The 69,936-nt window shown below is 44.4% G+C and overlaps 7 protein-coding genes across 8 annotated transcripts; 3 read left to right on the top strand and 4 right to left on the bottom strand.

Annotated features, from left to right (window-relative positions):
• Positions 1–5,442: 5,442 nt before the first annotated feature.
• Positions 5,443–13,193, bottom strand: LOC145861742 (uncharacterized). Its single transcript, XM_082964947.1, has 4 exons — positions 13,054–13,193; positions 11,662–12,119; positions 7,099–8,131; positions 5,443–6,479 (listed from the first exon to the last, which is right to left on the bottom strand). The coding sequence occupies exons 3-4, from the start codon at positions 7,883–7,885 to the stop codon at positions 6,391–6,393; spliced, it is 876 nt and encodes a 291-aa protein (XP_082821073.1). The 5' UTR covers positions 7,886–8,131; positions 11,662–12,119; positions 13,054–13,193; the 3' UTR covers positions 5,443–6,390.
• Positions 13,194–15,466: 2,273 nt separating this feature from the next.
• On the top strand, positions 15,467–20,840 carry LOC145861741 (uncharacterized). Its single transcript, XM_082964946.1, has 4 exons — positions 15,467–15,937; positions 16,059–17,788; positions 18,069–18,480; positions 19,261–20,840. Exons 1-4 carry the CDS (start codon positions 15,745–15,747, stop codon positions 19,902–19,904), a joined length of 2,979 nt encoding a protein of 992 aa, XP_082821072.1. The 5' UTR covers positions 15,467–15,744; the 3' UTR covers positions 19,905–20,840.
• LOC106577292 (uncharacterized) lies at positions 20,297–34,157 on the bottom strand. Its single transcript, XM_082964541.1, has 8 exons — positions 34,089–34,157; positions 32,628–32,772; positions 31,272–31,729; positions 25,834–25,997; positions 25,127–25,314; positions 23,414–23,474; positions 22,886–23,174; positions 20,297–22,685 (listed from the first exon to the last, which is right to left on the bottom strand). The coding sequence occupies exons 1-8, from the start codon at positions 34,155–34,157 to the stop codon at positions 21,780–21,782; spliced, it is 2,280 nt and encodes a 759-aa protein (XP_082820667.1). The 3' UTR covers positions 20,297–21,779.
• An 883-nt stretch (positions 34,158–35,040) lies between these two features.
• On the top strand, positions 35,041–39,504 carry LOC145861689 (uncharacterized). Its single transcript, XM_082964540.1, has 4 exons — positions 35,041–35,511; positions 35,633–37,362; positions 37,643–38,055; positions 38,850–39,504. Exons 1-4 carry the CDS (start codon positions 35,319–35,321, stop codon positions 39,502–39,504), a joined length of 2,991 nt encoding a protein of 996 aa, XP_082820666.1. The 5' UTR covers positions 35,041–35,318.
• A 2,093-nt stretch (positions 39,505–41,597) lies between these two features.
• LOC145861688 (uncharacterized) lies at positions 41,598–49,896 on the bottom strand. Its single transcript, XM_082964539.1, has 6 exons — positions 49,828–49,896; positions 48,367–48,511; positions 46,975–47,432; positions 42,870–43,439; positions 42,482–42,775; positions 41,598–42,281 (listed from the first exon to the last, which is right to left on the bottom strand). Exons 1-6 carry the CDS (start codon positions 49,894–49,896, stop codon positions 41,598–41,600), a joined length of 2,220 nt encoding a protein of 739 aa, XP_082820665.1.
• An 882-nt stretch (positions 49,897–50,778) lies between these two features.
• On the top strand, positions 50,779–55,432 carry LOC145861740 (uncharacterized). Its single transcript, XM_082964945.1, has 4 exons — positions 50,779–51,250; positions 51,372–51,829; positions 52,110–52,521; positions 53,861–55,432. The coding sequence occupies exons 1-4, from the start codon at positions 51,058–51,060 to the stop codon at positions 54,367–54,369; spliced, it is 1,572 nt and encodes a 523-aa protein (XP_082821071.1). The 5' UTR covers positions 50,779–51,057; the 3' UTR covers positions 54,370–55,432.
• Positions 54,889–62,540, bottom strand: LOC145861739 (uncharacterized). Of its 2 annotated transcripts, none has more exons than XM_082964943.1 (6): positions 62,131–62,540; positions 60,635–61,490; positions 59,928–60,115; positions 58,215–58,275; positions 57,684–57,975; positions 54,889–57,483 (listed from the first exon to the last, which is right to left on the bottom strand). In XM_082964943.1, the coding sequence occupies exons 2-6, from the start codon at positions 60,823–60,825 to the stop codon at positions 56,578–56,580; spliced, it is 1,638 nt and encodes a 545-aa protein (XP_082821069.1). In that variant the 5' UTR covers positions 60,826–61,490; positions 62,131–62,540; the 3' UTR covers positions 54,889–56,577. The 2 variants fall into 2 exon arrangements, with proteins under 2 accessions (XP_082821069.1, XP_082821070.1); XM_082964944.1 differs by having other exon boundaries at positions 60,635–60,798.
• Positions 62,541–69,936: the final 7,396 nt, after the last annotated feature.

Genomic DNA, 69,936 nt, shown 5'->3' with positions numbered 1-69,936 from the left:
CCTCTGATGTTTTGAGGATTCACCCTTACGCTACTCTCACCAGAACACATGTTCATGTTCATTAGGTCACACCGTAGGAAAACGTTTAACGAAAAACAGTTTCCTATTGGACAAGTTCAGATAGTAACGCCCCTCTACTTTGTTTCAGGCCATTTCTTCTGTTTTGTGCCGAACACCCGCCAGCAACACAAGTCCAGTATTTATTAACACCTTGTGACTGTTGCTCACCCAGCTCCAGAACCAGACTTGTTTGCCCCCCATCCTTTCCTGTCCGTACCCCCTGAAGGACAGCCCGAGGCGGGCAGGGAATGGTGGAGGGGAGCACCAGGCCTTCCTAACCCACCTGGAGAAACCCTGGCTGGGGAACACGGGCCCCCGCACCCCCCAAGGAACCAGGCCTTCCATGGAGGACCAGAGGAGCTCTGGACAGGAGGCTGATCTCGAGTCACTCCACGTTCCCAGCAGCTTGGTGGGAATTCTGTTCCGGGAGAATGGAGGGATCCCAAGGGAGAGGAGCACGGTAAGGGAGAAGGAGAATGATGAGGCAGCATGAGTAGAAGGAGGAGGCTGAGGGAGAAGAAAGAGGGGAGGCTGAGGGAGAAGAAAGAGGGGAGGCTGAGGGAGAAGAAAGAGGGGAGGCTGAGGGAGAAGAAAGAGGGGAGGCTGAGGGAGAAGAAGAACGAGCAGCAGAAGAAGGTTGCTTTGGGAGTAGTCCCAATTAGACAGGCTGGAGCTGGAGGCATCACGAAGAGGGCTGTGGGCCAGGGAGAGGACCCTGAGGCAGCGACTGGAGACAGAGGGTCCGGGCGGCCCGGGGGATCCAGGAACGCAGGGCCCTTCGGGAGCAGACCAGAGAAATCCAACACATCCACGTCCTGCATGAGCAAAGGGTAAGGCAAAAGGGTGGAGGAATGAAGAAACCTAACCAACGTTCCCCTCTTTCCTGCGTAAAACCTAACCAACGTTCCTCTCCCTCCCTTTCCTGCGTAAAACCTAACCAACGTTCCTCTCCCTCCCTTTCCTGCGTAAAACCTAACCAACGTTCCTCTCCCTCTCGTTCCTGCGTAAAACCTAACCAACGTTCATCCTCTTGTCCCTGTGTAAAACCCAACCCTTGTTCCTCTCTCTTTCTCTCTCTTTCCTGTGTAAAATCAAACCAACGTTCCTCTCCCCCTCTTTCCTGCGTAAAATCAAACCAACGTTCCCCTCTCTTTCCTGCGTAAAACCTAACCAACGTTCCCCTCTCTTTCCTGCGTAAAACCTAACCAACGTTCCCCTCTCTTTCCTGCGTAAAACCTAACCAACGTTCCCCTCTCTTTCCTGCGTAAAACCTAACCAACGTTCCCCTCTCTTTCCTGCGTAAAACCTAACCAACGTTCCCCTCTCTTTCCTGCGTAAAACCTAACCAACGTTCCCCTCTCTCCTGCGTAAAACCTAACCAACGTTCCCCTCTCTTTCCTGCGTAAAACCTAACCAACGTTCCCCTCTCTTTCCTGCGTAAAACCTAACCAACGTTCCCCTCTCTTTCCTGCGTAAAACCTAACCAACGTTCCCCTCTCTTTCCTGCGTAAAACCTAACCAACGTTCCCCTCTCTTTCCTGCGTAAAACCTAACCAACGTTCCCCTCTCTTTCCTGCGTAAAACCTAACCAACGTTCCCCTCTCTTTCCTGCGTAAAACCTAACCAACGTTCCCCTCTCTTTCCTGCGTAAAACCTAACCAACGTTCCCCTCTCTTTCCTGCGTAAAACCTAACCAACGTTCCCCTCTCTTTCCTGCGTAAAACCTAACCAACTTTCCCCTCTCTTTCCTGCGTAAAACCTAACCAACGTTCCCCTCTCTTTCCTGCGTAAAACCTAACCAACGTTCCCCTCTCTTTCCTGCGTAAAACCTAACCAACGTTCCCCTCTCTTTCCTGCGTAAAACCTAACCAACGTTCCCCTCTCTTTCCTGCGTAAAACCTAACCAACGTTCCCCTCTCTTTCCTGCGTAAAACCTAACCAACGTTCCCCTCTCTTTCCTGCGTAAAACCTAACCAACGTTCCCCTCTCTTTCCTGCGTAAAACCTAACCAACGTTCCTCTCTTTCCTGCGTAAAACCTAACCAACGTTCCCCTCTCTTTCCTGCGTAAAACCTAACCAACGTTCCTCTCTTTCCTGCGTAAAACCTAACCAACGTTCCCCTCTCTTTCCTGCGTAAAACCTAACCAACGTTCCCCTCTCTTTCCTGCGTAAAACCTAACCAACGTTCCCCTCTCTTTCCTGCGTAAAACCTAACCAACGTTCCCCTCTCTTTCCTGCGTAAAACCTAACCAACGTTCCCCTCTCTTTCCTGCGTAAAACCTAACCAACGTTCCCCTCTCTTTCCTGCGTAAAACCTAACCAACGTTCCCCTCTCTTTCCTGCGTAAAACCTAACCAACGTTCCCCTCTCTTTCCTGCGTAAAACCTAACCAACGTTCCCCTCTCTTTCCTGCGTAAAACCTAACCAACGTTCCTCTCTTTCCTGCGTAAAACCTAACCAACGTTCCTCTCTTTCCTGCGTAAAACCTAACCAACGTTCCTCTCTTTCCTGCGTAAAACCTAACCAACGTTCCTCTCTTTCCTGCGTAAAACCTAACCAACGTTCCTCTCTTTCCTGCGTAAAACCTAACCAACGTTCCTCTCTTTCCTGCGTAAAACCTAACCAACGTTCCTCTCTTTCCTGCGTAAAACCTAACCAACGTTCCTCTCTTTCCTGCGTAAAACCTAACCAACGTTCCTCTCTTTCCTGCGTAAAACCTAACCAACGTTCCTCTCTTTCCTGCGTAAAACCTAACCAACGTTCCGCTCTTTCCTGCGTAAAACTTAACCAACGTTCCTCTCTTTCCTGTGTAAAACCTATCCATCGTTCCTCCCTCCCCCTGGCGTAGGAGAGCCTGCTGAAGGTGAGAGTGGAACACCAGTGTTTCAGGGAGTGTAGCTCTCAGAGGGGCCCTGCTACGGCAGGACATGGTACTGTCCTCCACACAGAGGGTCCCTGCTACGGCAGGACATGGTACAGTCCTCCACACAGAGGGGCCCTGCTACGGCAGGACATGGTACAGTCCTCCACACAGAGGGGCCCTGCTACGGCAGGACATGGTACAGTCCTCCACACAGAGGGGCCCTGCTACGGCAGGACATGGTACAGTCCTCCACACAGAGGGGCCCTGCTACGGCAGGACATGGTACAGTCCTCCACACAGAGGGGCCCTGCTACGGCAGGACATAGTACAGTCCTCCACACAGAGGGGCCCTGCTACGGCAGGACATGGTACAGGCATGGTATACCACAGGTTTGACAAAACATATTTAACCAGTTTATTATAGCAATAAGGCACCTCAGGGGTTTGTGGTATATGGCCAATATACCACGGCTAAGGGCTGTATCCAGGGCTTATTGCTTAAATAACCCACAGCGTTAGATATATGCTCAGATGATTTTCACAGGCTACTTTTCTGATTACCAGTTTAGTTTGCTAATAATAACTGTTCCCACGGCCAGATCTCCACGTTACGACGCTTGTTTACAGAAGTCAGACGTGACCACCTGTGCTAATTAGCTAACGTGATTTTCCTTTAAAAAATTTTTTTTTGAAAGATATTTTTACAATAAGGAGGTATAAATAACTAATGATGATAATGCCCTTTGTGTAAGAGCTGTTTGAAAATAAATCCTGGAATTTCAGCCTGTTTTGGTGGGATGGACTTTTGGTCCACATCATGACATCACAATCTGATCTGATTTATTCTGACCAATGACCAGTCATTCTTCATTTGCAGATGTATCCTCCTACTTTGAAGGGGTATGTGGGTAGGCTCTAGAGCAGGACTGACTAAACTGGGGCCTGCGGGCCAAATCTGGCCCACGATAATGTTTCGTTTGACCCGACAAAAGGTTACAGATTTCTATCAGTTGGGCTCTCAACTTACTGGTTTTTCCCACCCCATGGCAAAATTGTATAATTGTTCTCTTCAACCCATGGCACAATATGCAGAATTGCAGGAAATGTACTTTAAAAATGTATTTGTTTCTCTCTACCAAATCTCGCTTAAGCTGCGTGTACATGGTACAAGGTAGACGGCAAACCGGATGTCATTGTTTGACCGTAAATGCTATGCCACTATGCCGACTGGTACGACGGTTTTTGTGTCTCTCGTCTAAACGCAGCATTAGGGTCCCCCAAAGTCTAGGTAATATGGTAACGATAACGTGTTGTTAGGTGTCAAGTTACGGCCACTAATTCTATGATTACTTAAAAAAAGATATTGCTTCAAGACCATAAAAAGCTATTGTTTACATATTATATTTCTAAATAGATCATATCTATTTGCTCCGCCCATGGCCCACCACTCAGATAACATTTCACCAACCCGGCTCTAGTCTAGACGAGCCTGTCCACCAATCAGGGCTTGTGTATGTAAATATATTTACATTTGTATCACCACAACCAGACTGAGCATTTCAATGGCAAAAGGAGGCTCAGGGAAATAAATTATGAAAAAAAGATATGGTGTTATTTTACTGAAATAAAAACAGTGATTTAGTAATCATACAGTGATGATTTAAATATTTTTTTAAATACTGCATGGGGCTTTAAGTAGCAATGTGACATGATCTCTGGTATTAAGTCTGATATTGGTATCTCTATAACATATTAGAGAAAGGACTGCATCCTGCCCCATTCAATCCATAAAAGTGGAAATGTACAACAAAGCAGAATACCAATAAAGATTTCACAATGATAATCATTCAATAGTAACATTAATACAGCCTTACATTTGCTTAGTCAGTGAGCTGAGGAGAAAAAAAAGGAGAATACAGTAGTTTGATCTGAAAATAGATTTTGTCATGAAACATGTCCTTAGGGGTATCAGGTAGCCTCGCGTTAGAGAGACATGCCTGGAATCAAAATGTCGCTGGTCTCAATTAGGTCCACTATTGCTCTAAATGATCAACACAGCTGTTCACACAAAGGTTCATTTTGGAGAAATGTGAATACAGCACTAATTTCACTTTTAATAAAAATAAAGTAAGGATGTCACCGTGTTCTCTCTATCACCCCCTATCTTCGATAAACACACATTAAAACTGCCTTCTAAAATTTTGTCGTCCCGTCTCAAGACTTACGTACCCAAATTGGTCCACATGGACCAAAGCGGGTTTGTTAAAAAAATACATATATTTATCATCTGATTAGATCCGTCGACTATTCCATATCTTAGATGCTTCATCAGAATGAACAGGTCCTTGGCCTGTATTATCTCTCCATGCAGAAAAAGCTTTTGATAGACTAGAATGGTAATATCTCTGGTCTGTCTTGAAAAATGTCTCTAATTTTAATAATATGCCAATCCCTCAGTCATAGTTATAACAGGCAATATCTGGTCTGTTCAAAATCACTAGAAGCAGCAGACAAGGTGATCCATTTCTCCTTTGTTATTTTATTATGCATGGAACCCCTGGCCCAGGCAATTCAAAGGAAAAACACCAATACGCAGAGGGTATTGTACTATATCTAGACAATGTATCTCTATTGCTCCCAAATGCATTGAAGATCATAGATAGATTCATTTTGTAATTTGAGATTAAACTGAATTTATCCAAATCAGCCCTACTGCCTCTCAAGATCCCCATGGAGGACTCCAATTCTACTTACAGTTATAGATCTGTCACGCTCATTGAAAGCAAAGTCTAGGAAGCGGTAGATCTGTTCTATGTGCACTATTTCTATGCTTCCCGTTCTTAAGTTTTGTTTTTGCGTATTTTACTTTCAAATTTTGTACACCAGCTTCAAAACAGCTGAAAATACAATATTTTTGGTTATGGAAAATATATTTCACAGCGGTTTAGATGGTACAATGATCCTGTAGTCTACACTAGACTTGCTTGTGATGTCAAACTGAAATTAGGTTTACTATTAGAATTTTACCAACCAGGAAATGTCAGAGTTAATTTCTTCTTCAATGTTTTTAGTGGCAGCCCACAGGTACAATGTGTGAACTAATGACTATAAAATATATGAACAGAATATGAATTTAAATATTGTACCTGCAACCCCCCACCACACACAAAGTCGCTGGTTCGAATCCCTGGCTGGTTCGAAGTCTGACTGGGAAACACAATGGCTAAGGTGTTGCGTTGACAGTCTCTGGACCTGATTTGAAGTCTCCGTCAGGGCCGCGGTCTCCCAAGTTCGCTGCAGTACTCTGTCGCCGTTTGATTCTTTTTACATAGAGCTTAATGCCCGACCAGTTTCTGCTTTTGAGCGCCACAGGTTCTGACTGGAGGCATTTGAGGCAGTCCCTCTTTCCAGGAACTCGGCTACTCTTTATGAACGGCATCATGTGTTTCTCTACTGCTGCTACCTCATCAATGATCCACTTTAATCTCACAGTGTTTCTTCGGGTTGATTGGGCGCCTGTGCGCCGGGTCGGCTGGGCGCCGGGTTGGCTGGGTACCTGTTGAGAAAAGGTTGCTTAAAAGATTGCAAAAACGGCAGCAAAGAATGGAAAATAATTTCACAATGCAAATCACATCGCTTCTTTTACACTACTGTAACATCTTTAGATTTCACTTTTTGGCTCAACAGGAGTTGACGATTTTGCAGCTGAAACAACCAGAGAAAGACAGAAAAAAATGAATAGGTTAAATAAACATGACCATTTCCAGGCAAATTACCTGTATAAAAAATCCAATATTATTAGGTATATACAAGGTATAACAAACCATCCACTTGGAGAGCTAGCCTGACCTACAAGGTATAACAAACCATCCACTTGGAGAGCTAGCCTGACCTACAAGGTGTAACAAACCATCCACTTGGAGAGCTAGCCTGACCTACAAGGTGTAACAAACCATCCACTTGGAGAGCTAGCCTGACCTACAAGGTGTAACAAACCATCCACTTGGAGAGCTAGCCTGACCTACAAGGTATAACAAACCATCCACTTGGAGAGCTAGCCTGACCTACAAGGTATAACAAACCATCCACTTGGAGAGCTAGCCTGACCTACAAGGTGTAACAAACCATCCACTTGGAGAGCTAGCCTGACCTACAAGGTGTGACATTTGACTTACATTTAGTTTTGGGTTCACCGAGAGTGGACAGTGCTCCAGCCAAAACAACCTCATTCCACTTGAAACTTTTGAATTTGCCAGCAGACTCCGCGACTTTGTGTCGTCCTGACTTCAGTGCACAGGATTCCACAGCGCTGCCAATGTTCATTAAGTTGTATCCCATTTGAACAGCCAGCGTCGGACGGTCGTACGTTTTGTTCTCGTTGTAGCCAGCAACAGCTCTCACTGCCGTGATGACGTGAGGTAAATTACTAGGTATGACCAAGTCCTCAAAGCACATCAGAGGTGTACACGTCCTGGCCGTGATGAGGAGTCTTGCCACCTCTCTCATTCTTCGTTGAATGTATTTATTTCTTCTGTCATCTGGCTGTAGTTTGTTGTACAGCTCTTCTCCCATGAGGAGGATACATTTGTCATTTCTTACCACAAATGAAACTTGGCCGGAGTTCATACCACAAACTATCTTCCAAAGACCTGTGCTGACGTAATCGGGTTGAGGACACAACTTAAACGGCATTGCTGACTGAATCCTCATCTTTTGTCCAGGTTTTGGTTCTTCAGCATTGGGGTTCAGAGGGCAGTATCTGACATGCTTCCATAGTGACTTTTGAATGTACAGACCTTGACAGTGCATGCAGTGGGTGTAATCTGGAGTGGATCCTGGCACTTTGGGATGGGAACAGGAGGCCATCTCTCCACTCCCACGTCTTGCTACCGCAACACTATGCACCCTCTGACATATCCTCTTAGCTGGATTATGAGACCCAGAGTCTGTTTGGATGTTCATGTCTTTGTTGCCGTCTGAAGGGCTGATCTCAGTCCCCGGGTTGTTTTCATCACATAAGTTAGACAAATCAGATGGTTCATTCAGCACACCACTAGAATGGCATGTTCTCTTTGCTGGTTTACGTGCCTCAGAGTCTTCTTTAGTGCAGGAGCTACTGTCTGAAGAGTTGCTGTCTGTAACTGAGATGTTTTCGTCACTCCAGTTACAGAAATTAGATGCTTTATTTGATTCCACATTACTAGAATCCTAAGGGGGAAACAAAAAGGAAAGATTAATGTAATATGAAAACTCACGGACAGCAGAGATCCCATTTTGGAACGTAGATATGTTCGTAGAGTTATCATGTTAAACAATGTACAGTGCATTCGGAAAGAGGGTGGCAGGGTAGCCTAGTGGTTAGAGCGTTGGGCTAGTAATCGAAAGTTCAAATCCCCGCGCTGACAAGGTACAAATCTGTCGTTCTGGCAGTTAACCCACTATTCCTAGGCCGTTATTGAAAATAAGAATTTGTTCTTAACTGACTTGCCTAGTTAAAAAAAAGGTTAAAAAAAAAATCTATAAATAAATTCTGACCCCTTGAATTTTTCCCCTTTTTTTAACATTACAGCCTTATTCTAAAATTTGTAAAATACTTTTTCCCCCTCATCAATCTACACACAATACCCCATAATGACAAAGCAAAAACAGGTTTAGAAATTTTAGCAAATGTATAAAAAAAAAGAAACATACCTTATTTACATAAGTATTCAGACCCTTTGCTATGAGACTCGAAATTGTCAGAGCAAAAACCAAGCCATGAGGTCGAAGGAATTGTCCGTAGAGCTCAGAGACAGGATTGCGTTGAGGCAGAGATCTGGGGAATGGTACCAAAACATTTCTGCAGCATTGAAGGTTCCCAAGAACACAGTGGCCTCCATCATTCTTAAATGGAAGAAGTTTGGAACCACTAAGACTCTTCCTAGAGCTGTCCGCCCGGCCAAACTGAGCAATCGGGGGAGAAGGGCCTTGGTCAGGGAGGTGACAAAGAACCCGATGGTCACTCTGACAGAGCTCCTCTGTGGAGATGGGAGAACCTTCCAGAAGGACAACCATCTCTACAGCACTCCACCAATCAGGTCTTTATGGTAGAGTGGCCAGACAGAAGCCACTCCTCAGTAAAAAGCACATGACAGCCACTTGGAGTTTGCCAAAAGACACCTAGACTCTCAGACCATGAGAAACAACATTTTCTGGTCTGATGAAACCAAGATTGAACTCTTTAGCCTGAATGCCAAGCGTCACATCTGGAGGAAACCTGGCACCATCCCTACGGTGACGCATGGTGGTGGCAGGGACTGGAAGACTAGTCAAGATTGAAGGAAAGATGAACAGAGCAAAGTACAGAGAGATCCTTGATGAAAACTTGGTCCAGAGCACTCAGGACCTCAGACTGGGACGAAGGTTCACCTTCCAACAGGACAACAACGCAGGAGTGGCTTCGGGACAAGTCTCTGAATGTCCTTGAGTTGCCCAGCCAGAGCCCGGAATTGAACATCTCAGGACAGACCTGAAAATAGCTGTACAGCGACGCTACCCATCCAATGCGACAGAGCTTGAGAGGATCTGCAGAGAAGAATGGGAGAAACTCCCCAAATACAGGTGTGCCAAGCTTGTAGCATCATCCCCAAGAAGACTCGAGGTTGTAAACGCTGCCAAAGGTGCTTCAACAAAGTACTGCGTAAAAGGACTGAATACTTGTGTATATGTGAATGTGCAAATTTATAAAAACCTGCTTTTGCTTTGTCATTATGGGGTATTGTGTATTGATTGATGAGGGGGGAAAAAACTATTTAATCCATTTTAGAATAAGGCTGTAACGTAACAAAATGTGGAAAAAGGGGTATGAATTCTTTACCAATGCACTGTACGTGGGCCATTCCGTGGGAATGAGACTCAGATTTTTCACATTAAAATGTACACTACATGACCAGAAGTATGTGGACACCTGCTCGTCAAACATCTCATTCCAAAATCCTGAGCATTAATATGGAGTTGGTCCCCCCCTTTTCTGCTATAACAGCCTCCACTCTTCTGGGAAGGCTTTCCACTAGATGTTGGAACATTGCCCGCAGGGACTTGCTTCCATTCAGCCACAAGAGCATGAGTGAGGTCGGGCACTGATATTGGGAGATTAGGCCTGGCTTGCAGTCGGCATTCCATTTCATCCAAAAGGTGTTTGATGGGGTTGAGGTCAGGGCTCTGTGCAGGCCAGTCAAGTTCTTCCACGCCAATCTCGACAAACCATTTCTGTATGGACTTCGCTTTGTGCACGGGGGTATTGTCATGTTGAAACAGGAAAGGGCCTTTCCCAAACTGTTTCCACAAAGTTGGAAGCACAGAATCGTCTAGAATGTCAATGTATGCTGTAGCATTAAGATTTCCCTTCTCTGGAACTAAGGGGCCTAGCCTGAACCATGAAAAACAGCCCCAGACCATTATTCTTCCTTCAGCAAACTTTACAGTTGGCACTATGCATTCGGACAGGTAGCGTTCTCCGGTCATCCGTCAAACCCAGATTTGTCCATCGGACTTCCAGATGGTGAGGCGTGATTCATCACTCCAGAGAACGTGTTTCCACTGCTCCAGAGTCCAATGGTGGCGAACTTTACACCACATGGTGATCTTAGGCTTGTGTGCAGCTGCTCGGCCGTGGAGACTCATTTAAATGAAGCTCCGACGAACAGTTAATTGTGCTGACGTTGCTTCCAGAGGCAGTTTGGAACTTGGTAGTGAGTGTTGCAACCGAGGACAGATGATTTTTAAGCTCTACGCGCTTCAGCACTTGGCGGTCCTGCTCTGTGAACTTGTGTGGCCTACCACTTCGCGGCTGAGCCGTTGTTACTCCTTGACGTTTCCACTTCACAATAACAGCACTTACAGTTGACCGGGCAGCTGTAGCAGGGCACAAATTTGACCAACTGACTTGTTGTAAATGTGGCATCCTATGACGGCGCCACGTTGAAAGTCACTAAGCTCTTCAGTAAGGCCATTCTACTGCCAATGTTTGTCTATGGAGATTGCATGGCAGTGTGCTCGATTTTACACACCTGTCAGCAACGGGTTTAGCTGAAATAGCCGAAGCCACTAATTTAAAGGGGTGTCCACATACTTTGTATATATAGTGCATGTCAAACAAAAAACAATGATTGCAAGGTTAAACAAACCATACAACTACTGTATGCACAAGGACAACCTTGAACAATTTCCACAGAATGTTTTACAAAAACACATTTACTGGAAGACCAGTACAGATAAAACGTTTGGTAACAGAATGACGGTTTGTGCCGTTGGTGCCGTCATTCTGATACCAGAATTTGCATCTACAAAAGTAGTCCTTGTGCATAGAGTTGTATGGTTTGTTTCACTTTGCAATCATTGATTTTTGTTTGACATACATTTAATGACTTTCTCCAACTTGACAGTATTTAGAAGTGTGCTGTTTTGGGTTCACCCAAGGAGTACTATAGACACACATTCTATTTGGTTGAGATTTTGCTTGGGATTTTGCTTGCAAATGTAATGTCCATAACGCTGGAATTGTCCATATACTTTATATTTAAAATGTACTTTAAAATGTATATATTCATGTTCATATTTTTTTTTTTGTATTCATTTTCTGTAAGGAAATTGCTTTCAAAATCTCATGTAATCACTTGGCTGTTTTCTCTACAATTAAATGCTGCCTTTTTGTGCTGTTCTACATGTTTACTAATACATTAAATTAAATATAATCTTACTTGTTCTGAAGAAGTGCTGGGACTCTGATGAACTTTACCATTTTCACTCTGAGCTGCAGAACATTCTGGATTTACTGCAGAGAGGAGCTGAGAGTCCCTGGTTGGTTCTGATACTCTGTAGTCCTCTCCATCAGGTTCTGTTTTGATCTGTTCAGTTGTGTTGGTGGGTTGAGAGTCTCTCTCTCTGTTCTCCAAGGTTTGGTCAAGATGTGAGGGCAGAGATGGGTCCTGTTCATAGTCACTTTTCACACAGGCAGGGATCAAGAGGTCTTTGGTATCAGGTTCCAGCCCTTGAGGCTGCTCTTCCTCTTGACTGGTCCTGAGGTCCTCCTGTTCCCCTTTAATCTGTGTGGGCTCTGGGTCCTCCTGCCCCAGACTGGGGCTACTCTCCTCCTCACAGTGCTGCTGCTCAGGGGGAACGGCCTCTTCGGAGACCGGAAGAGAGAGCTGCTGGGAGTCTGGAGGGAAGAAAAGGAAAACAAATCAAATCAGAGTTTATTCACGTACAGCAGGATACAGCAGGTGTAAACAGTACCGCGAAACGCCTGACTGCAAGCTCTTCCTTAACAATGCAGTTCAGAGGCTGGTGTGAGGTGCTATAGGAGCAATCAACGGAACTGAGTCCAACGTGGATTCTATATGATTAATACTGTTCCATTTATTCCATTCCAGCCATTACAATAAGCCCATCCTCCTAAAACTCCTCCCACCAGCCTCCTCTGATGCAGTTATACTGGTCATATAAAATGTAATACACGAGAATAAAAAAAAAGAAATGGGGGTGATAGGTTGAAGATACTGTATCCCTGGAAAAAGGATGTTTCTATCACCCTGCTGAGGCGCATGACACACACACACACACACACACACACACACACACACACACACACACACACACACACACACACACACACACACACACACACACACACACACACACGATGCTTGTTGTTCCCTCTGGCTAGTGATCTGTGTGATCTTCAGACCTGGGTTGAAATACTATGTGAAATAATTTCCATACTGAGTTAAACAGATGAGACTGAGTGGAGAGTTAGTACAGAACCCAGACTCACTGTGGCTAGAATAGAGATACTGTCAGGTCAATAAAAGGCTTTTAGATTTTAAAGATGTATACAGTCCTATAGACTCTCACAGCAGGGTTCACTCACATTGAACCCTAACCATTCCAATGTATTTAATAGAATAAAAAAACACCAAAATAAAAAAAACTATATTTATGGAAGTGGTGATTTTGCAAGGTTACTACAGGAAACATGCTTGTTTGGGTCCCCCGGGTGTGGAGACAGACGGGTTAATATACTGCAGTCTAACTGTGTGTGTGAATGACTAAATGAGAATAATTATTTTCCCACAGTAACTATTATTACAAACCTGCTCGATGTAACTTGATTTCCGGGTGGAAAACCAAATCCAACAGCCTCTGTAGACGTTTGTTCTCCTCCTTCGAACGGGAGATTTCTACCTGGTACTCGACTATCTTTTTTTTCAAAGACAGACGATATCTCCACAGCAGCCGCTATTAATCGCTGCGTAAGAAACGTATTCAACTCCATCTGTAATTTGGGAATTTTAGGGTCTGTAGAGCCACATGTCAACGAGGAAAATAAACCAACGATCTAGCTATTCACTTCCTGTTTTAGTTCTTCTTCGTCTTCTTCTTCTTCTTTGGGATTGGTTGTCGGATTGCATCCAACTTTAAGGTGCATACACCGCCATCTACTGTAGTGGTGTGTGACGCCATTCACGGCCTACCTACATTACATTCTTTGATACAATAATACAATATTGGGAAAAAGGGAAATTGCCACCCATTCCACTATTGAACCCTATCTAGTCCAACTCTAAACCAATGTGTTGAGAAGACATAACCCTAGCTCTCCCCCTGCAGCTGTTCTGCAGTACATCCTCGCAATCCCAAGTACTTCTCTACCACTGCCACCACAATCTCTATTTTCTGTGACTTTCAATTCATTTCTGTAGTACAATTGACAACCACCGCTATAAATGCTAAAAAGCCAACCTTACAAGCAAATTTTCTTCCCATCACGGTCTCTTGATCTCTGCCGATTCACAGGAATCCCCCCATGTTCCTCTACCACTCTCTTCCCTGCTTCAGCATAGACACTTCCTGTACTACTGTAACTAAGGCAACCTCAATCTGCCATTCTCTCACCAGACATCTCCCATCTCCAGCCCCATGATCACCCCCACAACTTTTCACATCATACAGGTTTCTCCGATCAAATAGCCTAACCCAAATAGAGCTCAATCAAATACAAAATGCACTGTCATGTTAACAAACAACATATCCTAAAAACAGGACAGGTCAATGTAAAATGGACAATATGGAATGGACAATCACAACCGTTGTCCAGGAGTTTCATCCCATTGTCATGATCAGTGGTTTCAAGTTTGTATCTGTACATTTTTGACAAGCTGATCATAGCGAAAAATAAAATACTTCTGCATTTCTCGCTGTGTAAACACATTGCAATAGGCTCCTAAAACTCCTGATAAAGTTGGGTAGCTGATATTCAGAGTTTAAATAGCCAAATGTATTAGCCACAGGAAACAGGACTAATAAAGCCAACGCAATGGCCTGTTTTACAAAACGGTGGGCCTACCACATCGAAGGGCATTCATAAAATTCCATTGCAGGCCGTCATGGTGGGCTACACCCCAGTAAGCACAAACCGACACATTTTGGACATCTTTTTTTGGTCCTGTCCGGACTTTTTGATGTTTTACAAATGATTGGCTTACCACATAGATGGGCATTCATAACATTACATTTTAGGCAACACTGTAGGCTACACCCCAGTAAGCACGGACCGACGTCGACACCTTCTGGATGTCTTTTTTTGGTGCTGTTCCCGGACCGGCCTTCAGTTCCGCGGACATTGGTTTTTGGTCCGGTCTGGAACAAATCTGAACCATTCATAGACATCTTTCTTTGGTCCAGATTTTGTCCGGTCTAGAGAAGCCTTGATTTGGCCAAAACATAGACGTCTATAAATTACTTATTTTCAACTTTCATTCATAGCCAAAAATGAGCCTGATTTGAACATGAGCCTGATTTCAATGTCCAGAAAAGATGCCTTTTCACTGTCCTGGAAAATACATTTTCCCCTTTCATTCTGAACTTCAACGTCTTCAAAATACATATTTTAGACGGCATTTTATGTTCTCGCCAATGGCAGCAGAACGGCAAGGACCGGCCCTCCTGGTGACGACTCTGCATCAAAACTCAGCATGACACATCATTCTTCGTTTTCCCACCGGATCTACGTCTCATCAAACGGCAGTCGTCACAGACACTGGGGATCTTCAATTTCAACTGCTCCTCCTCAACACTTAATCAAATCAAATGTTATTGGTCACATACACATGGTTCGCAGATGTTATTGCGAGTGTAGAGGAATGCTTGTGCTTCTAGTTCCGACAGTGCAGTAATATCTAACAAGTAATCTAACAATTCCACAACAACTACCTTATACACACAAATCTAAGTAAAGGGGTGTAATAAGAACATATAAATATATGGATGAGTGATGACCGAGCGGCATAGGCAAGATGCAATAGATGGTATAAAATACAGTATATACATATGAGATGAGTGATGTAAGATAGGTAAACATTATTAAAGTGGCATTATTAAAGAGACTTGTGATCTATTTATTAAAGTGGCCAATGATTTTGCTTCTTCTTTTTATTATTGTTTGGTGTTTTGGAACCAAACTTCAATGTTGCACTTCCGTCACCTACTAGAAGTACGCTTCCTGTGCTCTTTTTTAGATGTTGTAGAAAGCTAGCTACCTGCAGTAACCCATCAACCCCGTATGGACGATCCACTGAGGTTAACGAATACTGGGGAATAAAATGTAAACGAATTTGTCACACCGTGTGAAAGAAAGGTTTTGAAGTTGGAGGCATATTTACTTCCAGTAGGTGGTGATAGTACACCATTTAAATTGTGTACCAAATGCCATAAAACAATATAGAAGAAGAAGAGGCAGAACGTGAACGGCTAGTGCTTTGGTTTGTTTACGTCGTGAATATAAAATGTCACGATTACAGTTCTTGAATGTGTTTCTTACCGAACGATTAACAGCGGTAGCTATGGAGATATCCGTTGTACTTGAACAACATTTAGGCGAGTACCAGGAAGAAATCTCCCGTTCAAATGAGGAGAACAAACGTCTACAGAGCCTGTTGGATTTGGTTTTCAGCTCCGAAATCAAGTTACAGCGCGAAGGTTTGCAATTATATAATGACACCTCAAAATGCACGAATCATATAGTTACTGTGGGCAACACTTATTGATCAAATACTTATACAAATGTAATCATTATGGGTTTTCTTTCCCCTCCCGCCAGACTCCCAGCAGCTCTCTCTTCTGGTCTCCGAAGAGGCCGTTCCCCCTGAGCAGCAGCACTGTGAGGAGGAGAGTAGCCCCAGTCTGGGGCAGGAGGACCCAGAGCCCACACAGATTAAAGGGGAACAGGAGGACCTCAGGACCAGTCAAGAGGAAGAGCAGCCTCAAGGGCTGGAACCTGATACCAAAGACCTCTTGATCCCTGCCTGTGTGAAAAGTGACTATGAACAGGACCCATCTCTGCCCTCACATCTTGACCAAACCTTGGAGAACAGAGAGAGAGACTCTCAACCCACCAACACAACTGAACAGATCAAAACAGAACCTGATGGAGAGGACTACAGAGTATCAGAACCAACCAGGGACTCTCAGCTCCTCTCTGAAGCCCAGGTAGAAAACATAGAAGAACATGTTGATGGGATGGAGAGACCCATTCCCCCTCCCTTCTCTCCAGACTCCCAGCAGCCCTCTCTCCCTGTCTCTAAAGAGGAGGTTCCCCCAGAGCAGCAGGAGAGAAGCCCCAGGCTGGGTCTGGAGGACCCAGAGCCCACAAAACAAGAGGAACTCTGGACGAATCAGGAGGAACAGCAGCTGGAATCTGACAGCAGAGTATCAGAACCAACCAGGGACTCTCAGCTCATCTCTGCAGTAAATCCAGAATGTTCTGCAGCTCTGGGTGAAAACAGAGTATGTGTTGATGAGGCAGTGGAGATGCTTATTCTCCTTTTCTTCCCTCCAGACTCCCAGCAGCTCTCTCTTCCTGTCTCCGAAGGGGCCGTTCCCCCTGAGCAGCAGCACTGTGAGCAGGAGAGTAGCCCCAGTCTGGGACAGGAGGACCCAGAGCCCACACAGATTAAAGAGGAACAGGAGGACCTCAGGACCAGTCAGGGGGAAGACCAGCCTCAAGGTCTGGAGTCTAAAATCAGAGTTTTAGAACCAACCAGCCTCTGCAGAGTATCAGAACCAATCAGCCTTTGCAGAGTTTTAGAACCAACCAGCCTTTGCAGAGTTTTAGAACCAACCAGCCTCTGCAGAGTATCAGAACCAACCAGCCTCTGCAGAGTTTTAGAACCAACCAGCCTCTGCAGAGTTTTAGAACCAACGTCTGTAGCAAATCCAGACTGTTCTGCAGCTCAGAGTGAAAAGACAGAAGAATACGTTGATGTGCTGGAGAGACCCATTCTACCTTCCTACCCTCCAGAACTCCCTGGCTTTGAAGAGGAGGTTCCCCCTGAGCAGCAAGAGAGGAGCCCCAGTCTGCAGCAGGAGGATCCAGAGCCCAAAAAGGTTAAAGACAAATGGGAGGAATTCAGGACCAGGCAGGAGGAAGAGCAGCTTCACATTGGGCTATCAGAACCAACACACTCTGTAGCAAATCCAGACTGTTCTGAAGCCCAGGTAGAAAACATAGAAGAACATGTTGATGGGATGGAGAGACCCATTCCCCCTCCCTTCTCTCCAGACTCCCAGCAGCCCTCTCTCCCTGTCTCTAAAGAGGAGGTTCCCCCAGAGCAGCAGGAGAGAAGCCCCAGGCTGGGTCTGGAGGACCCAGAGCCCACAAAACAAGAGGAACTCTGGACGAATCAGGAGGAACAGCAGCTGGAATCTGACAGCAGAGTATCAGAACCAACCAGGGACTCTCAGCTCATCTCTGCAGTAAATCCAGAATGTTCTGCAGCTCAGAGTGAAAATGGTAAAGTTCATCAGAGTCCCAGCACTTCTTCAGAACAAGTAAGATTATATTTAATTTATTATTAAACATGTTCAAAGGCACTCAGCACAAAAAAAAGCAGCATTTAATTCCAGAGACTACATGAGATTTTGAAAGCAATAGCAGAAAATGAATACTGAAAAATATAAACATGAATAAATGTAAAGTAATTTAAATATAAAGGATATACATTGTTTAAAATGCTGAACTCTATGACCATATCCAAGTTCCAAAACGGGGATCTCTGCTGTCCGTGAGTTTTCATATTACATTAATCTTTCCTTTTTGTTTCCCCCTTAGGATTCTAGTAATGTGGAATCAAATAAAGCATCTAATTTCTGTAACTGGAGTGACGAAAACATCTCAGTTACAGACAGCAACTCTTCAGACAGTAGCTCCTGCACTAAAGAAGACTCTGAGGCACGTAAACCAGCAAAGAGAACATGCCATTCTAGTGGTGTGCTGAATGAACCATCTGATTTGTCTAACTTATGTGATGAAAACAACCCGGGGACTGAGATCAGCCCTTCAGACGGCAACAAAGACATGAACATCCAAACAGACTCTGGGTCTCATAATCCAGCTAAGAGGATATGTCAGAGGGTGCATAGTGTTGCGGTAGCAAGACGTGGGAGTGGAGAGATGGCCTCCTGTTCCCATCCCAAAGTGCCAGGATCCACTCCAGATTACACCCACTGCATGCACTGTCAAGGTCTGTACATTCAAAAGTCACTATGGAAGCATGTCAGATACTGCCCTCTGAACCCCAATGCTGAAGAACCAAAACCTGGACAAAAGATGAGAATTCAGTCAGCAATGGCGTTTAAGTTGTGTCCTCAACCCGATTACGTCAGCACAGGTCTTTGGAAGATAGTTTGTGGTATGAACTCAAATGTCACACCTTGTAGGTCAGGCTAGCTCTCCAAGTGGATGGTTTGTTACACCTTGTAGGTCAGGCTAGCTCTCCAAGTGGATGGTTTGTTACACCTTGTAGGTCAGGCTAGCTCTCCAAGTGGATGGTTTGTTACACCTTGTAGGTCAGGCTAGCTCTCCAAGTGGATGGTTTGTTACACCTTGTAGGTCAGGCTAGCTCTCCAAGTGGATGGTTTGTTACACCTTGTAGGTCAGGCTAGCTCTCCAAGTGGATGGTTTGTTACACCTTGTAGGTCAGGCTAGCTCTCCAAGTGGATGGTTTGTTATACCTTGTAGGTCAGGCTAGCTCTCCAAGTGGATGGTTTGTTACACCTTGTAGGTCAGGCTAGCTCTCCAAGTGGATGGTTTGTTACACCTTGTAGGTCAGGCTAGCTCTCCAAGTGGATGGTTTGTTACACCTTGTAGGTCAGGCTAGCTCTCCAAGTGGATGGTTTGTTATACCTTGTATATACCTAATAATATTGGATTTTTTATACAGGTAATTGGCCTGGAAATGGTCATGTTTATTTGACCTATTCTTTCTTTTCTTTCTGTTATTTTTGCAATCTTTTCTCAACAGGTCCCCAGCCAACCCCTGTCACACAGGCACCCGGCCAGCCGACCCGTTGCACACGCACCCAGCCGATCCCTGTCGCAGTTGCACCCGGCCAGCCGACCCGTCGCACACGTGCCCAGCCGACCCGTCTCACACGCGCCCAGCCGACCCGTCTCACACGCGCCCAGCCGACCCGTCGCACACGCGCCCAGCCGACCCGTCTCACAGGCGCCCAGCCGACCCGTCGCACAGGCGCCCAGCCGACCCGTCGCACAGGCGCCCAGCCGACCCGTCGCACAGGCGCCCAGCCGACCCGTCGCACAGGCGCCCAGCCGACCCGTCGCACAGGCGCCCAGCCGAGCCGTCGCACAGGCGCCCAGCCGAGCCGTCGCACAGGCGCCCAGCCGAGCCGTCGCACAGGCGCCCAGCCGAGCCGTCGCACAGGCACCCAGCCGAGCCGTCGCACAGGCACCCAGCCGAGCCGTCGCACAGGCACCCAGCCGACCCGAAGAAACGCTGTGAGATTAAAGTGGATCATTGATGAGGTAGCAGCAGTAGAGAAACACATGATGCCGTTCCTGGAAAGAGTAGCCGAGTTCCTGGAAAGAGGGACTGCCTCAAATGCCTCCAGTCAGAACCTGTGGCGCTCAAACACAGAAACCGGTTAGGCATTAAACTCTATGTACATAACAGAATCAAACGGAGACAGAGTACTGCAGGGAATTCAGGGGGCAGCAGCCCTGACCGGGACTCAAACTCAGGTCCAGAGACTGGCAACCCAACACCTTAGCCAAACAAAATGTTATTGTTCTTTGACTCAGTAATTGGTGCCTTCCGGGTGTGCTATAAAGTTCAGAAGTTATGGGCCAAGTTAGAAATCTGTCTGTCAGAAGTTTTACAATGTAAGTTTACTTTTAATCTGTCAATATGCATATTTCAAGACATGGAATGTCGGGGTGCTGTTAGATAACTAATGGGTTGGACAATATTATCTTCCTCACTTATATTGAATTAGATATTACTTAAATACTGCAAGTCAAATTATACTCCAACATTAAGAGAATGGAAGAATCAAACATTTTATTATTTAAATATTGAATACAATCTTTCTACAGACAGAAACAACATAAAATGGCCCCTTTTTTAAACTTGTTTTTCAACCCCTGAGAAACAGACAGTTACTGAAGCGTCCCTGGAGCAGTTTAGTGGTTCTGTGTCTTGCTCAAGGACACAACAGCAGGAGGATACCCAAAAGCCTACCAGAATTGTTCCATTCAGACTTGGGATTGAAAACAGTGACTTTCCAGTTGCAGGTCTGCTTCTAAGGACATGATCAATGAAATGTTACCTGGCTAAAACCATTTACTACAACTACTACATTAAACTGTTTTCCTTAGCTCGCTGACCAACCTAGTGTTGGGCTAAGGTTAGCAAAATTCACAGGTTTTTCAGAAATCCTGGTTGAAATATTCACAGAATCAGAAGGGATTAAGCATGAAATCCAGAATCCTTTATCCAGGATTTCCAGAATAGCTGTGAGTTTTGGGAAAGCTATCAGAATTTTGCAACCCCAGTTGGGCTTTATTAAAGTTACTATTAATGATCATCATCATCATTATTGATAGAGCTAAATACTGCTTCCTACATGGTCACTTTTATGATAGAATTGGGCAGGACTCAGTCATTTTGCCATTATAGAGATACCAATATATATATCATACATCCCAATTTAATGTCTGGTGTATGTCACATTACTCGACAACTTCATTTGGTGTCGAATTAGGGAGATAGCCTTACAATATGTGCCAATGTTACCCTAAATTGATTCGTTTTACTTTCCACAACAGACAGACTACTTTTGTGTGTTTTAGAATGGTTTGTTTTCTCGTGGATGCATTGTCATACACCTGAGAATAGTGGAAAAAGACATTGCCACAATCAAAACAAGGGCTTCATTCAAAAATGGAAATTCAAGACAGTTTATCGAAACATGATTAGTACCATTATTATAACACACAAATACAGTCTCATATCTCCAAAACATCTAGTTTATGTATGAAACCACTGTCATATAATGATCTGTCATGTATTAACTCAAATCTGTTACATTAATAGAGACAGAGCCTTCAGAAGGTATTCGCACCCCTTTACGTTTTTCCACATTTTGTGTTACAGCCTGAATTTAAAATAGATTCAATTGAGATTTGTCACTGACCTACACACAATATCTCATCATGTCAAAGTGGAATTCGTTTTTTAGTTTTTATTTTACAAATTAGATTAGATATTTCATTTTCAATAAATGTGCAAATATTTCTAAAAACATGTTTCCACTTTGTCATTATGGGGTATTGTGTGTAGATGGGTGGGGAAAAACATATTTAATCCAGGATGTTACACAACAAAATGTGGAATAAGTCAAGTGGTATAAATGCTTTCTGAAGGCATTTATACCACTTGACTTATTCCACAGAGAGACAGGAGTTAACATGTTTAGTGGTAGATGATACAGGTCTTAACTTAGACCAAAATGAATGAACCCTTTACAGAACACTTTCGACGACTTGATCACGGCTTTTACACACGCTGATGTAGTCTGTTTTGCTGGCTGGGATAGGGAGGTCCTCCTGACTGACGAGAGACGAACAGAGGTAGGGGCTGCCAGGGGTGCAGAGTGGGTCGATGTAAGACAACTCCCTCTCTCTCTCCTTCCCCTTCCTCCTCTCCGACGCCATGTCAATCTGGAGCTCAAGCTGCTTCCTAGGTCCCCCCGTCCCCATCTTGATTGACGGACGCCTGCTCCGGCTCTGAGACCTCCAGTAGCTATTGCTGTTGTAGGACGGGAGTCCCTCCTTTTTTAGGCGAAAACTCTTCTCTTTCTCCACAAGCATTAGGCCCTGGTCCTCTCCCCCCTCTGTGTCCCCCCTCTTCTCTCCTGGACCCTCGGCCCGCAAGCCTGGTGTAGATTGCGTGCTGTGTTGGTGGGTCATATTCTTCAGTTTCATCTTCTGACTCGTCAGCTGCTGTTGCACTTTGCTCTGCTGCCTGTGGGTGGCGCTGTGGCTGTAGTACACAGACCTGGGCACCGGCCTGGCCTTGAATGCCCTCCTCTCTTTGGCCACCAGGTTCTCCAGTTCCACTTCAATCCTCTGCTCCCTCTTCCTCCTCTCTCTCTCCAGGAAGCTGAACGGTCTCTGGGGTGAGCAGGAGGAGGCCCGTTGGTTGCCACCGCTGACCGAGACATACCGATAATTACTAAAGTTAACTCCGTGGTTACCGGGATTGTAACCGGGTCGCTGGCTGAGGCGGCAGCTGATGACATCGTAGAGCGGCAGGCGAGTGTGGGCGGGCGCCGGCGAGGCCCTGAACTTCATGCCGCACTCCCTCAGCTCGTCCAGCTCCCGGCGCAGCAGCAAGTTCTCCAGCTCCACCTCCGAACGCGTCCTGACCTTAATAACAATAATACATCAATATTACATTAGTTGTATATAGTACTTTTAACCCAAACACCCAGAGGGACATTTGCTCAGCACGTCTGGCATACATATAGTGTATTTATGACACGCAGTACATTCCCTATGGAATGCTATGTTACATTATTAATTCAAGACTCTTTAGGGAACAATACAACTAAACAAAACCTCCTCACCTTCCTCCTCTTCTTCTCCTCCTCCCTCATCATCATCCTGAACGGCTTGGGGACGGTCACAGTCCCCCTGGAGTTATCAGGACCTCTATCCCCCCTATAGCTCTCTCCTCTGGTTCTCCTCCCTGTCTTGCTCAGGTTTCCTCCCTGGTTTCTGCCCTGGCTCTTGGGGCAGCAGCCTCTCAGCTGGAGCTGGATCTGGAGCTGGCTCCTAGATGGTGAAGTAGAGGATGGCTGCTTATGGGCGGTGGTGGTGGTGGTCATACTCTCTGGACAGCAGGACTGACTGTCCCTGTGGGGGAACAATAGTAAAACAAAGCTTCAATTGCAACGTATATCTTCTAGTGAATGCTTTGATGCCTTGTTTCATTTTTTGATGTGATTGACCTTTGGCTCCAAGCACCCTTTCATGTATTTACGCAAGAGGATAAGAGTTGAGCACATTAATTATTTTTGAAAAAATAATTCATACAGTTAAAAACAATTTAATGTATAAAGTACCACAGAGGAAGTCACATTCTCTCTCTTTACCTGAGACTGTTCCTGAGGGGTTTGTCCTTCCTGCTCCAGGCCCTGGGGCTGTGGCTGTCATCTACAATCAGAAAGAGACAAAATAGTGAACTATTAAAAATGTGACCTTGATGGATGGATTGAGTGATTTTGTGTAGACCTACAATGCCTTCAGAAAGTATTCACGCCCCTTTACTTATTCCACATTTTGTTTGTGTAACAGCCTGAATTTAAAATTGAGTTCAGCTTTTTTTTGACACTGTTCTACACACAATACCCCATAATGTCAAAGTGGAATTATGTTTTTTTCACATTTTTTACTAATTCATTAAAATGAAAAGCAGAAATGTCTTGAGTCAATAAATATTCAACCCCTTTGTTATGGCATGCATAAATAAGTTCAGGAGTGCTTAACAATTCACATAAGTTCCATGGACTCACTGTCTGCGATGTGTGGGGTACTAATCATCTCTGTACCCCACACATACAGTTATCTGTAAGGTCCCACAGTCGAGCAGTGAATTTTAAACACAGATTCAACCACAAAGACCAGAGAAGTTTCCCAATGCCTCACAAAGAAGGGCACCTATTGGTAGATGGGTAAAAATTCAAAACCAGACATTGAATATCCTTTAAGCATGGTGAAGTTATTAATAACACTTTGGATGTTGTATCAATACACCCAGTCACTACAACGATACAGGTGTCCTTCCTAACTCAGTTGCCGGAGAGGATGGAAACCTCTCAGGGATTTCACCATGAGGCCAATGGTGACTTTAAAACAGTTACAGAGATGAATGGCTGTAATAGGAGATAACTGAGGATGGATCAACAGCATTGTAGTTACTCCACAATACTAACCTAATTGACAGAGTGAAAAGAAGGAAGCCTGTACAGAATAAAAAATATTCCAAAACATGCATCCTGTTTGCAACAAGTCTTATGTTTGGGGCAAATACAACACATATATTTTTTGCTCCATATTTTCAAGCCTAGTGGTGACTGCATTATGTTATGGGTATGCTTGTAATCATTAAGGATTGGAAGTTTTTCAGGATAAAAAAAAATAAATGAAATAAGCACAGGAAGATAAGCGCAGGAAAATCCTAGTGGAAAACCTGGTTCAGTCTGCTTTCCACCAGACACTGGGAGATGAATTCACCTTTCAGCAGGACAATAACCGAAAACACAACACCAAATCTACACTGGAGTTGCTTACCAAGAAGACATTATACAATCCAGGTGTGCAAAGTTCTTAGAGACTTACAGGTGTGACCGCTGGCAAAGGGGATTCTAACATGTATTGACTCAGGGGTGTGAATACTTATTTAAATGAGATACTGTATTTCTGTATTTAATTTCCAATAAATGTAAAAAGAAAATATTATAAAAACATGTTTTCACTTTGTCATTATGGGGTATTGTGTGTAGATGGGTGAAGATTTTTTTTATTTAATCAATTTTGAATTCAGGCTGTAACACAGCAAAATATGGAATGAGTCAAGGGATTTGAATGCTTTCTGAAGGCACTGTTTATACACAGTACATACATTTATTTTTTAAACGTGACCAGGATTTCACAATAAAGTCAGAAACTTACTGTATTTCCATTTAGTGAACGTTTTGCTGAATTATTTACAAAAATATTGACAACGGTAGGAGAAGATTAGCATATTATGTTACAGCAGGGGACATATTTATGACATGCTGTTTATGGCTCTTTTTCCCACTGACCTCTCTCTTCCAGCAGCAGTTCATAATGGTTATCCTCCTCTCCTCCGTCTCCACCAACACCGTCTCCTGATTGGTCAGACACGTCACTGGACGTCTCCTCGTGGAAGTTATTAAGCTCCTCGTCTGAAAGGATTCTCTGCAGTCGCCTCACTGGCATAGAGCCAGAGCTCTGGCTTTCCGACGCGACACTGAGAGATAGGAGAGATTGAGTACCATTTAAGATGAGCTTTCATTGTTGCTACCATGGAAAAAGTATCAAGCGCATCACGGTTAAAGCCCTCCTTATGATGTGAAACACTAAAATACCGTTTTCAAAAGCACAACAAAACAAACACTGATGTTTTTGTTCCCCCAAATACTACTCTGGACAAAAATATAAATGCAACAATTTCAAAGATTTTACTGAATAACAGTTCATATAAGGAAATCAGTCAAGTGAAATAAATTCATTAGGCGCTAATCTATGGATTTCACATGACTGGGCAGGGGCACAGCCATGGGTGGGCCTGGGAAGGCATAGCCCTCAGCTCATGAAACATGGAATCAACACATTACATGTTGCATTTATATTTTGGTTCAGTATAATAAACACTTCATTTTCCCCTGTCTTGTAAAAAGGTAGCACAAGGTTACATAGCCTACAACTACTTAACTAAAAACTAAATTCCATTTCAAAAGGTACAGTACTAAAAGCCATGATATCAGACCTGGGCTGGAGATCCTGTATGTCTCTGCCCTCTCTCTCCAAACACTTGTGCTCCTCATCGTCCTTCTTGTTGACCTTTGACCTTTTACAGATATACATCTTCTCCAGCTCAGCCATGTTCCTCAGATGGGTTCTCTGCAGCTGCTCCAGCCTCTGGTAGTAGTCCTGGTGGGGGAAGAGGAACACCCACATTTAGGACCAGGATTGAATCCGTTCGCCTGGTTATGCACCTTTTAAAGACAATGTCCCCACGGTCCCGGACACCACATTCATGGTAAACTCTGCATTTGTTGGCTCAATCTGAAATGACCTTCTATGTCAAAGCGCACACTGATTGGATAGAATCCCAACCTTTTGATTCAGACAATCTTTTGACCCTTTTCACACTACCAAGCCAAACCAAACCAAGCCAAACCAAGCCAAAATAACCAAACCAAGCCAAAATAACCAAGCCAAACCAAACCAAGCCAAAATAACCAAACCAAACCAAGCCAAAATAACCAAACCAAACCAAACCAAGCCAAACCAAGCCAAAATAACCAAACCAAGCCAAGCCAAACCAAAATAACCAAACCAAACCAAGCCAAACCAAGCCAAAATAACCAAGCCAAACCAAACCAAACCAAGCCAAACCAAGCCAAGCCAAGCCATAGTAGCTGGAACCGTGCTAGAAAGGATCAGGTAAAGATAAAAATTGCCAGGCCACAGCATTAAAGTTTGGGTTGCTTAAAAGATTGCAAAAACGGCAGCAAAGAATGGAAAATCATTTCACAATGCAAATCACATCGCTTCTTTTACACTACTGTAACATCTTTAGATTTCACTTTTTGGCTCAACAGGAGTTGACGATTTTGCAGCTGAAACAACCAGAGAAAGACAGAAAAAATGAATAGGTTAAATAAACATGACCATTTCCAGGCAAATTACCTGTATAAAAAATCCAATATTATTAGGTATATACAAGGTATAACAAACCATCCACTTGGAGAGCTAGCCTGACCTACAAGGTATAACAAACCATCCACTTGGAGAGCTAGCCTGACCTACAAGGTGTAACAAACCATCCACTTGGAGAGCTAGCCTGACCTACAAGGTGTAACAAACCATCCACTTGGAGAGCTAGCCTGACCTACAAGGTGTAACAAACCATCCACTTGGAGAGCTAGCCTGACCTACAAGGTGTAACAAACCATCCACTTGGAGAGCTAGCCTGACCTACAAGGTGTAACAAACCATCCACTTGGAGAGCTAGCCTGACCTACAAGGTGTAACAAACCATCCACTTGGAGAGCTAGCCTGACCTACAAGGTGTGACATTTGAGTTCATACCACAAACTATCTTCCAAAGACCTGTGCTGACGTAATCGGGTTGAGGACACAACTTAAACGGCATTGCTGACTGAATCCTCATCTTTTGTCCAGGTTTTGGTTCTTCAGCATTGGGGTTCAGAGGGCAGTATCTGACATGCTTCCATAGTGACTTTTGAATGTACAGACCTTGACAGTGCATGCAGTGGGTGTAATCTGGAGTGGATCCTGGCACTTTGGGATGGGAACAGGAGGCCATCTCTCCACTCCCACGTCTTGCTACCGCAACACTATGCACCCTCTGACATATCCTCTTAGCTGGATTATGAGACCCAGAGTCTGTTTGGATGTTCATGTCTTTGTTGCCGTCTGAAGGGCTGATCTCAGTCCCCGGGTTGTTTTCATCACATAAGTTAGACAAATCAGATGGTTCATTCAGCACACCACTAGAATGGCATGTTCTCTTTGCTGGTTTACGTGCCTCAGAGTCTTCTTTAGTGCAGGAGCTACTGTCTGAAGAGTTGCTGTCTGTAACTGAGATGTTTTCGTCACTCCAGTTACAGAAATTAGATGCTTTATTTGATTCCACATTACTAGAATCCTAAGGGGGAAACAAAAAGGAAAGATTAATGTAATATGAAAACTCACGGACAGCAGAGATCCCATTTTGGAACGTAGATATGTTCGTAGAGTTATCATGTTAAACAATGTACAGTGCATTCGGAAAGAGGGTGGCAGGGTAGCCTAGTGGTTAGAGCGTTGGGCTAGTAATCGAAAGTTCAAATCCCCGCGCTGACAAGGTACAAATCTGTCGTTCTGGCAGTTAACCCACTATTCCTAGGCCGTTATTGAAAATAAGAATTTGTTCTTAACTGACTTGCCTAGTTAAAAAAAAGGTTAAAAAAAAAATCTATAAATAAATTCTGACCCCTTGAATTTTTCCCCTTTTTTTAACATTACAGCCTTATTCTAAAATTTGTAAAATACTTTTTCCCCCTCATCAATCTACACACAATACCCCATAATGACAAAGCAAAAACAGGTTTAGAAATTTTAGCAAATGTATAAAAAAAAAGAAACATACCTTATTTACATAAGTATTCAGACCCTTTGCTATGAGACTCGAAATTGTCAGAGCAAAAACCAAGCCATGAGGTCGAAGGAATTGTCCGTAGAGCTCAGAGACAGGATTGCGTTGAGGCAGAGATCTGGGGAATGGTACCAAAACATTTCTGCAGCATTGAAGGTTCCCAAGAACACAGTGGCCTCCATCATTCTTAAATGGAAGAAGTTTGGAACCACTAAGACTCTTCCTAGAGCTGTCCGCCCGGCCAAACTGAGCAATCGGGGGAGAAGGGCCTTGGTCAGGGAGGTGACAAAGAACCCGATGGTCACTCTGACAGAGCTCCTCTGTGGAGATGGGAGAACCTTCCAGAAGGACAACCATCTCTACAGCACTCCACCAATCAGGTCTTTATGGTAGAGTGGCCAGACAGAAGCCACTCCTCAGTAAAAAGCACATGACAGCCACTTGGAGTTTGCCAAAAGACACCTAGACTCTCAGACCATGAGAAACAACATTTTCTGGTCTGATGAAACCAAGATTGAACTCTTTAGCCTGAATGCCAAGCGTCACATCTGGAGGAAACCTGGCACCATCCCTACGGTGACGCATGGTGGTGGCAGGGACTGGAAGACTAGTCAAGATTGAAGGAAAGATGAACAGAGCAAAGTACAGAGAGATCCTTGATGAAAACTTGGTCCAGAGCACTCAGGACCTCAGACTGGGACGAAGGTTCACCTTCCAACAGGACAACAACGCAGGAGTGGCTTCGGGACAAGTCTCTGAATGTCCTTGAGTTGCCCAGCCAGAGCCCGGAATTGAACATCTCAGGACAGACCTGAAAATAGCTGTACAGCGACGCTACCCATCCAATGCGACAGAGCTTGAGAGGATCTGCAGAGAAGAATGGGAGAAACTCCCCAAATACAGGTGTGCCAAGCTTGTAGCATCATCCCCAAGAAGACTCGAGGTTGTAAACGCTGCCAAAGGTGCTTCAACAAAGTACTGCGTAAAAGGACTGAATACTTGTGTATATGTGAATGTGCAAATTTATAAAAACCTGCTTTTGCTTTGTCATTATGGGGTATTGTGTATTGATTGATGAGGGGGGAAAAAACTATTTAATCCATTTTAGAATAAGGCTGTAACGTAACAAAATGTGGAAAAAGGGGTATGAATTCTTTACCAATGCACTGTACGTGGGCCATTCCGTGGGAATGAGACTCAGATTTTTCACATTAAAATGTACACTACATGACCAGAAGTATGTGGACACCTGCTCGTCAAACATCTCATTCCAAAATCCTGAGCATTAATATGGAGTTGGTCCCCCCCTTTTCTGCTATAACAGCCTCCACTCTTCTGGGAAGGCTTTCCACTAGATGTTGGAACATTGCCCGCAGGGACTTGCTTCCATTCAGCCACAAGAGCATGAGTGAGGTCGGGCACTGATATTGGGAGATTAGGCCTGGCTTGCAGTCGGCATTCCATTTCATCCAAAAGGTGTTTGATGGGGTTGAGGTCAGGGCTCTGTGCAGGCCAGTCAAGTTCTTCCACGCCAATCTCGACAAACCATTTCTGTATGGACTTCGCTTTGTGCACGGGGGTATTGTCATGTTGAAACAGGAAAGGGCCTTTCCCAAACTGTTTCCACAAAGTTGGAAGCACAGAATCGTCTAGAATGTCAATGTATGCTGTAGCATTAAGATTTCCCTTCTCTGGAACTAAGGGGCCTAGCCTGAACCATGAAAAACAGCCCCAGACCATTATTCTTCCTTCAGCAAACTTTACAGTTGGCACTATGCATTCGGACAGGTAGCGTTCTCCGGTCATCCGTCAAACCCAGATTTGTCCATCGGACTTCCAGATGGTGAGGCGTGATTCATCACTCCAGAGAACGTGTTTCCACTGCTCCAGAGTCCAATGGTGGCGAACTTTACACCACATGGTGATCTTAGGCTTGTGTGCAGCTGCTCGGCCGTGGAGACTCATTTAAATGAAGCTCCGACGAACAGTTAATTGTGCTGACGTTGCTTCCAGAGGCAGTTTGGAACTTGGTAGTGAGTGTTGCAACCGAGGACAGATGATTTTTAAGCTCTACGCGCTTCAGCACTTGGCGGTCCTGCTCTGTGAACTTGTGTGGCCTACCACTTCGCGGCTGAGCCGTTGTTACTCCTTGACGTTTCCACTTCACAATAACAGCACTTACAGTTGACCGGGCAGCTGTAGCAGGGCACAAATTTGACCAACTGACTTGTTGTAAATGTGGCATCCTATGACGGCGCCACGTTGAAAGTCACTAAGCTCTTCAGTAAGGCCATTCTACTGCCAATGTTTGTCTATGGAGATTGCATGGCAGTGTGCTCGATTTTACACACCTGTCAGCAACGGGTTTAGCTGAAATAGCCGAAGCCACTAATTTAAAGGGGTGTCCACATACTTTGTATATATAGTGCATGTCAAACAAAAAACAATGATTGCAAGGTTAAACAAACCATACAACTACTGTATGCACAAGGACAACCTTGAACAATTTCCACAGAATGTTTTACAAAAACACATTTACTGGAAGACCAGTACAGATAAAACGTTTGGTAACAGAATGACGGTTTGTGCCGTTGGTGCCGTCATTCTGATACCAGAATTTGCATCTACAAAAGTAGTCCTTGTGCATAGAGTTGTATGGTTTGTTTCACTTTGCAATCATTGATTTTTGTTTGACATACATTTAATGACTTTCTCCAACTTGACAGTATTTAGAAGTGTGCTGTTTTTGGTTCACCCAAGGAGTACTATAGACACACATTCTATTTGGTTGAGATTTTGCTTGGGATTTTGCTTGCAAATGTAATGTCCATAACGCTGGAATTGTCCATATACTTTATATTTAAAATGTACTTTAAAATGTATATATTCATGTTCATATTTTTTTTTTTGTATTCATTTTCTGTAAGGAAATTGCTTTCAAAATCTCATGTAATCACTTGGCTGTTTTCTCTACAATTAAATGCTGCCTTTTTGTGCTGTTCTACATGTTTACTAATACATTAAATTAAATATAATCTTACTTGTTCTGAAGAAGTGCTGGGACTCTGATGAACTTTACCATTTTCACTCTGAGCTGCAGAACATTCTGGATTTACTGCAGAGAGGAGCTGAGAGTCCCTGGTTGGTTCTGATACTCTGTAGTCCTCTCCATCAGGTTCTGTTTTGATCTGTTCAGTTGTGTTGGTGGGTTGAGAGTCTCTCTCTCTGTTCTCCAAGGTTTGGTCAAGATGTGAGGGCAGAGATGGGTCCTGTTCATAGTCACTTTTCACACAGGCAGGGATCAAGAGGTCTTTGGTATCAGGTTCCAGCCCTTGAGGCTGCTCTTCCTCTTGACTGGTCCTGAGGTCCTCCTGTTCCCCTTTAATCTGTGTGGGCTCTGGGTCCTCCTGCCCCAGACTGGGGCTACTCTCCTCCTCACAGTGCTGCTGCTCAGGGGGAACGGCCTCTTCGGAGACCGGAAGAGAGAGCTGCTGGGAGTCTGGAGGGAAGAAAAGGAAAACAAATCAAATCAGAGTTTATTCACGTACAGCAGGATACAGCAGGTGTAAACAGTACCGCGAAACGCCTGACTGCAAGCTCTTCCTTAACAATGCAGTTCAGAGGCTGGTGTGAGGTGCTATAGGAGCAATCAACGGAACTGAGTCCAACGTGGATTCTATATGATTAATACTGTTCCATTTATTCCATTCCAGCCATTACAATAAGCCCATCCTCCTAAAACTCCTCCCACCAGCCTCCTCTGATGCAGTTATACTGGTCATATAAAATGTAATACACGAGAATAAAAAAAAAGAAATGGGGGTGATAGGTTGAAGATACTGTATCCCTGGAAAAAGGATGTTTCTATCACCCTGCTGAGGCGCATGACACACACACACACACACACACACACACACACACACACACACACACACACACACACACGATGCTTGTTGTTCCCTCTGGCTAGTGATCTGTGTGATCTTCAGACCTGGGTTGAAATACTATGTGAAATAATTTCCATACTGAGTTAAACAGATGAGACTGAGTGGAGAGTTAGTACAGAACCCAGACTCACTGTGGCTAGAATAGAGATACTGTCAGGTCAATAAAAGGCTTTTAGATTTTAAAGATGTATACAGTCCTATAGACTCTCACAGCAGGGTTCACTCACATTGAACCCTAACCATTCCAATGTATTTAATAGAATAAAAAAACACCAAAATAAAAAAAACTATATTTATGGAAGTGGTGATTTTGCAAGGTTACTACAGGAAACATGCTTGTTTGGGTCCCCCGGGTGTGGAGACAGACGGGTTAATATACTGCAGTCTAACTGTGTGTGTGAATGACTAAATGAGAATAATTATTTTCCCACAGTAACTATTATTACAAACCTGCTCGATGTAACTTGATTTCCGGGTGGAAAACCAAATCCAACAGCCTCTGTAGACGTTTGTTCTCCTCCTTCGAACGGGAGATTTCTACCTGGTACTCGACTATCTTTTTTTTCAAAGACAGACGATATCTCCACAGCAGCCGCTATTAATCGCTGCGTAAGAAACGTATTCAACTCCATCTGTAATTTGGGAATTTTAGGGTCTGTAGAGCCACATGTCAACGAGGAAAATAAACCAACGATCTAGCTATTCACTTCCTGTTTTAGTTCTTCTTCGTCTTCTTCTTCTTCTTTGGGATTGGTTGTCGGATTGCATCCAACTTTAAGGTGCATACACCGCCATCTACTGTAGTGGTGTGTGACGCCATTCACGGCCTACCTACATTACATTCTTTGATACAATAATACAATATTGGGAAAAAGGGAAATTGCCACCCATTCCACTATTGAACCCTATCTAGTCCAACTCTAAACCAATGTGTTGAGAAGACATAACCCTAGCTCTCCCCCTGCAGCTGTTCTGCAGTACATCCTCGCAATCCCAAGTACTTCTCTACCACTGCCACCACAATCTCTATTTTCTGTGACTTTCAATTCATTTCTGTAGTACAATTGACAACCACCGCTATAAATGCTAAAAAGCCAACCTTACAAGCAAATTTTCTTCCCATCACGGTCTCTTGATCTCTGCCGATTCACAGGAATCCCCCCATGTTCCTCTACCACTCTCTTCCCTGCTTCAGCATAGACACTTCCTGTACTACTGTAACTAAGGCAACCTCAATCTGCCATTCTCTCACCAGACATCTCCCATCTCCAGCCCCATGATCACCCCCACAACTTTTCACATCATACAGGTTTCTCCGATCAAATAGCCTAACCCAAATAGAGCTCAATCAAATACAAAATGCACTGTCATGTTAACAAACAACATATCCTAAAAACAGGACAGGTCAATGTAAAATGGACAATATGGAATGGACAATCACAACCGTTGTCCAGGAGTTTCATCCCATTGTCATGATCAGTGGTTTCAAGTTTGTATCTGTACATTTTTGACAAGCTGATCATAGCGAAAAATAAAATACTTCTGCATTTCTCGCTGTGTAAACACATTGCAATAGGCTCCTAAAACTCCTGATAAAGTTGGGTAGCTGATATTCAGAGTTTAAATAGCCAAATGTATTAGCCACAGGAAACAGGACTAATAAAGCCAACGCAATGGCCTGTTTTACAAAACGGTGGGCCTACCACATCGAAGGGCATTCATAAAATTCCATTGCAGGCCGTCATGGTGGGCTACACCCCAGTAAGCACAAACCGACACATTTTGGACATCTTTTTTTGGTCCTGTCCGGACTTTTTGATGTTTTGCAAATGATTGGCTTACCACATAGATGGGCATTCATAACATTACATTTTAGGCAACACTGTAGGCTACACCCCAGTAAGCACGGACCGACGTCGACACCTTCTGGATGTCTTTTTTTGGTGCTGTTCCCGGACCGGCCTTCAGTTCCACGGACATTGGTTTTTGGTCCGGTCTGGAACAAATCTGAACCATTCATAGACATCTTTCTTTGGTCCAGATTTTGTCCGGTCTAGAGAAGCCTTGATTTGGCCAAAACATAGACGTCTATAAATTACTTATTTTCAACTTTCATTCATAGCCAAAAATGAGCCTGATTTGAACATGAGCCTGATTTCAATGTCCAGAAAAGATGCCTTTTCACTGTCCTGGAAAATACATTTTCCCCTTTCATTCTGAACTTCAACGTCTTCAAAATACATATTTTAGACGGCATTTTATGTTCTCGCCAATGGCAGCAGAACGGCAAGGACCGGCCCTCCTGGTGACGACTCTGCATCAAAACTCAGCATGACACATCATTCTTCGTTTTCCCACCGGATCTACGTCTCATCAAACGGCAGTCGTCACAGACACTGGGGATCTTCAATTTCAACTGCTCCTCCTCAACACTTAATCAAATCAAATGTTATTGGTCACATACACATGGTTCGCAGATGTTATTGCGAGTGTAGAGGAATGCTTGTGCTTCTAGTTCCGACAGTGCAGTAATATCTAACAAGTAATCTAACAATTCCACAACAACTACCTTATACACACAAATCTAAGTAAAGGGGTGTAATAAGAACATATAAATATATGGATGAGTGATGACCGAGCGGCATAGGCAAGATGCAATAGATGGTATAAAATACAGTATATACATATGAGATGAGTGATGTAAGATAGGTAAACATTATTAAAGTGGCATTATTAAAGAGACTTGTGATCTATTTATTAAAGTGGCCAATGATTTTGCTTCTTCTTTTTATTATTGTTTGGTGTTTTGGAACCAAACTTCAATGTTGCACTTCCGTCACCTACTAGAAGTACGCTTCCTGTGCTCTTTTTTAGATGTTGTAGAAAGCTAGCTACCTGCAGTAACCCATCAACCCCGTATGGACGATCCACTGAGGTTAACGAATACTGGGGAATAAAATGTAAACGAATTTGTCACACCGTGTGAAAGAAAGGTTTTGAAGTTGGAGGCATATTTACTTCCAGTAGGTGGTGATAGTACACCATTTAAATTGTGTACCAAATGCCATAAAACAATATAGAAGAAGAAGAGGCAGAACGTGAACGGCTAGTGCTTTGGTTTGTTTACGTCGTGAATATAAAATGTCACGATTACAGTTCTTGAATGTGTTTCTTACCGAACGATTAACAGCGGTAGCTATGGAGATATCCGTTGTACTTGAACAACATTTAGGCGAGTACCAGGAAGAAATCTCCCGTTCAAATGAGGAGAACAAACGTCTACAGAGCCTGTTGGATTTGGTTTTCAGCTCCGAAATCAAGTTACAGCGCGAAGGTTTGCAATTATATAATGACACCTCAAAATGCACGAATCATATAGTTACTGTGGGCAACACTTATTGATCAAATACTTATACAAATGTAATCATTATGGGTTTTCTTTCCCCTCCCGCCAGACTCCCAGCAGCTCTCTCTTCTGGTCTCCGAAGAGGCCGTTCCCCCTGAGCAGCAGCACTGTGAGGAGGAGAGTAGCCCCAGTCTGGGGCAGGAGGACCCAGAGCCCACACAGATTAAAGGGGAACAGGAGGACCTCAGGACCAGTCAAGAGGAAGAGCAGCCTCAAGGGCTGGAACCTGATACCAAAGACCTCTTGATCCCTGCCTGTGTGAAAAGTGACTATGAACAGGACCCATCTCTGCCCTCACATCTTGACCAAACCTTGGAGAACAGAGAGAGAGACTCTCAACCCACCAACACAACTGAACAGATCAAAACAGAACCTGATGGAGAGGACTACAGAGTATCAGAACCAACCAGGGACTCTCAGCTCCTCTCTGAAGCCCAGGTAGAAAACATAGAAGAACATGTTGATGGGATGGAGAGACCCATTCCCCCTCCCTTCTCTCCAGACTCCCAGCAGCCCTCTCTCCCTGTCTCTAAAGAGGAGGTTCCCCCAGAGCAGCAGGAGAGAAGCCCCAGGCTGGGTCTGGAGGACCCAGAGCCCACAAAACAAGAGGAACTCTGGACGAATCAGGAGGAACAGCAGCTGGAATCTGACAGCAGAGTATCAGAACCAACCAGGGACTCTCAGCTCATCTCTGCAGTAAATCCAGAATGTTCTGCAGCTCTGGGTGAAAACAGAGTATGTGTTGATGAGGCAGTGGAGATGCTTATTCTCCTTTTCTTCCCTCCAGACTCCCAGCAGCTCTCTCTTCCTGTCTCCGAAGGGGCCGTTCCCCCTGAGCAGCAGCACTGTGAGCAGGAGAGTAGCCCCAGTCTGGGACAGGAGGACCCAGAGCCCACACAGATTAAAGAGGAACAGGAGGACCTCAGGACCAGTCAGGGGGAAGACCAGCCTCAAGGTCTGGAGTCTAAAATCAGAGTTTTAGAACCAACCAGCCTCTGCAGAGTATCAGAACCAATCAGCCTTTGCAGAGTTTTAGAACCAACCAGCCTTTGCAGAGTTTTAGAACCAACCAGCCTCTGCAGAGTATCAGAACCAACCAGCCTCTGCAGAGTTTTAGAACCAACCAGCCTCTGCAGAGTTTTAGAACCAACGTCTGTAGCAAATCCAGACTGTTCTGCAGCTCAGAGTGAAAAGACAGAAGAATACGTTGATGTGCTGGAGAGACCCATTCTACCTTCCTACCCTCCAGAACTCCCTGGCTTTGAAGAGGAGGTTCCCCCTGAGCAGCAAGAGAGGAGCCCCAGTCTGCAGCAGGAGGATCCAGAGCCCAAAAAGGTTAAAGACAAATGGGAGGAATTCAGGACCAGGCAGGAGGAAGAGCAGCTTCACATTGGGCTATCAGAACCAACACACTCTGTAGCAAATCCAGACTGTTCTGAAGCCCAGGTAGAAAACATAGAAGAACATGTTGATGGGATGGAGAGACCCATTCCCCCTCCCTTCTCTCCAGACTCCCAGCAGCCCTCTCTCCCTGTCTCTAAAGAGGAGGTTCCCCCAGAGCAGCAGGAGAGAAGCCCCAGGCTGGGTCTGGAGGACCCAGAGCCCACAAAACAAGAGGAACTCTGGACGAATCAGGAGGAACAGCAGCTGGAATCTGACAGCAGAGTATCAGAACCAACCAGGGACTCTCAGCTCATCTCTGCAGTAAATCCAGAATGTTCTGCAGCTCAGAGTGAAAATGGTAAAGTTCATCAGAGTCCCAGCACTTCTTCAGAACAAGTAAGATTATATTTAATTTATTATTAAACATGTTCAAAGGCACTCAGCACAAAAAAAAGCAGCATTTAATTCCAGAGACTACATGAGATTTTGAAAGCAATAGCAGAAAATGAATACTGAAAAATATAAACATGAATAAATGTAAAGTAATTTAAATATAAAGGATATACATTGTTTAAAATGCTGAACTCTATGACCATATCCAAGTTCCAAAACGGGGATCTCTGCTGTCCGTGAGTTTTCATATTACATTAATCTTTCCTTTTTGTTTCCCCCTTAGGATTCTAGTAATGTGGAATCAAATAAAGCATCTAATTTCTGTAACTGGAGTGACGAAAACATCTCAGTTACAGACAGCAACTCTTCAGACAGTAGCTCCTGCACTAAAGAAGACTCTGAGGCACGTAAACCAGCAAAGAGAACATGCCATTCTAGTGGTGTGCTGAATGAACCATCTGATTTGTCTAACTTATGTGATGAAAACAACCCGGGGACTGAGATCAGCCCTTCAGACGGCAACAAAGACATGAACATCCAAACAGACTCTGGGTCTCATAATCCAGCTAAGAGGATATGTCAGAGGGTGCATAGTGTTGCGGTAGCAAGACGTTGGGAGTGGAGAGATGGCCTCCTGTTCCCATCCCAAAGTGCCAGGATCCACTCCAGATTACACCCACTGCATGCACTGTCAAGGTCTGTACATTCAAAAGTCACTATGGAAGCATGTCAGATACTGCCCTCTGAACCCCAATGCTGAAGAGAACCAAAACCTGGACAAAAGATGAGAATTCAGTCAGCAATGGCGTTTAAGTTGTGTCCTCAACCCGATTACGTCAGCACAGGTCTTTGGAAGATAGTTTGTGGTATGAACTCAAATGTCACACCTTGTAGGTCAGGCTAGCTCTCCAAGTGGATGGTTTGTTACATCCTTGTAGGTCAGGCTAGCTCTCCAAGTGGATGGTTTGTTACACCTTGTAGGTCAGGCTAGCTCTCCAAGTGGATGGTTTGTTACACCTTGTAGGTCAGGCTAGCTCTCCAAGTGGATGGTTTGTTACACCTTGTAGGTCAGGCTAGCTCTCCAAGTGGATGGTTTGTTACACCTTGTAGGTCAGGCTAGCTCTCCAAGTGGATGGTTTGTTACACCTTGTAGGTCAGGCTAGCTCTCCAAGTGGATGGTTTGTTATACCTTGTAGGTCAGGCTAGCTCTCCAAGTGGATGGTTTGTTACACCTTGTAGGTCAGGCTAGCTCTCCAAGTGGATGGTTTGTTACACCTTGTAGGTCAGGCTAGCTCTCCAAGTGGATGGTTTTGTTACACCTTGTAGGTCAGGCTAGCTCTCCAAGTGGGATGGTTTGTTATGTACCCTTGTATATACCTAATAATATTGGATTTTTTATACAGGTAATTGGCCTGGAAATGGTCATGTTTATTTGACCTATTCTTTCTTTTCTTTCTGTTATTTTTGCAATCTTTTCTACACAGACACAGGTCCCCAGCCAACCCCTGTCACACAGGCACCCCGGCCAGCCGACCCGTGTGCACACGCACCCAGCCGATCCCCTGTCGCAGTTGCACCCGGCCAGCCGACCCGTCGCGACACGTGCCCAGCCGACCCCGTCTCACACGCGCCCAGCCGACCCGTCTCACACGCGCCCAGCCGACCCGTCGCACACGCGCCCAGCCGACCCGTCTCACAGGCGCCCAGCCGACCCGGTCGCACAGGCGCCCAGCCGACCCGTCGCACAGGCGCCCCAGCCGACCCGTCGCACAGGCGCCCAGCCGACCCGTCGCACAGGCGCCCAGCCGACCCGTCGCACAGGCGCCCAGCCGAGCCGTCGCACAGGCGCCCAGGCCGAGCCGGTCGCACAGGCGCCCAGCCCGAGCCGTCGCACAGGGCGCCCAGCCGAGCCGTCGCACAGGCACCCAGCCGAGCCGTCGCACAGGCACCCAGCCGAGCCGTCGCACAGGCACCCAGCCGACCCGAAGAAACGCTGTGAGATTAAAGTGGATCATTGATGAGGTAGCAGCAGTAGAGAAACACATGATGCCGTTCCTGGAAAGAGTAGCCGAGTTCCTGGAAAGAGGGACTGCCTCAAATGCCTCCAGTCAGAACCTGTGGCGCTCAAACACAGAAACCGGTTAGGCATTAAACTCTATGTACATAACAGAATCAAACGGAGACAGAGTACTGCAGGGAATTCAGGGGGCAGCAGCCCTGACCGGGACTCAAACTCAGGTCCAGAGACTGGCAACCCAACACCTTAGCCAAACAAAATGTTATTGTTCTTTGACTCAGTAATTGGTGCCTTCCGGGTGTGCTATAAAGTTCAGAAGTTATGGGCCAAGTTAGAAATCTGTCTGTCAGAAGTTTTACAATGTAAGTTTACTTTTAATCTGTCAATATGCATATTTCAAGACATGGAATGTCGGGGTGCTGTTAGATAACTAATGGGTTGGACAATATTATCTTCCTCACTTATATTGAATTAGATATTACTTAAATACTGCAAGTCAAATTATACTCCAACATTAAGAGAATGGAAGAATCAAACATTTTATTATTTAAATATTGAATACAATCTTTCTACAGACAGAAACAACATAAAATGGCCCCTTTTTTAAACTTGTTTTTCAACCCCTGAGAAACAGACAGTTACTGAAGCGTCCCTGGAGCAGTTTAGTGGTTCTGTGTCTTGCTCAAGGACACAACAGCAGGAGGATACCCAAAAGCCTACCAGAATTGTTCCATTCAGACTTGGGATTGAAAACAGTGACTTTCCAGTTGCAGGTCTGCTTCTAAGGACATGATCAATGAAATGTTACCTGGCTAAAACCATTTACTACAACTACTACATTAAACTGTTTTCCTTAGCTCGCTGACCAACCTAGTGTTGGGCTAAGGTTAGCAAAATTCACAGGTTTTTCAGAAATCCTGGTTGAAATATTCACAGAATCAGAAGGGATTAAGCATGAAATCCAGAATCCTTTATCCAGGATTTCCAGAATAGCTGTGAGTTTTGGGAAAGCTATCAGAATTTTGCAACCCCAGTTGGGCTTTATTAAAGTTACTATTAATGATCATCATCATCATTATTGATAGAGCTAAATACTGCTTCCTACATGGTCACTTTTATGATAGAATTGGGCAGGACTCAGTCATTTTGCCATTATAGAGATACCAATATATATATCATACATCCCAATTTAATGTCTGGTGTATGTCACATTACTCGACAACTTCATTTGGTGTCGAATTAGGGAGATAGCCTTACAATATGTGCCAATGTTACCCTAAATTGATTCGTTTTACTTTCCACAACAGACAGACTACTTTTGTGTGTTTTAGAATGGTTTGTTTTCTCGTGGATGCATTGTCATACACCTGAGAATAGTGGAAAAAGACATTGCCACAATCAAAACAAGGGCTTCATTCAAAAATGGAAATTCAAGACAGTTTATCGAAACATGATTAGTACCATTATTATAACACACAAATACAGTCTCATATCTCCAAAACATCTAGTTTATGTATGAAACCACTGTCATATAATGATCTGTCATGTATTAACTCAACTCTGTTACATTAATAGAGACAGAGCCTTCAGAAGGTATTCGCACCCCTTTACGTTTTTCCACATTTTGTGTTACAGCCTGAATTTAAAATAGATTCAATTGAGATTTGTCACTGACCTACACACAATATCTCATCATGTCAAAGTGGAATTCGTTTTTTAGTTTTTATTTTACAAATTAGATTAGATATTTCATTTTCAATAAATGTGCAAATATTTCTAAAAACATGTTTCCACTTTGTCATTATGGGGTATTGTGTGTAGATGGGTGGGGAAAAACATATTTAATCCAGGATGTTACACAACAAAATGTGGAATAAGTCAAGTGGTATAAATGCTTTCTGAAGGCATTTATACCACTTGACTTATTCCACAGAGAGACAGGAGTTAACATGTTTAGTGGTAGATGATACAGGTCTTAACTCTAGACCAAAATGAATGAACCCTTTACAGAACACTTTCGACGACTTGATCACGGCTTTTACACACGCTGATGTAGTCTGTTTTGCTGGCTGGGATAGGGAGGTCCTCCTGACTGACGAGAGACGAACAGAGGTAGGGGCTGCCAGGGGTGCAGAGTGGGTCGATGTAAGACAACTCCCTCTCTCTCTCCTTCCCCTTCCTCCTCTCCGACGCCATGTCAATCTGGAGCTCAAGCTGCTTCCTAGGTCCCCCGTCCCCATCTTGATTGACGGACGCCTGCTCCGGCTCTGAGACCTCCAGTAGCTATTGCTGTTGTAGGACGGGAGTCCCTCCTTTTTAGGCGAAAACTCTTCTCTTTCTCCACAAGCATTAGGCCCTGGTCCTCTCCCCCCTCTGTGTCCCCCCTCTTCTCTCCTGGACCCTCGGCCCGCAAGCCTGGTGTAGATTGCGTGCTGTGTTGGTGGGTCATATTCTTCAGTTTCATCTTCTGACTCGTCAGCTGCTGTTGCACTTTGCTCTGCTGCCTGTGGGTGGCGCTGTGGCTGTAGTACACAGACCTGGGCACCGGCCTGGCCTTGAATGCCCTCCTCTCTTTGGCCACCAGGTTCTCCAGTTCCACTTCAATCCTCTGCTCCCTCTCCTCCTCTCTCTCCAGGAAGCTGAACGGTCTCTGGGGTGAGCAGGAGGAGGCCCGTTGGTTGCCACCGCTGACCGAGACATACCGATAATTACTAAAGTTAACTCCGTGGTTACCGGGATTGTAACCGGGTCGCTGGCTGAGGCGGCAGCTGATGACATCGTAGAGCGGCAGGCGAGTGTGGGCGGGCGCCGGCGAGGCCCTGAACTTCATGCCGCACTCCCTCAGCTCGTCCAGCTCCCGGCGCAGCAGCAAGTTCTCCAGCTCCACCTCCGAACGCGTCCTGACCTTAATAACAATAATACATCAATATTACATTAGTTGTATATAGTACTTTTAACCCAAACACCCAGAGGGACATTTGCTCAGCACGTCTGGCATACATATAGTGTATTTATGACACGCAGTACATTCCCTATGGAATGCTATGTTACATTATTAATTCAAGACTCTTTAGGGAACAATACAACTAAACAAAACCTCCTCACCTTCCTCCTCTTCTTCTCCTCCTCCCTCATCATCATCCTGAACGGCTTGGGGACGGTCACAGTCCCCCTGGAGTTATCAGGACCTCTATCCCCCCTATAGCTCTCTCCTCTGGTTCTCCTCCCTGTCTTGCTCAGGTTTCCTCCCTGGTTTCTGCCCTGGCTCTTGGGGCAGCAGCCTCTCAGCTGGAGCTGGATCTGGAGCTGGCTCCTCAGATGGTGAAGTAGAGGATGGCTGCTTATGGGCGGTGGTGGTGGTGGTGCGTCATACTCTCTGGACAGCAGGACTGACTGTCCCTGTGGGGGAACAATAGTAAAACAAAGCTTCAATTGCAACGTATATCTTCTAGTGAATGCTTTGATGCCTTGTTTCATTTTTTGATGTGATTGCTTCCAAAGACCTGTTGCTGACGTAATCGGGTTGAGGACACAACTTAAACGGCATTGCTGACTGAATCCTCATCTTTTGTCCAGGTTTTGGTTCTTCAGCATTGGGGTTCAGAGGGCAGTATCTGACATGCTTCCATAGTGACTTTTGAATGTACAGACCTTGACAGTGCATGCAGTGGGTGTAATCTGGAGTGGATCCTGGCACTTTGGGATGGGAACAGGAGGCCATCTCTCCACTCCCACGTCTTGCTACCGCAACACTATGCACCCTCTGACATATCCTCTTAGCTGGATTATGAGACCCAGAGTCTGTTTGGATGTTCATGTCTTTGTTGCCGTCTGAAGGGCTGATCTCAGTCCCCGGGTTGTTTTCATCACATAAGTTAGACAAATCAGATGGTTCATTCAGCACACCACTAGAATGGCATGTTCTCTTTGCTGGTTTACGTGCCTCAGAGTCTTCTTTAGTGCAGGAGCTACTGTCTGAAGAGTTGCTGTCTGTAACTGAGATGTTTTCGTCACTCCAGTTACAGAAATTAGATGCTTTATTTGATTCCACATTACTAGAATCCTAAGGGGGAAACAAAAAGGAAAGATTAATGTAATATGAAAACTCACGGACAGCAGAGATCCCATTTTGGAACGTAGATATGTTCGTAGAGTTATCATGTTAAACAATGTACAGTGCATTCGGAAAGAGGGTGGCAGGGTAGCCTAGTGGTTAGAGCGTTGGGCTAGTAATCGAAAGTTCAAATCCCCGCGCTGACAAGGTACAAATCTGTCGTTCTGGCAGTTAACCCACTATTCCTAGGCCGTTATTGAAAATAAGAATTTGTTCTTAACTGACTTGCCTAGTTAAAAAAAAAGGTTAAAAAAAAAATCTATAAATAAATTCTGACCCCTTGAATTTTTCCCCTTTTTTTAACATTACAGCCTTATTCTAAAATTTGTAAAATACTTTTTCCCCCTCATCAATCTACACACAATACCCCATAATGACAAAGCAAAAACAGGTTTAGAAATTTTTAGCAAATGTATAAAAAAAAAGAAACATACCTTATTTACATAAGTATTCGAGACCCTTTGCTATGAGACTCGAAATTGTCAGAGCAAAAACCAAGCCATGAGGTCGAAGGAATTGTCCGTAGAGCTCAGAGACAGGATTGCGTTGAGGCAGAGATCTGGGGAATGGTACCAAAACATTTCTGCAGCATTGAAGGTTCCCAAGAACACAGTGGCCTCCATCATTCTTAAATGGAAGAAGTTTGGAACCACTAAGACTCTTCCTAGAGCTGTCCGCCCGGCCAAACTGAGCAATCGGGGGAGAAGGGCCTTGGTCAGGGAGGTGACAAAGAACCCGATGGTCACTCTGACAGAGCTCCTCTGTGGAGATGGGAGAACCTTCCAGAAGGACAACCATCTCTACAGCACTCCACCAATCAGGTCTTTATGGTAGAGTGGCCAGACCAGAAGCCACTCCTCAGTAAAAAGCACATGACAGCCACTTGGAGTTTGCCAAAAGACACCTAGACTCTCAGACCATGAGAAACAACATTTTCTGGTCTGATGAAACCAAGATTGAACTCTTTAGCCTGAATGCCAAGCGTCACATCTGGAGGAAACCTGGCACCATCCCTACGGTGACGCATGGTGGTGGCAGGGACTGGAAGACTAGTCAAGATTGAAGGAAAGATGAACAGAGCAAAGTACAGAGAGATCCTTGATGAAAACTTGGTCCAGAGCACTCAGGACCTCAGACTGGGACGAAGGTTCACCTTCCAACAGGACAACAACGCAGGAGTGGCTTCGGGACAAGTCTCTGAATGTCCTTGAGTTGCCCAGCCAGAGCCCGGAATTGAACATCTCAGGACAGACCTGAAAATAGCTGTACAGCGACGCTACCCATCCAATGCGACAGAGCTTGAGAGGATCTGCAGAGAAGAATGGGAGAAACTCCCCAAATACAGGTGTGCCAAGCTTGTAGCATCATCCCCAAGAAGACTCGAGGTTGTAAACGCTGCCAAAGGTGCTTCAACAAAGTACTGCGTAAAAGGACTGAATACTTGTGTATATGTGAATGTGCAAATTTATAAAAACCTGCTTTTGCTTTGTCATTATGGGGTATTGTGTATTGATTGATGAGGGGGGAAAAAACTATTTAATCCATTTTAGAATAAGGCTGTAACGTAACAAAATGTGGAAAAAGGGGTATGAATTCTTTACCAATGCACTGTACGTGGGCCATTCCGTGGGAATGAGACTCAGATTTTTCACATTAAAATGTACACTACATGACCAGAAGTATGTGGACACCTGCTCGTCAAACATCTCATTCCAAAATCCTGAGCATTAATATGGAGTTGGTCCCCCCCTTTTCTGCTATAACAGCCTCCACTCTTCTGGGAAGGCTTTTCCACTAGATGTTGGAACATTGCCCGCAGGGACTTGCTTCCATTCAGCCACAAGAGCATGAGTGAGGTCGGGCACTGATATTGGGAGATTAGGCCTGGCTTGCAGTCGGCATTCCATTTCATCCAAAAGGTGTTTGATGGGGTTGAGGTCAGGGCTCTGTGCAGGCCAGTCAAGTTCTTCCACGCCAATCTCGACAAACCATTTCTGTATGGACTTCGCTTTGTGCACGGGGGTATTGTCATGTTGAAACAGGAAAGGGCCTTTCCCAAACTGTTTCCACAAAGTTGGAAGCACAGAATCGTCTAGAATGTCAATGTATGCTGTAGCATTAAGATTTCCCTTCTCTGGAACTAAGGGGCCTAGCCTGAACCATGAAAAACAGCCCCAGACCATTATTCTTCCTTCAGCAAACTTTACAGTTGGCACTATGCATTCGGACAGGTAGCGTTCTCCGGTCATCCGTCAAACCCAGATTTGTCCATCGGACTTCCAGATGGTGAGGCGTGATTCATCACTCCAGAGAACGTGTTTCCACTGCTCCAGAGTCCAATGGTGGCGAACTTTACACCACATGGTGATCTTAGGCTTGTGTGCAGCTGCTCGGCCGTGGAGACTCATTTAAATGAAGCTCCGACGAACAGTTAATTGTGCTGACGTTGCTTCCAGAGGCAGTTTGGAACTTGGTAGTGAGTGTTGCAACCGAGGACAGATGATTTTTAAGCTCTACGCGCTTCAGCACTTGGCGGTCCTGCTCTGTGAACTTGTGTGGCCTACCACTTCGCGGCTGAGCCGTTGTTACTCCTTGACGTTTCCACTTCACAATAACAGCACTTACAGTTGACCGGGCAGCTGTAGCAGGGCACAAATTTGACCAACTGACTTGTTGTAAATGTGGCATCCTATGACGGCGCCACGTTGAAAGTCACTAAGCTCTTCAGTAAGGCCATTCTACTGCCAATGTTTGTCTATGGAGATTGCATGGCAGTGTGCTCGATTTTACACACCTGTCAGCAACGGGTTTAGCTGAAATAGCCGAAGCCACTAATTTAAAGGGGTGTCCACATACTTTGTATATATAGTGCATGTCAAACAAAAAACAATGATTGCAAGGTTAAACAAACCATACAACTACTGTATGCACAAGGACAACCTTGAACAATTTCCACAGAATGTTTTACAAAAACACATTTACTGGAAGACCAGTACAGATAAAACGTTTGGTAACAGAATGACGGTTTGTGCCGTTGGTGCCGTCATTCTGATACCAGAATTTGCATCTACAAAAGTAGTCCTTGTGCATAGAGTTGTATGGTTTGTTTCACTTTGCAATCATTGATTTTTGTTTGACATACATTTAATGACTTTCTCCAACTTGACAGTATTTAGAAGTGTGCTGTTTTGGGTTCACCCAAGGAGTACTATAGACACACATTCTATTTGGTTGAGATTTTGCTTGGGATTTTGCTTGCAAATGTAATGTCCATAACGCTGGAATTGTCCATATACTTTATATTTAAAATGTACTTTAAAATGTATATATTCATGTTCATATTTTTTTTTTTGTATTCATTTTCTGTAAGGAAATTGCTTTCAAAATCTCATGTAATCACTTGGCTGTTTTCTCTACAATTAAATGCTGCCTTTTTGTGCTGTTCTACATGTTTACTAATACATTAAATTAAATATAATCTTACTTGTTCTGAAGAAGTGCTGGGACTCTGATGAACTTTACCATTTTCACTCTGAGCTGCAGAACATTCTGGATTTACTGCAGAGAGGAGCTGAGAGTCCCTGGTTGGTTCTGATACTCTGTAGTCCTCTCCATCAGGTTCTGTTTTGATCTGTTCAGTTGTGTTGGTGGGTTGAGAGTCTCTCTCTCTGTTCTCCAAGGTTTGGTCAAGATGTGAGGGCAGAGATGGGTCCTGTTCATAGTCACTTTTCACACAGGCAGGGATCAAGAGGTCTTTGGTATCAGGTTCCAGCCCTTGAGGCTGCTCTTCCTCTTGACTGGTCCTGAGGTCCTCCTGTTCCCCTTTAATCTGTGTGGGCTCTGGGTCCTCCTGCCCCAGACTGGGGCTACTCTCCTCCTCACAGTGCTGCTGCTCAGGGGGAACGGCCTCTTCGGAGACCGGAAGAGAGAGCTGCTGGGAGTCTGGAGGGAAGAAAAGGAAAACAAATCAAATCAGAGTTTATTCACGTACAGCAGGATACAGCAGGTGTAAACAGTACCGCGAAACGCCTGACTGCAAGCTCTTCCTTAACAATGCAGTTCAGAGGCTGGTGTGAGGTGCTATAGGAGCAATCAACGGAACTGAGTCCAACGTGGATTCTATATGATTAATACTGTTCCATTTATTCCATTCCAGCCATTACAATAAGCCCATCCTCCTAAAACTCCTCCCACCAGCCTCCTCTGATGCAGTTATACTGGTCATATAAAATGTAATACACGAGAATAAAAAAAAAGAAATGGGGGTGATAGGTTGAAGATACTGTATCCCTGGAAAAAGGATGTTTCTATCACCCTGCTGAGGCGCATGACACACACACACACACACACACACACACACACACACACACACACACACACACACACACACACACACACACACACACACACACACACACACACACGATGCTTGTTGTTCCCTCTGGCTAGTGATCTGTGTGATCTTCAGACCTGGGTTGAAATACTATGTGAAATAATTTCCATACTGAGTTAAACAGATGAGACTGAGTGGAGAGTTAGTACAGAACCCAGACTCACTGTGGCTAGAATAGAGATACTGTCAGGTCAATAAAAGGCTTTTAGATTTTAAAGATGTATACAGTCCTATAGACTCTCACAGCAGGGTTCACTCACATTGAACCCTAACCATTCCAATGTATTTAATAGAATAAAAAAACACCAAAATAAAAAAAACTATATTTATGGAAGTGGTGATTTTGCAAGGTTACTACAGGAAACATGCTTGTTTGGGTCCCCCGGGTGTGGAGACAGACGGGTTAATATACTGCAGTCTAACTGTGTGTGTGAATGACTAAATGAGAATAATTATTTTCCCACAGTAACTATTATTACAAACCTGCTCGATGTAACTTGATTTCCGGGTGGAAAACCAAATCCAACAGCCTCTGTAGACGTTTGTTCTCCTCCTTCGAACGGGAGATTTCTACCTGGTACTCGACTATCTTTTTTTTCAAAGACAGACGATATCTCCACAGCAGCCGCTATTAATCGCTGCGTAAGAAACGTATTCAACTCCATCTGTAATTTGGGAATTTTAGGGTCTGTAGAGCCACATGTCAACGAGGAAAATAAACCAACGATCTAGCTATTCACTTCCTGTTTTAGTTCTTCTTCGTCTTCTTCTTCTTCTTTGGGATTGGTTGTCGGATTGCATCCAACTTTAAGGTGCATACACCGCCATCTACTGTAGTGGTGTGTGACGCCATTCACGGCCTACCTACATTACATTCTTTGATACAATAATACAATATTGGGAAAAAGGGAAATTGCCACCCATTCCACTATTGAACCCTATCTAGTCCAACTCTAAACCAATGTGTTGAGAAGACATAACCCTAGCTCTCCCCCTGCAGCTGTTCTGCAGTACATCCTCGCAATCCCAAGTACTTCTCTACCACTGCCACCACAATCTCTATTTTCTGTGACTTTCAATTCATTTCTGTAGTACAATTGACAACCACCGCTATAAATGCTAAAAAGCCAACCTTACAAGCAAATTTTCTTCCCATCACGGTCTCTTGATCTCTGCCGATTCACAGGAATCCCCCCATGTTCCTCTACCACTCTCTTCCCTGCTTCAGCATAGACACTTCCTGTACTACTGTAACTAAGGCAACCTCAATCTGCCATTCTCTCACCAGACATCTCCCATCTCCAGCCCCATGATCACCCCCACAACTTTTCACATCATACAGGTTTCTCCGATCAAATAGCCTAACCCAAATAGAGCTCAATCAAATACAAAATGCACTGTCATGTTAACAAACAACATATCCTAAAAACAGGACAGGTCAATGTAAAATGGACAATATGGAATGGACAATCACAACCGTTGTCCAGGAGTTTCATCCCATTGTCATGATCAGTGGTTTCAAGTTTGTATCTGTACATTTTTGACAAGCTGATCATAGCGAAAAATAAAATACTTCTGCATTTCTCGCTGTGTAAACACATTGCAATAGGCTCCTAAAACTCCTGATAAAGTTGGGTAGCTGATATTCAGAGTTTAAATAGCCAAATGTATTAGCCACAGGAAACAGGACTAATAAAGCCAACGCAATGGCCTGTTTTACAAAACGGTGGGCCTACCACATCGAAGGGCATTCATAAAATTCCATTGCAGGCCGTCATGGTGGGCTACACCCCAGTAAGCACAAACCGACACATTTTGGACATCTTTTTTTGGTCCTGTCCGGACTTTTTGATGTTTTACAAATGATTGGCTTACCACATAGATGGGCATTCATAACATTACATTTTAGGCAACACTGTAGGCTACACCCCAGTAAGCACGGACCGACGTCGACACCTTCTGGATGTCTTTTTTTGGTGCTGTTCCCGGACCGGCCTTCAGTTCCGCGGACATTGGTTTTTGGTCCGGTCTGGAACAAATCTGAACCATTCATAGACATCTTTCTTTGGTCCAGATTTTGTCCGGTCTAGAGAAGCCTTGATTTGGCCAAAACATAGACGTCTATAAATTACTTATTTTCAACTTTCATTCATAGCCAAAAATGAGCCTGATTTGAACATGAGCCTGATTTCAATGTCCAGAAAAGATGCCTTTTCACTGTCCTGGAAAATACATTTTCCCCTTTCATTCTGAACTTCAACGTCTTCAAAATACATATTTTAGACGGCATTTTATGTTCTCGCCAATGGCAGCAGAACGGCAAGGACCGGCCCTCCTGGTGACGACTCTGCATCAAAACTCAGCATGACACATCATTCTTCGTTTTCCCACCGGATCTACGTCTCATCAAACGGCAGTCGTCACAGACACTGGGGATCTTCAATTTCAACTGCTCCTCCTCAACACTTAATCAAATCAAATGTTATTGGTCACATACACATGGTTCGCAGATGTTATTGCGAGTGTAGAGGAATGCTTGTGCTTCTAGTTCCGACAGTGCAGTAATATCTAACAAGTAATCTAACAATTCCACAACAACTACCTTATACACACAAATCTAAGTAAAGGGGTGTAATAAGAACATATAAATATATGGATGAGTGATGACCGAGCGGCATAGGCAAGATGCAATAGATGGTATAAAATACAGTATATACATATGAGATGAGTGATGTAAGATAGGTAAACATTATTAAAGTGGCATTATTAAAGAGACTTGTGATCTATTTATTAAAGTGGCCAATGATTTTGCTTCTTCTTTTTATTATTGTTTGGTGTTTTGGAACCAAACTTCAATGTTGCACTTCCGTCACCTACTAGAAGTACGCTTCCTGTGCTCTTTTTTAGATGTTGTAGAAAGCTAGCTACCTGCAGTAACCCATCAACCCCGTATGGACGATCCACTGAGGTTAACGAATACTGGGGAATAAAATGTAAACGAATTTGTCACACCGTGTGAAAGAAAGGTTTTGAAGTTGGAGGCATATTTACTTCCAGTAGGTGGTGATAGTACACCATTTAAATTGTGTACCAAATGCCATAAAACAATATAGAAGAAGAAGAGGCAGAACGTGAACGGCTAGTGCTTTGGTTTGTTTACGTCGTGAATATAAAATGTCACGATTACAGTTCTTGAATGTGTTTCTTACCGAACGATTAACAGCGGTAGCTATGGAGATATCCGTTGTACTTGAACAACATTTAGGCGAGTACCAGGAAGAAATCTCCCGTTCAAATGAGGAGAACAAACGTCTACAGAGCCTGTTGGATTTGGTTTTCAGCTCCGAAATCAAGTTACAGCGCGAAGGTTTGCAATTATATAATGACACCTCAAAATGCACGAATCATATAGTTACTGTGGGCAACACTTATTGATCAAATACTTATACAAATGTAATCATTATGGGTTTTCTTTCCCCTCCCGCCAGACTCCCAGCAGCTCTCTCTTCTGGTCTCCGAAGAGGCCGTTCCCCCTGAGCAGCAGCACTGTGAGGAGGAGAGTAGCCCCAGTCTGGGGCAGGAGGACCCAGAGCCCACACAGATTAAAGGGGAACAGGAGGACCTCAGGACCAGTCAAGAGGAAGAGCAGCCTCAAGGGCTGGAACCTGATACCAAAGACCTCTTGATCCCTGCCTGTGTGAAAAGTGACTATGAACAGGACCCATCTCTGCCCTCACATCTTGACCAAACCTTGGAGAACAGAGAGAGAGACTCTCAACCCACCAACACAACTGAACAGATCAAAACAGAACCTGATGGAGAGGACTACAGAGTATCAGAACCAACCAGGGACTCTCAGCTCATCTCTGCAGTAAATCCAGAATGTTCTGCAGCTCAGAGTGAAAATGGTAAAGTTCATCAGAGTCCCAGCACTTCTTCAGAACAAGTAAGATTATATTTAATTTATTATTAAACATGTTCAAAGGCACTCAGCACAAAAAAAAGCAGCATTTAATTCCAGAGACTACATGAGATTTTGAAAGCAATAGCAGAAAATGAATACTGAAAAATATAAACATGAATAAATGTAAAGTAATTTAAATATAAAGGATATACATTGTTTAAAATGCTGAACTCTATGACCATATCCAAGTTCCAAAACGGGGATCTCTGCTGTCCGTGAGTTTTCATATTACATTAATCTTTCCTTTTTGTTTCCCCCTTAGGATTCTAGTAATGTGGAATCAAATAAAGCATCTAATTTCTGTAACTGGAGTGACGAAAACATCTCAGTTACAGACAGCAACTCTTCAGACAGTAGCTCCTGCACTAAAGAAGACTCTGAGGCACGTAAACCAGCAAAGAGAACATGCCATTCTAGTGGTGTGCTGAATGAACCATCTGATTTGTCTAACTTATGTGATGAAAACAACCCGGGGACTGAGATCAGCCCTTCAGACGGCAACAAAGACATGAACATCCAAACAGACTCTGGGTCTCATAATCCAGCTAAGAGGATATGTCAGAGGGTGCATAGTGTTGCGGTAGCAAGACGTGGGAGTGGAGAGATGGCCTCCTGTTCCCATCCCAAAGTGCCAGGATCCACTCCAGATTACACCCACTGCATGCACTGTCAAGGTCTGTACATTCAAAAGTCACTATGGAAGCATGTCAGATACTGCCCTCTGAACCCCAATGCTGAAGAACCAAAACCTGGACAAAAGATGAGAATTCAGTCAGCAATGGCGTTTAAGTTGTGTCCTCAACCCGATTACGTCAGCACAGGTCTTTGGAAGATAGTTTGTGGTATGAACTCAAATGTCACACCTTGTAGGTCAGGCTAGCTCTCCAAGTGGATGGTTTGTTACACCTTGTAGGTCAGGCTAGCTCTCCAAGTGGATGGTTTGTTACACCTTGTAGGTCAGGCTAGCTCTCCAAGTGGATGGTTTGTTACACCTTGTAGGTCAGGCTAGCTCTCCAAGTGGATGGTTTGTTACACCTTGTAGGTCAGGCTAGCTCTCCAAGTGGATGGTTTGTTACACCTTGTAGGTCAGGCTAGCTCTCCAAGTGGATGGTTTGTTACACCTTGTAGGTCAGGCTAGCTCTCCAAGTGGATGGTTTGTTACACCTTGTAGGTCAGGCTAGCTCTCCAAGTGGATGGTTTGTTACACCTTGTAGGTCAGGCTAGCTCTCCAAGTGGATGGTTTGTTACACCTTGTAGGTCAGGCTAGCTCTCCAAGTGGATGGTTTGTTACACCTTGTAGGTCAGGCTAGCTCTCCAAGTGGATGGTTTGTTATACCTTGTAGGTCAGGCTAGCTCTCCAAGTGGATGGTTTGTTACACCTTGTAGGTCAGGCTAGCTCTCCAAGTGGATGGTTTGTTACACCTTGTAGGTCAGGCTAGCTCTCCAAGTGGATGGTTTGTTACACCTTGTAGGTCAGGCTAGCTCTCCAAGTGGATGGTTTGTTACACCTTGTAGGTCAGGCTAGCTCTCCAAGTGGATGGTTTGTTACACCTTGTAGGTCAGGCTAGCTCTCCAAGTGGATGGTTTGTTACACCTTGTAGGTCAGGCTAGCTCTCCAAGTGGATGGTTTGTTACACCTTGTAGGTCAGGCTAGCTCTCCAAGTGGATGGTTTGTTACACCTTGTAGGTCAGGCTAGCTCTCCAAGTGGATGGTTTGTTACACCTTGTAGGTCAGGCTAGCTCTCCAAGTGGATGGTTTGTTACACCTTGTAGGTCAGGCTAGCTCTCCAAGTGGATGGTTTGTTACACCTTGTAGGTCAGGCTAGCTCTCCAAGTGGATGGTTTGTTACACCTTGTAGGTCAGGCTAGCTCTCCAAGTGGATGGTTTGTTATACCTTGTATATACCTAATAATATTGGATTTTTTATACAGGTAATTGGCCTGGAAATGGTCATGTTTATTTGACCTATTCTTTCTTTTCTTTCTGTTATTTTTGCAATCTTTTCTCAACAGGTCCCCAGCCAACCCCTGTCACACAGGCAGCCGACCCGTTGCACACGCACCCAGCCGATCCCTGTCGCAGTTGCACCCGGCCAGCCGACCCGTCGCACACGTGCCCAGCCGACCCGTCTCACACGCGCCCAGCCGACCCGTCTCACACGCGCCCAGCCGACCCGTCGCACACGCGCCCAGCCGACCCGTCTCACAGGCGCCCAGCCGACCCGTCGCACAGGCGCCCAGCCGACCCGTCGCACAGGCGCCCAGCCGACCCGTCGCACAGGCGCCCAGCCGACCCGTCGCACAGGCGCCCAGCCGAGCCGTCGCACAGGCGCCCAGCCGAGCCGTCGCACAGGCGCCCAGCCGAGCCGTCGCACAGGCGCCCAGCCGACCCGTCGCACAGGCGCCCAGCCGAGCCGTCGCACAGGCGCCCAGCCGAGCCGTCGCACAGGCACCCAGCCGACCCGTCGCACAGGCACCCAGCCGACCCGAAGAAACGCTGTGAGATTAAAGTGGATCATTGATGAGGTAGCAGCAGTAGAGAAACGCATGATGCCGTTCCTGGAAAGAGTAGCCGAGTTCCTGGAAAGAGGGACTGCCTCAAATGCCTCCAGTCAGAACCTGTGGCGCTCAAACACAGAAACTGGTTAGGCATTAAACTCTATGTACATAACAGAATCAAACGGAGACAGAGTACTGCAGGGAATTCAGGGGGCAGCAGCCCTGACCGGGACTCAAACTCAGGTCCAGAGACTGGCAACCCAACACCTTAGCCAAACAAAATGTTATTGTTCTTTGACTCAGTAATTGGTGCCTTCCGGGTGTGCTATAAAGTTCAGAAGTTATGGGCCAAGTTAGAAATCTGTCTGTCAGAAGTTTTACAATGTAAGTTTACTTTTAATCTGTCAATATGCATATTTCAAGACATGGAATGTCGGGGTGCTGTTAGATAACTAATGGGTTGGACAATATTATCTTCCTCACTTATATTGAATTAGATATTACTTAAATACTGCAAGTCAAATTATACTCCAACATTAAGAGAATGGAAGAATCAAACATTTTATTATTTAAATATTGAATACAATCTTTCTACAGACAGAAACAACATAAAATGGCCCCTTTTTTAAACTTGTTTTTCAACCCCTGAGAAACAGACAGTTACTGAAGCGTCCCTGGAGCAGTTTAGTGGTTCTGTGTCTTGCTCAAGGACACAACAGCAGGAGGATACCCAAAAGCCTACCAGAATTGTTCCATTCAGACTTGGGATTGAAAACAGTGACTTTCCAGTTGCAGGTCTGCTTCTAAGGACATGATCAATGAAATGTTACCTGGCTAAAACCATTTACTACAACTACTACATTAAACTGTTTTCCTTAGCTCGCTGACCAACCTAGTGTTGGGCTAAGGTTAGCAAAATTCACAGGTTTTTCAGAAATCCTGGTTGAAATATTCACAGAATCAGAAGGGATTAAGCATGAAATCCAGAATCCTTTATCCAGGATTTCCAGAATAGCTGTGAGTTTTGGGAAAGCTATCAGAATTTTGCAACCCCAGTTGGGCTTTATTAAAGTTACTATTAATGATCATCATCATCTTTATTGATAGAGCTAAATACTGCTTCCTACATGGTCACTTTTATGATAGAATTGGGCAGGACTCAGTCATTTTGCCATTATAGAGATACCAATATATATATATCATACATCCCAATTTAATGTCTGGTGTATGTCACATTACTCGACAACTTCATTTGGTGTCGAATTAGGGAGATAGCCTTACAATATGTGCCAATGTTACCCTAAATTGATTCGTTTTACTTTCCACAACAGACAGACTACTTTTGTGTGTTTTAGAATGGTTTGTTTTCTCGTGGATGCATTGTCATACACCTGAGAATAGTGGAAAAAGACATTGCCACAATCAAAACAAGGGCTTCATTCAAAAATGGAAATTCAAGACAGTTTATCGAAACATGATTAGTACCATTATTATAACACACAAATACAGTCTCATATCTCCAAAACATCTAGTTTATGTATGAAACCACTGTCATATAATGATCTGTCATGTATTAACTCAACTCTGTTACATTAATAGAGACAGAGCCTTCAGAAGGTATTCGCACCCCTTTACGTTTTTCCACATTTTGTGTTACAGCCTGAATTTAAAATAGATTCAATTGAGATTTGTCACTGACCTACACACAATATCTCATCATGTCAAAGTGGAATTCGTTTTTTAGTTTTTATTTTACAAATTAGATTAGATATTTCATTTTCAATAAATGTGCAAATATTTCTAAAAACATGTTTCCACTTTGTCATTATGGGGTATTGTGTGTAGATGGGTGGGGAAAAACATATTTAATCCAGGATGTTACACAACAAAATGTGGAATAAGTCAAGTGGTATAAATGCTTTCTGAAGGCATTTATACCACTTGACTTATTCCACAGAGAGACAGGAGTTAACATGTTTAGTGGTAGATGATACAGGTCTTAACTTAGACCAAAATGAATGAACCCTTCACAGAACACTTGATACAGGTCTTGACTTTGACCAAAATGAATGAACCCTTTACAGAACACTTGATACAGGTCTTGACTTTGACCAAAATGAATGAACCCTTTACAGAACACTTGATACAGGTCTTGACTTTGACCAGAGTGAATGAACCCTTTACAGAAGACTTGATACAGGTCTTGACTTTGACCAAAATGAATGAACCCTTTACAGAACACTTTCGACGACTTGATCACGGCTTTTACACACGCTGATGTAGTCTGTTTTGCTGGCTGGGATAGGGAGGTCCTCCTGACTGACGAGAGACGAACAGAGGTAGGGGCTGCCAGGGGTGCAGAGTGGGTCGATGTAAGACAACTCCCTCTCTCTCTCCTTCCCCTTCCTCCTCTCCGACGCCATGTCAATCTGGAGCTCAAGCTGCTTCCTAGGTCCCCCCGTCCCCATCTTGATTGACGGACGCCTGCTCCGGCTCTGAGACCTCCAGTAGCTATTGCTGTTGTAGGACGGGAGTCCCTCCTTTTTTAGGCGAAAACTCTTCTCTTTCTCCACAAGCATTAGGCCCTGGTCCTCTCCCCCCTCTGTGTCCCCCCTCTTCTCTCCTGGACCCTCGGCCCGCAAGCCTGGTGTAGATTGCGTGCTGTGTTGGTGGGTCATATTCTTCAGTTTCATCTTCTGACTCGTCAGCTGCTGTTGCACTTTGCTCTGCTGCCTGTGGGTGGCGCTGTGGCTGTAGTACACAGACCTGGGCACCGGCCTGGCCTTGAATGCCCTCCTCTCTTTGGCCACCAGGTTCTCCAGTTCCACTTCAATCCTCTGCTCCCTCTTCCTCCTCTCTCTCTCCAGGAAGCTGAACGGTCTCTGGGGTGAGCAGGAGGAGGCCCGTTGGTTGCCACCGCTGACCGAGACATACCGATAATTACTAAAGTTAACTCCGTGGTTACCGGGATTGTAACCGGGTCGCTGGCTGAGGCGGCAGCTGATGACATCGTAGAGCGGCAGGCGAGTGTGGGCGGGCGCCGGCGAGGCCCTGAACTTCATGCCGCACTCCCTCAGCTCGTCCAGCTCCCGGCGCAGCAGCAAGTTCTCCAGCTCCACCTCCGAACGCGTCCTGACCTTAATAACAATAATACATCAATATTACATTAGTTGTGTATAGTACTTTTAACCCAAACACCCAGAGGGACATTTGCTCAGCACGTCTGGCATACATATAGTGTATTTATGACACGCAGTACATTCCCTATGGAATGCTATGTTACATTATTAATTCAAGACTCTTTAGGGAACAATACAACTAAACAAAACCTCCTCACCTTCCTCCTCTTCTTCTCCTCCTCCCTCATCATCATCCTGAACGGCTTGGGGACGGTCACAGTCCCCCTGGAGTTATCAGGACCTCTATCCCCCCTATAGCTCTCTCCTCTGGTTCTCCTCCCTGTCTTGCTCAGGTTTCCTCCCTGGTTTCTGCCCTGGCTCTTGGGGCAGCAGCCTCTCAGCTGGAGCTGGATCTGGAGCTGGCTCCTAGATGGTGAAGTAGAGGATGGCTGCTTATGGGCGGTGGTGGTGGTGGTGGTCATACTCTCTGGACAGCAGGACTGACTGTCCCTGTGGGGGAACAATAGTAAAACAAAGCTTCAATTGCAACGTATATCTTCTAGTGAATGCTTTGATGCCTTGTTTCATTTTTTGATGTGATTGACCTTTGGCTCCAAGCACCCTTTCATGTATTTACGCAAGAGGATAAGAGTTGAGCACATTGATTATTTTTGAAAAAATAATTCATACAGTTAAAAACAATTTAATGTATAAAGTACCACAGAGGAAGTCACATTCTCTCTCTTTACCTGAGACTGTTCCTGAGGGGTTTGTCCTTCCTGCTCCAGGCCCTGGGGCTGTGGCTGTCATCTACAATCAGAAAGAGACAAAATAGTGAACTATTAAAAATGTGACCTTGATGGATGGATTGAGTGATTTTGTGTAGACCTACAATGCCTTCAGAAAGTATTCACGCCCCTTTACTTATTCCACATTTTGTTTGTGTAACAGCCTGAATTTAAAATTGAGTTCAGCTTTTTTTTGACACTGTTCTACACACAATACCCCATAATGTCAAAGTGGAATTATGTTTTTTTCACATTTTTTACTAATTCATTAAAATGAAAAGCAGAAATGTCTTGAGTCAATAAATATTCAACCCCTTTGTTATGGCATGCATAAATAAGTTCAGGAGTGCTTAACAATTCACATAAGTTCCATGGACTCACTGTCTGCGATGTGTGGGGTACTAATCATCTCTGTACCCCACACATACAGTTATCTGTAAGGTCCCACAGTCGAGCAGTGAATTTTAAACACAGATTCAACCACAAAGACCAGAGAAGTTTCCCAATGCCTCACAAAGAAGGGCACCTATTGGTAGATGGGTAAAAATTCAAAACCAGACATTGAATATCCTTTAAGCATGGTGAAGTTATTAATAACACTTTGGATGTTGTATCAATACACCCAGTCACTACAACGATACAGGTGTCCTTCCTAACTCAGTTGCCGGAGAGGATGGAAACCTCTCAGGGATTTCACCATGAGGCCAATGGTGACTTTAAAACAGTTACAGAGATGAATGGCTGTAATAGGAGATAACTGAGGATGGATCAACAGCATTGTAGTTACTCCACAATACTAACCTAATTGACAGAGTGAAAAGAAGGAAGCCTGTACAGAATAAAAAATATTCCAAAACATGCATCCTGTTTGCAACAAGTCTTATGTTTGGGGCAAATACAACACATATATTTTTTGCTCCATATTTTCAAGCCTAGTGGTGACTGCATTATGTTATGGGTATGCTTGTAATCATTAAGGATTGGAAGTTTTTCAGGATAAAAAAAAATAAATGAAATAAGCACAGGAAGATAAGCGCAGGAAAATCCTAGTGGAAAACCTGGTTCAGTCTGCTTTCCACCAGACACTGGGAGATGAATTCACCTTTCAGCAGGACAATAACCGAAAACACAACACCAAATCTACACTGGAGTTGCTTACCAAGAAGACATTATACAATCCAGGTGTGCAAAGTTCTTAGAGACTTACAGGTGTGACCGCTGGCAAAGGGGATTCTAACATGTATTGACTCAGGGGTGTGAATACTTATTTAAATGAGATACTGTATTTCTGTATTTAATTTCCAATAAATGTAAAAAGAAAATATTATAAAAACATGTTTTCACTTTGTCATTATGGGGTATTGTGTGTAGATGGGTGAAGATTTTTTTTATTTAATCAATTTTGAATTCAGGCTGTAACACAGCAAAATATGGAATGAGTCAAGGGATTTGAATGCTTTCTGAAGGCACTGTTTATACACAGTACATACATTTATTTTTTAAACGTGACCAGGATTTCACAATAAAGTCAGAAACTTACTGTATTTCCATTTAGTGAACGTTTTGCTGAATTATTTACAAAAATATTGACAACGGTAGGAGAAGATTAGCATATTATGTTACAGCAGGGGACATATTTATGACATGCTGTTTATGGCTCTTTTTCCCACTGACCTCTCTCTTCCAGCAGCAGTTCATAATGGTTATCCTCCTCTCCTCCGTCTCCACCAACACCGTCTCCTGATTGGTCAGACACGTCACTGGACGTCTCCTCGTGGAAGTTATTAAGCTCCTCGTCTGAAAGGATTCTCTGCAGTCGCCTCACTGGCATAGAGCCAGAGCTCTGGCTTTCCGACGCGACACTGAGAGATAGGAGAGATTGAGTACCATTTAAGATGAGCTTTCATTGTTGCTACCATGGAAAAAGTATCAAGCGCATCACGGTTAAAGCCCTCCTTATGATGTGAAACACTAAAATACCGTTTTCAAAAGCACAACAAAACAAACACTGATGTTTTTGTTCCCCCAAATACTACTCTGGACAAAAATATAAATGCAACAATTTCAAAGATTTTACTGAATAACAGTTCATATAAGGAAATCAGTCAAGTGAAATAAATTCATTAGGTGCTAATCTATGGATTTCACATGACTGGGCAGGGGCACAGCCATGGGTGGGCCTGGGAAGGCATAGCCCTCAGCTCATGAAACATGGAATCAACACATTACATGTTGCATTTATATTTTGGTTCAGTATAATAAACACTTCATTTTCCCCTGTCTTGTAAAAAGGTAGCACAAGGTTACATAGCCTACAACTACTTAACTAAAAACTAAATTCCATTTCAAAAGGTACAGTACTAAAAGCCATGATATCAGACCTGGGCTGGAGATCCTGTATGTCTCTGCCCTCTCTCTCCAAACACTTGTGCTCCTCATCGTCCTTCTTGTTGACCTTTGACCTTTTACAGATATACATCTTCTCCAGCTCAGCCATGTTCCTCAGATGGGTTCTCTGCAGCTGCTCCAGCCTCTGGTAGTAGTCCTGGTGGGGGAAGAGGAACACCCACATTTAGGACCAGGATTGAATCCGTTCGCCTGGTTATGCACCTTTTAAAGACAATGTCCCCACGGTCCCGGACACCACATTCATGGTAAACTCTGCATTTGTTGGCTCAATCTGAAATGACCTTCTATGTCAAAGCGCACACTGATTGGATAGAATCCCAACCTTTTGATTCAGACAATCTTTTGACCCTTTTCACACTACCAAGCCAAACCAAACCAAGCCAAACCAAGCCAAAATAACCAAACCAAGCCAAAATAACCAAGCCAAACCAAACCAAGCCAAAATAACCAAACCAAACCAAGCCAAAATAACCAAACCAAACCAAACCAAGCCAAACCAAGCCAAAATAACCAAACCAAGCCAAGCCAAACCAAAATAACCAAACCAAACCAAGCCAAACCAAGCCAAAATAACCAAGCCAAACCAAACCAAACCAAGCCAAACCAAGCCAAGCCAAGCCATAGTAGCTGGAACCGTGCTAGAAAGGATCAGGTAAAGATAAAAATTGCCAGGCCACAGCATTAAAGTTTGGGTTGCTTAAAAGATTGCAAAAACGGCAGCAAAGAATGGAAAATCATTTCACAATGCAAATCACATCGCTTCTTTTACACTACTGTAACATCTTTAGATTTCACTTTTTGGCTCAACAGGAGTTGACGATTTTGCAGCTGAAACAACCAGAGAAAGACAGAAAAAATGAATAGGTTAAATAAACATGACCATTTCCAGGCAAATTACCTGTATAAAAAATCCAATATTATTAGGTATATACAAGGTATAACAAACCATCCACTTGGAGAGCTAGCCTGACCTACAAGGTATAACAAACCATCCACTTGGAGAGCTAGCCTGACCTACAAGGTGTAACAAACCATCCACTTGGAGAGCTAGCCTGACCTACAAGGTGTAACAAACCATCCACTTGGAGAGCTAGCCTGACCTACAAGGTGTAACAAACCATCCACTTGGAGAGCTAGCCTGACCTACAAGGTGTAACAAACCATCCACTTGGAGAGCTAGCCTGACCTACAAGGTGTAACAAACCATCCACTTGGAGAGCTAGCCTGACCTACAAGGTGTAACAAACCATCCACTTGGAGAGCTAGCCTGACCTACAAGGTGTGACATTTGAGTTCATACCACAAACTATCTTCCAAAGACCTGTGCTGACGTAATCGGGTTGAGGACACAACTTAAACGGCATTGCTGACTGAATCCTCATCTTTTGTCCAGGTTTTGGTTCTTCAGCATTGGGGTTCAGAGGGCAGTATCTGACATGCTTCCATAGTGACTTTTGAATGTACAGACCTTGACAGTGCATGCAGTGGGTGTAATCTGGAGTGGATCCTGGCACTTTGGGGATGGGAACAGGAGGCCATCTCTCCACTCCCACGTCTTGCTACCGCAACACTATGCACCCTCTGACATATCCTCTTAGCTGGATTATGAGACCCAGAGTCTGTTTGGATGTTCATGTCTTTGTTGCCGTCTGAAGGGCTGATCTCAGTCCCCGGGTTGTTTTCATCACATAAGTTAGACAAATCAGATGGTTCATTCAGCACACCACTAGAATGGCATGTTCTCTTTGCTGGTTTACGTGCCTCAGAGTCTTCTTTAGTGCAGGAGCTACTGTCTGAAGAGTTGCTGTCTGTAACTGAGATGTTTTCGTCACTCCAGTTACAGAAATTAGATGCTTTATTTGATTCCACATTACTAGAATCCTAAAGGGGGAAACAAAAAGGAAAGATTAATGTAATATGAAAACTCACGGACAGCAGAGATCCCATTTTGGAACGTAGATATGTTCGTAGAGTTATCAGTGTTAAACAATGTACAGTGCATTCGGAAAGAGGGTGGCAGGGTAGCCTAGTGGTTAGAGCGTTGGGCTAGTAATCGAAAGTTCAAATCCCCGCGCTGACAAGGTACAAATCTGTCGTTCTGGCAGTTAACCCACTATTCCTAGGCCGTTATTGAAAATAAGAATTTGTTCTTAACTGACTTGCCTAGTTAAAAAAAAAGGTTAAAAAAAAAATCTATAAATAAATTCTGACCCCTTGAATTTTTCCCCTTTTTTTAACATTACAGCCTTATTCTAAAATTTGTAAAATACTTTTTCCCCCTCATCAATCTACACACAATACCCCATAATGACAAAGCAAAAACAGGTTTAGAAATTTTAGCAAATGTATAAAAAAAAGAAACATACCTTATTTACATAAGTATTCAGACCCTTTGCTATGAGACTCGAAATTGTCAGAGCAAAAACCAAGCCATGAGGTCGAAGGAATTGTCCGTAGAGCTCAGAGACAGGATTGCGTTGAGGCAGAGATCTGGGGAATGGTACCAAAACATTTCTGCAGCATTGAAGGTTCCCAAGAACACAGTGGCCTCCATCATTCTTAAATGGAAGAAGTTTGGAACCACTAAGACTCTTCCTAGAGCTGTCCGCCCGGCCAAACTGAGCAATCGGGGGAGAAGGGCCTTGGTCAGGGAGGTGACAAAGAACCCGATGGTCACTCTGACAGAGCTCCTCTGTGGAGATGGGAGAACCTTCCAGAAGGACAACCATCTCTACAGCACTCCACCAATCAGGTCTTTATGGTAGAGTGGCCAGACAGAAGCCACTCCTCAGTAAAAAGCACATGACAGCCACTTGGAGTTTGCCAAAAGACACCTAGACTCTCAGACCATGAGAAACAACATTTTCTGGTCTGATGAAACCAAGATTGAACTCTTTAGCCTGAATGCCAAGCGTCACATCTGGAGGAAACCTGGCACCATCCCTACGGTGACGCATGGTGGTGGCAGGGACTGGAAGACTAGTCAAGATTGAAGGAAAGATGAACAGAGCAAAGTACAGAGAGATCCTTGATGAAAACTTGGTCCAGAGCACTCAGGACCTCAGACTGGGACGAAGGTTCACCTTCCAACAGGACAACAACGCAGGAGTGGCTTCGGGACAAGTCTCTGAATGTCCTTGAGTTGCCCAGCCAGAGCCCGGAATTGAACATCTCAGGACAGACCTGAAAATAGCTGTACAGCGACGCTACCCATCCAATGCGACAGAGCTTGAGAGGATCTGCAGAGAAGAATGGGAGAAACTCCCCAAATACAGGTGTGCCAAGCTTGTAGCATCATCCCCAAGAAGACTCGAGGTTGTAAACGCTGCCAAAGGTGCTTCAACAAAGTACTGCGTAAAAGGACTGAATACTTGTGTATATGTGAATGTGCAAATTTATAAAACCTGCTTTTGCCTTTGTCATTATGGGGTATTGTGTATTGATTGATGAGGGGAAAAAACTATTTAATCCATTTTAGAATAAGGCTGTAACGTAACAAAATGTGGAAAAAGGGGTATGAATTCTTTACCAATGCACTGTACGTGGGCCATTCCGTGGGAATGAGACTCAGATTTTTCACATTAAAATGTACACTACATGACCAGAAGTATGTGGACACCTGCTCGTCAAACATCTCATTCCAAAATCCTGAGCATTAATATGGAGTTGGTCCCCCCTTTTCTGCTATAACAGCCTCCACTCTTCTGGGAAGGCTTTCCACTAGATGTTGGAACATTGCCCGCAGGGACTTGCTTCCATTCAGCCACAAGAGCATGAGTGAGGTCGGGCACTGATATTGGGAGATTAGGCCTGGCTTGCAGTCGGCATTCCATTTCATCCAAAAGGTGTTTGATGGGGTTGAGGTCAGGGCTCTGTGCAGGCCAGTCAAGTTCTTCCACGCCAATCTCGACAAACCATTTCTGTATGGACTTCGCTTTGTGCACGGGGGTATTGTCATGTTGAAACAGGAAAGGGCCTTTCCCAAACTGTTTCCACAAAGTTGGAAGCACAGAATCGTCTAGAATGTCAATGTATGCTGTAGCATTAAGATTTCCCTTCTCTGGAACACCTGTGTAATGATCATGCCGTTTAATCAGCTTCTTGATATGCCACACCTGTCATGTGGATGGATTATCTTGACACAGAAGAAATGCTCACTATCAAGGATGTAAACTCATTTGTACACAAAGTTGAAGAGAAATACGCTTTTTATGCCTATGGAACATTTCTAGGATCTGTTATTTCAACTCATGAAACATGGGACCAACACTTTACATGTTGAGTTTATATTTTTGTTCAGTGTAGTTTCAGCAGGAAGTGGGTTTTGGTATGGAGCCTTGAGTCATATAGAAAGAGGAGAGAGAGGGCACGTTCCTCTGCTGATGCCTTTCTGACGCATGCCAGATCTTACTACACCTGGATAGGTATTATACCCATCAGCCGACCACATCACATGTTATAGCAGTCTGTCAGTCGATGACACAGTCGACCAGTGACTAAAGAGGGATTTTCACACTACTGAGACGAACCAAGCTGACTCAAACCAAGCTGCATAGTCAGCCAGCCTGGTCTCAGAGCATTTCGTATTATTCTGTACATAAATCTGAAAATATGACACACTCCATTTAGTATGATATGTTACGTTTGGTATGGTCAAAAAAGACAGAGGGAGGGTGGGTGTATGTATAATAAAAAAAAGTGTGGGTGGGTGTATATTGTGAATGTCTAGCAACCCAAGGGTTGCGAGTTCGAATCTCATCACAGACAACTTTAGCATTTTACCTAATTAGCAACTTTTCAACTACTTACTACTTTGCAACTACTTAACTAACCCTAACCATAACTCTTTAACCTAACTCCTAAACTTAACCCCTAGCCCAGCTTAACCCTTACATTAGCCACCTAGCTAGAATTCGTAACATATCATACGTTTAGCAAATTCGTAACATATAGTTCGAATTGCAATTCATAGCATATAATTTAAAATGGGTAATGGACGTCCACAAATGAATACATACAAAACGTAACATATCATACTAAACGGAGCGCACTGGATTTCCATACAGAATAATACGTAATGCTCTGAGACCAGGTTGAGTTATCCAACACAGTGGTTGGAACCTTGCTAAAAAGGACCATGTGAAAACAGCTCTGTGACTCAGTTGGTAGAGCATGGTACTTCCAAAACCAAGATAGTGGGTGCAATTCTTGGGACCACCCATACATAAAATGTATTACATTTATTCATGACTATATAAAGCTTTTGTTAGAAGTGTATTCTAAATGGAACATATATGAAAGAAAATATTAAAGTCAGCCCAGTACATTTCAGTTTGGCCTATAGTGTGAATTACAAATAAAAGGTATTCACACATCAGTAGGGGTCAGTGTCTGTTTCTAAAAGTTCCTCCTGAGATTTGGCTGGGATGAATGAATGGTGACAGTAGCTAGGTTTCCATCTAATTAGCGACAGATTTTCAATGCGAATATTCGAAAAAAATCTGCATAAAAACAATATGCGCATTTACCATTAAATTGACATGTGGATAAAAGGCTGTGCGTGATGACATAGTGCACATTAAAATAACTTATGCTGTTAAATTCCTGTGTATCGAATAAAAAGTTAAAAGGGATTCTCACAAAAAAATATTGCGTTATATAGTGAGTGGTGCCCAGTGGCGTGTATTCATGGATACCAAGGGAAGCCAGGTGTCCTTCAAAAATAAAAATAAGTAAGTTATCTTTCATCTCTCTGTGTTTATAATTTTCCTTCACTTTGCAAGATACAGCATCTCTAGTGAGCAAAACAGCGCCCCTCTGTCTCTGTATGTGTAGGCCATCTATCTGATGCTGTCTGGTCATAAAGAGTATGACACTGTTGCCACCTGTAGCATAATACATAAAGCTCATTGAATGCAAGGGAAGCCAGCGAGCATTTGGCCTCCCTTGATTAAAAAAAAGTGTCAAGAGTAGCCAATTTGGATTTGGCTTCATGCCTATCACATCGCATCAAGAGCAATACAAAATTGCCAGAAACAATTTGAATTGTAGCCTCTTGTTGTGTTGTTGTTGTCCTCCGGTGGCTAGCTAGTTAAAATTGGCCCTTTCCTAAATTAGCTATGGATGGAGATAGCGATTTTGACTTGTGATTTTACTTAATTGTTCGTATTGGCCAGTGATTATATAATGGCGATTCTGATCCAACCATAAATTCATACATTGTGCCCATGGACTGAGAGGATGGAAGTTCGATATGTAGCTTGATGTAGAAGGCTAATGTTAACTAGCTAATGTTGCCCATGAAGGAAGTTATGCTAACAATCAAGCATTTTAGCCAGGTAGCGTAGAACAATAAAAGATTTAAGTGTGTACTGTATGACAAAGTGATAGACAGTACACAGTCTGTACTGTATGACAGAGTGATAGACTGTACTGTATGACAGAGTGATAGACAGTTTCATCAATGGTATCGAGTACAGTGTATACATATGAGATGAGTAATGTAGGGTATGTAAACATATCAAGTGGTATAGTTTAAAGTGACTAGTGATACATTTATTACATTAAATTTTTTATTATTAAAGTGGCTAGAGATTTGAGTCAGTATGTTGGCAGCCGCCACTCAATGTTAGTGATGGCTGTTTAACAGTCTGATGGCCTTGAGATAGAAGCTGTTTTTCAGTCTCTCGATCCCAGCTTTGATGCACCTGTACTGACCTCGCCTTCTGGATGATAGCGGGGTGAACAGGCAGTGGCTCGGGTGGTTGTTGTCCTTGATGATCTTTTTGGCCTTCCTGTGACATCGGGTGATGTAGGTGTCCTGGAGGGCAGGTAGTTTGCCCCCGGTGATGCGTTGTGCAGACCTCACTACCCTCTGGAAAGCCCTGCGGTTGTGGGCGAAGCAGTTGCCGTACCAGGCGGTGATACAGCCCGATAGGATGCTCTCGATTGTGCATCTGTAAAAGTTTGTGAGTGTTTTTGGTGACAAGCCAAATTTCTTCAGCCTCCTGAGGTTGAAGAGGCGCTGTTGCGCCTTCTTCACCACGCTGTCTGTGTGGGTGGACCATTTCAGTTTGTCCGTGATGTGTACTCCGAGGAACTTAAAACTTTCCACCTTCTCCACTACTGTCCTGTCGACGTGGATGGGGGGGTGCTCCCTCTGCTGTTTCCTGAAGTCCATGATCATCTCCTTTGTTTTGTTGATGTTGAGTGTGAGGTCCTTACCTCCTCCCTGTAGGCCGTCTCATCATTGTTGGTAATCAAGCCTACCACTGTAGTGTCGTCTGCAAACTTGATGACTGAGTTGGAGGCGTGCATGGCCACGCAGTCATGGGTGAACAGGGAGTATGAACACCATACTACACCGGCTCCGACACTCGTCTTATGTGGCAGGGCTTGCAAACGATTACAGACTACAAAGGGAAACACAGCCGTGAGCTGCCCAGCGACACGAGCCTACAAGACGAACTAAATCACTTCTATGCTCGCTTCGAGGCAAGCAACACTGAGGCATGCATGAGATCATCAGATGTTCCGGATGACTGTGTGATCACGCTCTCCGTAGCCGACGTGAGTAAGACCTTTAAACAGGTCAACATACACAAGGCTGCGGGGCCAGACAGATTACCAGGATGTGTGCTCCGGCATGTGCTGACCAACCGGCAGGTGTCTTCACTGACATTTTCAACCTGTCCCTGATTGAGTCTGTAATACCAACATGTTTCAAGCAGACCACCATAGTCCCTGTGCCCAAGAACACAAAGGCAATCTGCCTAAATGACTACGTAGCACTCACATCTGTGGCCATGAAGTGCTTTGAAAGGTTGGTAATGGCTCACATCAACTCCATTATCCCAGAATCCCTAGACCCACTCCAATTTGCATACCGCCCAAACAGATCCACAGATGATGCAATCTCTATTGCACTCCACACTGCCCTTTCCCACCTGGACAAAAGGAACACTTATGTGAGAATGCTATTCATTGACTACAGCTCAGCGTTCAACACATTTTACATTTAACATTTAAGTCATTTAGCAGACGCACTTATCCAGAGCGACTTACAAATTGGTGCATTCACCTTATGATATCCAGTGGAACAACCACTTTACAATAGAGCATCTAAATCTTTTAGGGGGGGGGGGGAGATTAGAAGGATTACTTTATCCTATCCTAGGTATTCCTTAAAGAGGTGGGGTTTCAGGTGTCTCCGGAAGGTGGTGATTGACTCCGCTGTCCTGGCGTCGTGAGGGAGCTTGTTCCACCATAGGGGTGCCAGAGCAGCGAACAGTTTTGACTGGGCTGAGCGGGAACTGTGCTTCCTCAGAGGTAGGGGGGCCAGCAGGCCAGCGGTGGATGAGCGCAGTGCCCTCGTTTGGGTGTAGGGACTGATCAGAGCCTGAAGGTACGGAGGTGCCGTTCCCCTCACGGCTCCGTAGGCAAGCACCATGGTCTTGTAGCGGATGCGAGCTTCAACTGGAAGCCAGTGGAGAGAGCGGAGGAGCGGGGTGACGTGAGAGAACTTGGGAAGGTTGAACACCAGACGGGCTGCGAATGTTGTAGAGCATGAACCTACAGGATCGGGTCACCGCCTTGATGTTAGTGGAGAACGACAGGGTGTTGTCCAGGGTCACGCCAAGGTTCTTAGCACTCTGGGAGGAGGACACAATGGAGTTGTCAACCGTGATGGCGAGATCATGGAACGGGCAGTCCTTCCCCGGGAGGAAAAACAGCTCCGTCTTGCCGAGGTTCAGCTTGAGGTGGTGATCCGTCATCCACACTGATATGTCTGCCAGACATGCAGAGATGCGATTCGCCACCTGGTTATCAGAAGGGGGAAAGGAGAAGATTAATTGTGTGTCGTCTGCATAGCAATGATAGGAGAGACCATGTGAGGATATGACAGAGCCAAGTGACTTGGTGTATAGCGAGAATAGGAGAGGGCCAAGAACAGAGCCCTGGGGGACACCAGTGGTGAGAGCACGTGGTGCGGAGACAGATTCTCGCCACGCCACCTGGTAGGAGCGACCTGTCAGGTAGGACGCAATCCAAGCGTGGGCCGCGCCGTAGATGCCCAACTCGGAGAGGGTGGAGAGGAGGATCTGGTGGTTCACAGTATCAAAGGCAGCAGATAGGTCTAGAAGGATGAGAGCAGAGGAGAGAGAGTTAGCTTTAGCAGTGCGGAGAGCCTCCGTGACACAGAGAAGAGCAGTCTCAGTTGAGTGACCAGTCTTGAAACCTGACTGATTTGGATCAAGAAGGTCATTCTGAGAGA

This window comes from Salmo salar, chromosome 18, assembly GCF_965601325.2.
Source record: "Salmo salar chromosome 18, fSalSal1, whole genome shotgun sequence".
NCBI lineage: Eukaryota > Metazoa > Chordata > Actinopteri > Salmoniformes > Salmonidae > Salmo > Salmo salar.
The sequence above is the reverse complement of the archived record's forward strand: the minus strand, read 5'-3'. Positions and strand labels throughout refer to the sequence as shown.

Bases quoted from the DNA above. Each gene is read 5' to 3' on its own strand.
- LOC145861742 (XM_082964947.1), bottom strand. From the start codon at position 7,885: ATGAACATCCAAACAGACTCTGGGTCTCATAATCCAGCTAAGAGGATA. The intron at 6,480-7,098 runs GTAAGTCAAATG...TTTTCTCAACAG, and splicing joins CGGTGAACCCAAAACTAAAT to GTACCCAGCCAACCCGGCGC.
- LOC145861741 (XM_082964946.1), top strand. From the start codon at position 15,745: ATGTCACGATTACAGTTCTTGAATGTGTTTCTTACCGAACGATTAACA. The intron at 17,789-18,068 runs GTAAGATTATAT...TTTCCCCCTTAG, and splicing joins CCAGCACTTCTTCAGAACAA to GATTCTAGTAATGTGGAATC. The intron at 18,481-19,260 runs GTCTGTACATTC...TTTTCTCAACAG, and splicing joins CCACTGCATGCACTGTCAAG to GTCCCCAGCCAACCCCTGTC.
- LOC106577292 (XM_082964541.1), bottom strand. From the start codon at position 34,157: ATGTCCGTGGAACTGAAGGCCGGTCCGGGAACAGCACCAAAAAAAGAC. The intron at 25,998-31,271 runs GTAAGATTATAT...TTCCCCCACCAG, and splicing joins CCAGCACTTCTTCAGAACAA to GACTACTACCAGAGGCTGGA. The intron at 25,315-25,833 runs GTCTGATATCAT...CCTATCTCTCAG, and splicing joins ATACAGGATCTCCAGCCCAG to TGTCGCGTCGGAAAGCCAGA.
- LOC145861689 (XM_082964540.1), top strand. From the start codon at position 35,319: ATGTCACGATTACAGTTCTTGAATGTGTTTCTTACCGAACGATTAACA. The intron at 37,363-37,642 runs GTAAGATTATAT...TTTCCCCCTTAG, and splicing joins CCAGCACTTCTTCAGAACAA to GATTCTAGTAATGTGGAATC. The intron at 38,056-38,849 runs GTCTGTACATTC...ACACAGACACAG, and splicing joins CCACTGCATGCACTGTCAAG to GTCCCCAGCCAACCCCTGTC.
- LOC145861688 (XM_082964539.1), bottom strand. From the start codon at position 49,896: ATGTCCGCGGAACTGAAGGCCGGTCCGGGAACAGCACCAAAAAAAGAC. The intron at 47,433-48,366 runs GTTTGTAATAAT...TCTTCCCTCCAG, and splicing joins AATCAAGTTACATCGAGCAG to ACTCCCAGCAGCTCTCTCTT. The intron at 43,440-46,974 runs GTAAGATTATAT...TTTCCCCCTTAG, and splicing joins CCAGCACTTCTTCAGAACAA to GATTCTAGTAATGTGGAATC.
- LOC145861740 (XM_082964945.1), top strand. From the start codon at position 51,058: ATGTCACGATTACAGTTCTTGAATGTGTTTCTTACCGAACGATTAACA. The intron at 51,251-51,371 runs GTTTGCAATTAT...CCCTCCCGCCAG, and splicing joins AATCAAGTTACAGCGCGAAG to ACTCCCAGCAGCTCTCTCTT. The intron at 51,830-52,109 runs GTAAGATTATAT...TTTCCCCCTTAG, and splicing joins CCAGCACTTCTTCAGAACAA to GATTCTAGTAATGTGGAATC.
- LOC145861739 (XM_082964943.1), bottom strand. From the start codon at position 60,825: ATGTGGGTGTTCCTCTTCCCCCACCAGGACTACTACCAGAGGCTGGAG. The intron at 58,276-59,927 runs GTCAGTGGGAAA...TTCTGATTGTAG, and splicing joins ACTGCTGCTGGAAGAGAGAG to ATGACAGCCACAGCCCCAGG. The intron at 57,484-57,683 runs GTGAGGAGGTTT...ATTGTTATTAAG, and splicing joins AGGAGAAGAAGAGGAGGAAG to GTCAGGACGCGTTCGGAGGT.